The sequence below is a fragment of the Chlorocebus sabaeus genome, chromosome 28, assembly GCF_047675955.1.
Source record: "Chlorocebus sabaeus isolate Y175 chromosome 28, mChlSab1.0.hap1, whole genome shotgun sequence".
NCBI classification, from domain to species: Eukaryota; Metazoa; Chordata; class Mammalia; order Primates; family Cercopithecidae; genus Chlorocebus; species Chlorocebus sabaeus.
Window position 1 is genome coordinate 20,122,607 of NC_132931.1, and position 63,090 is coordinate 20,185,696.

General features: G+C 58.2%; 3 protein-coding genes and 2 pseudogenes across 8 annotated transcripts; 3 read left to right on the forward strand and 2 right to left on the reverse strand.

Annotated features, from left to right (window-relative positions):
• Positions 1–14,620: 14,620 nt before the first annotated feature.
• PSMG3 (proteasome assembly chaperone 3) lies at positions 14,621–17,395 on the forward strand. Of its 2 annotated transcripts, XM_008018869.3 has the most exons (3): positions 14,621–14,713; positions 15,361–15,592; positions 16,874–17,395. In XM_008018869.3, the coding sequence occupies exons 2-3, from the start codon at positions 15,377–15,379 to the stop codon at positions 17,024–17,026; spliced, it is 369 nt and encodes a 122-aa protein (XP_008017060.1). In that variant the 5' UTR covers positions 14,621–14,713; positions 15,361–15,376; the 3' UTR covers positions 17,027–17,395. The 2 variants fall into 2 exon arrangements, with proteins under 2 accessions (XP_008017060.1, XP_072868983.1); XM_073012882.1 differs by having other exon boundaries at positions 14,690–15,592.
• Positions 17,396–28,075: 10,680 nt separating this feature from the next.
• Positions 28,076–47,258, forward strand: TMEM184A (transmembrane protein 184A). 2 transcript variants are annotated; one of them, XM_008018872.3, is made up of 9 exons: positions 28,076–28,416; positions 29,037–29,255; positions 33,749–33,914; positions 34,333–34,423; positions 34,530–34,605; positions 34,767–34,858; positions 40,591–40,760; positions 41,306–41,503; positions 42,070–47,258. In XM_008018872.3, exons 2-9 carry the CDS (start codon positions 29,037–29,039, stop codon positions 42,297–42,299), a joined length of 1,242 nt encoding a protein of 413 aa, XP_008017063.1. In that variant the 5' UTR covers positions 28,076–28,416; the 3' UTR covers positions 42,300–47,258. The 2 variants fall into 2 exon arrangements, with proteins under 2 accessions (XP_008017063.1, XP_008017064.1); XM_008018873.3 differs by having other exon boundaries at positions 28,385–28,473.
• On the reverse strand, positions 46,741–49,349 carry LOC119622710 (uncharacterized; annotated as a pseudogene).
• MAFK (MAF bZIP transcription factor K) lies at positions 46,741–59,299 on the reverse strand. 4 transcript variants are annotated; one of them, XM_008018877.3, is made up of 3 exons: positions 59,133–59,299; positions 50,490–50,569; positions 46,741–49,790 (listed from the first exon to the last, which is right to left on the reverse strand). In XM_008018877.3, exons 2-3 carry the CDS (start codon positions 50,523–50,525, stop codon positions 49,356–49,358), a joined length of 471 nt encoding a protein of 156 aa, XP_008017068.1. In that variant the 5' UTR covers positions 50,526–50,569; positions 59,133–59,299; the 3' UTR covers positions 46,741–49,355. The 4 variants fall into 4 exon arrangements, with proteins under 4 accessions (XP_008017068.1, XP_008017067.1, XP_008017066.1 ...); XM_008018876.3 differs by having other exon boundaries at positions 50,490–50,685; XM_008018875.3 differs by lacking the exon at positions 59,133–59,299 and adding an exon at positions 51,263–51,914 and having other exon boundaries at positions 50,490–50,685.
• Positions 54,973–56,012, forward strand: LOC103246879 (uncharacterized; annotated as a pseudogene).
• Positions 59,300–63,090: the final 3,791 nt, after the last annotated feature.

Below are 63,090 nucleotides of genomic sequence, written 5' to 3' on the forward strand. Positions count from 1 at the left end.
GTGGATGGATGGATGAGCAGATGGATGGATGGGTGGGTGGGTGGATGGATGAGTGGATGGATGGATGAGCAGATGGATGGATGGATGGATGGATAGATGGATGAGTGGATGGATGGGCAGGTGGATGGATAAATGGGTGAATGGATGGGTAGATGAATGAATGCATAGGTGAGTGGATGGATGAATGGATAGGTGGGTGGATGGGTGGATGGATGGATGGATGGATGGATGGATGGATGAGCAGATGGTTGGTTGGATGGATGGATGGATGAGCGGATGGATGGGTGGGTGGACGGATAGCTGGGTGAATGAATGGATAGATGAGTGAGTGCATGGGTGAGTGGATGGATGAATGGACGGATGGATGGATGGGATGGATGAGCGGATGGATGTGTGGGTGGATAGATAGATGGGTGAATGGATGGATAGATGAGTGAATGCACAGATGAGTGGATGGAGGGAGGGAAGGATGGATGGATGGATGGATGGATGGATGGATGAGCAGATGGATGGGTGGGTGGATGGATAGATGGGTGAATGGATGGATAGATGAATGCATGGGTGAGTGGATGGATGAATGGACGCGTGGATGGATGGATGGATGGATGGATGGACGGATGAGTGGATGGATGGTGGGTGGATGGATAGATGGGTGAATGGATGGATAGATGAGTGAATGCATGGGTGAGTGGATGGATGAATGGACAGGTGGATGGATGGATGGATGGATGGATGGATGGATAGATGAGCGGATGGATGGGTGGGTGGATGGGTGGATGGATGAGCAGATGGATGGTGGGTGGATGGATAGATGGGTGAATGGATGGATAGATGAGTGAATGCAAGGGTAAGCGGATGGATGGATGGATGGATGGATGGATGAGTGGATGGATGGGTGGGTGGATGGATGGATGAGTGAATGGATGGATGAGTGGATGGATGGGTGGATGGATGGATGGATGGATGGATGGATGGATGGATGTCTATTCGGTAGGAATACAGAGAAACTGAGACGTGCCTGCACTGCTGGAGGGAATGCACAGTGGTGCACACACTTTGGAGAGCAGCTTGGAAGCTTCTAGAATTAAGTATGTATCTGCCATGCTACTTAGCAATCCCAATTCCAAGTATTTTCCAAGAGAAGTGAACGTTTATGTTCTCACAAACACCTGTACATGAAGGTCAGTGGAGGCTTTATTCATAGTGGCCCAAGCTGGGTACAACCCAAATCTCTTCAATAGGAGAATGGATAAAGAAATGGTGGTGCATCCAGGTGATAGAATACTACCTGGCAAAAAAAAAAAAGAGATTAATTACTGACGTGGGCAACAACATGGCTGAATCAGTATCCTAAGTGGGAAAAGCCACTCAGGAAAGGCTGCACACCACACGACTCTGAGACAGGAGGTCCGCAGGACTGGTTTCAGAAGACACAGGTCGCAAAGACCCCGCTGATAAAACAATGCGGTAAAGAAGCCAGCCGAAACCCCCCAAATCCAAGATGGCGAGGAAAGCGACCTCTGGTCGTCCTCACTGCTCATTACACGCTGATTATAATCCATTAACATGTGAAAAGACACTTCCACCAGTGCCCTGACAGTTTACAAATGCCACGGCAGCGTCCAAAAGTTACCCTACATGGTCTAAAAAGGGGAGGAAGCCTCGGTGCTGGGAATTCTCAGAAAACTCATGAATAATCCAGCCCTGGTAAAGCATACGATCAAGAAATAACCCTAAAAGTACCCAGTCAGCAGCACCCAGGGCAGCTCTGCCTGTGGAGTAGCCACCCTTTCATTCCTTTACTTTCCTGTCACCCAGGCTGGAGTGCAGTAGCATGAGCATAGCTCACTGCAGCCTCGGACCCCTGGGCTCAAGCAATCCTCTTGCCTCAGCCTCCCAAGCAGCTGGGACTCCAGGTGCATCGCACCATGCCCAGCTTATTCATTCATTTTTTTGTAGAGACAGGGTCTTGCTATGTTGCCCAGGGTGGCCTCAAACTCCTGGCCTCAAGTGATCTTCCCAACTCAGCCTCCCAAGTAGCTAGGTCTGCAGGCGTGGGCCACCACGCCAAGCCTCGTCTTTAGTTTGAATTTGCGTTGTTTTTTTGTAGCATTTAGCAGTATCCCCTGTGGCTATGAGTTGTACCTTCACTTACAGAATGACAGCCGTTTGGGTTTGCAAAAGCCTTTCACGGTCTGAGTGCAGCCTCCCAAAAGCAGAAATCTCTGATGCAAAGCCCCACAGGCCCAGGGCTCAGTTCCTCTGGAGCAGGGCTCTCCCCACCCACCACAGAAGGCCTTGGAAAGTTCCGGTGTTCACAAGTGCTCATGCTGTGTCCAGTCTGCCTGGTCCGGCCCGCCATGCAGTCAGGCCTCTAGACTCACCCACAGACACAGACAGGACCTTCAGGCAGTGAGGCTCTTCCCAGCTTCCCACCCCACCCCACTCCCTCTCTCCTTATACAAAATCAACTCCAGGTCTGTCTCTACCTTCCACAGGCAGGACCACTGGGCCACCCCTTCCTCCTTGGTCCCCCATCCCCACCCTAGTTTGATAGTCTTAGGAGCAGATGGGAACCCCCAAGGAAACACCGCAATCACAGAAGTACAGACCTGGAGGCCACATTGCCAATCTGCCCATTTTACAGATGAGAAAACAGAGGCCCAGGATGGGAAGGGAATCGTCCAAAGTCAACAGCAAGTTAAGAGGTGGGGCTGAGGCAGGGCTTGGGCTATGTCAGTCCCCCTCCCTACAACCCCACACCACCTCACGAACCACTTGCTTTGCATGTCTTGTTTAATTCAATCCAGTTCCACAAACGTTCATCCAGGGACCGTGACACGCAGCACGCTAGCTCTCCGTTATCTCCTGGAAGAGCAAAAACGCAGCAATAATGAATGAGCTTCCACTCAGGCTAATGAGCTTTGTCGTCGAGCTCCACACTGGGCAACGGGGCGGCTGCTTTGCCAGGGGAAATAACTTCTTAAAATATTGAAATAAAGGCTTTTAGAAATTGTACATGGATTAAGGTTTCATTTCTTAAAGAACTAAACAAATAGTGCAAGAGGTGAGGTGGCAGGCTTCAATATTTGCCACAAAGACAGAGAGCCTCACGCTAGGAACGAAAAGATTGTAAGACTGGAGCTTGGCTAAGTTTGGCGGAAAACAAAGCGACGCGCTCAGCTCTCAATTCTGCACCATGACGGAAGGCGGCCCAGCAACAGTGGGTTTACTTTGTGTTTACTGTGTAGTGTTAAACAAAAGACTTCAGTTCATATACAACTCCAAAGCTCGACTGGGCTCCGTGGCTCATGCCTGTCATCCCAGCACCTTGGGAGGCCAAGGCAGGTGGATCACCTGAGGTCAGGAGGTCGAGACCATCCTGGCCAACAAGGAGAAACTCCATCTCTACTAAAAATACAAAAATTATCCGGGTGCGGTGGCAGGCACCTGTGATCCCAGCTACTCAGGAGGCTGAGGCAGGAGAATCTCTTGAACCCGGGAGGTGGAAGTTGCAATGAGCCGAAATCGCACCACTGCACTCTAGCCTGGGACAGAGCAAGACTCTGTCTCAAAAAAACAAAACAAAAAGAAAACCTCCAAAGCTCGGGGCATCCCTGGGCCACACAGCACTCAAAGTCCTGGTGGAGCTGAGACTATGCCCAGCAAGAGACACCACTGGTCTCTGTTTTAATTTTTTTTTTAGAGACAGGGTCTCACCTGTTACCCAGGCTGGAGTGCAGTGGCACCATCACAGCTCACTGCAGCCTTGACCTCCTGGGCTCAAGCGATCCTCCTGCCTCAGCCTTCTGAGTCGCTGGAACTATAGGTGTACGCCACCACACTCGGCTAATTTTTCAATTTTTTTGTAGAGATGGGGTCTTCCTATGTTGCCCAGACTGGTCTCAAACTCCTGGGCTCAAGCAATCCTCCCACCTCGGCCTCCCAAGGTGCTGGGATTATAGGTAAGAGTCACTGCGCCTGTCTCCAAGCCATCTTTAAATACTCCCCGAGGACAGATTTTATTTCCTTTCTAGATAAATCTCTCCCTGGATCCTTATAAACTGGATTTGGTTTTTCTTTTTTAAATAGGATTCATTAATTTCCTTTGGGAAAAATTTGAATTGTACACAGACAACCCTGGGTTTTGGTCTTGTGATAAAATATCTGTAATTTTCAATTGGTTGCTTTTAATCTTTTCTTTTCCAAAAACCGTAGCAGCAGATGCTTCTCTTTTTTTTTTTTTTTTTTTTTTTTGAGATGGAGTCTCGCTCTGTCGCCAGGCTGGAGTGCAGTGGCTGGATCTCAGCTCACTGCAAGCTCCACCTCCCGGGTTAAAGTCATTCTCCTGCCTCAGCCTCCGAGTAGCTGGGACTACAGACGCCCGCCACCTCGCCTGGCTAGTTTTTTGTATTTTTTAGTAGAGACGCGGTTTCACCGTGTTCACCAGGATGGTCTCGATCTCCTGACCTCGTGATCCTCCCGTCTCGGCCTCCCAAAGTGCTGGGATTACAGGCTTGAGCCACCGTGCAGATGCTTCTTAAATCGTGCCTCGCCCCACCCTCAACTTGGACGATCAAAGTTTAGAAAAAAAATAAGTAGTTCATGACGTCTTTCCAGATAACTGGGTACTAAAGGTCATCTCTGTCTCGTGGAACGCTCTCACTGGAATCATTTCTATTTCTGTGCTGCTATTTATTCAAGTGTCTTTGCAACCACAGTGTGCAGGTCACTGCCATCGGTAACTCTACAGGCACACAACAAGGCCCACAAGATTGTCAAACCCAGCTGGGGGCACAGCGAAGGCAGTGCTGAGACCAGCGGAAAAGCCGGAGTCCCTGGGGCACGGAGTCTCCCAGGCCTCGGCTGCAGGTCTGCCAGCACGGAGGAAGATCCTGGCCGGCCACACTGGCCCATACCTGTAGTCCCAGCACCTTGGGAGGCTGAGGTGCGGGGATTGCTTGAGCCTGGGAGTTTGAGGGCAGCCTGGGTAACATAGCGGGATCTTATCTCTACAAAAATATTTTTTAAATGAGCTGGGTGTGGTGGTATGCCCTTGTAGTCTTTGCTACCTAGGGGGCTGAGGTGGGAGGGTCGCTTGAGCCTGGGAGGCTGAGGCTGCAGTGAGCTATGATTATGTCGCTGTACTCCAGCCTGGGTGACAGAACAAGACCCTGTCTCAAAAAAAAAGAAAAGGAAAGGAAAAGAGGCCGGGCGCGGTGGCTCACGCCTGTATTCCCAGCACTTTGGGAGGCCGAGGCAGGCAGATCACCTGAGGTCAGGAGTTCAAGACCAGACTGGCCAGCATGGTGAAACCCCGTCTCTAATAAAAATACAAAAATTGGCCAGGCATGGTGGTGGGCGCCTGTAATCCCAGCTACTTGGGAGGCTGAGGCAGGAAATCGCTTGAACCCCGGAGGCAGAGGTTGCGGTGAGACGAGATCGCGCCATTGCACTCCAGCCTGGGCAACAAGAGTGAAACTCCATGAAAGGAAGGGAAGGGAAGGGAAGGGGAGGGGAGGGGAGGGGAGGCAGGGAGGGAGGGAGGGAGGAAGGAAGGGAGAAAAGAAAAAGAAAAAGATCTATAGCCTAGCAGTGAAATCTGCCCACAGTCACCCCTCCCGGCTCTGACCTCACCTCCTCTGCAGGGGCTTTGTGTGTCTGCTTCTCCGACTCAATATCCAACTTCTTTGTTTTTGTTTGTTTGTTTGAGACAGAGTCTAGCTGCATCACCCAGGCTGGAGCGCAATGGTGCAATCACGGCTGACTGCAGCCTTGACCTCCTGGGCTCAAGAGATCCTCCCACCTCAGCCTCCCGAATAGCTGGGACCACAGATGCCCACTACCATGCCCACTGATTTTATTTTTATGTTTGGTAGAGACGGGGTCTTGCTGTGTTGCCCAGGCTGGTCTCGAACTCCTGGCCTCAAGTGATCCTCTCGCCTCGGCTTCCAGAAGCACTGGGATTAAGTGTGAAACACCACGCCGGGCAGTGTCCAGCCTCTACACCATCACGGCCCACCTCGGTAGCCAGAACTGTGGCATCGAGGCTGTTTTGACATTTGCCAGGCCCGTCAAAGGGAATTCCGGAAGTGTAGGTTGGCTTCATGCTATGTCTAGTCTTTCCGCTTCTTGCAAAAGCCTGGGAGTGCAGAGAGCTCAGAACCATCGATCACAGATCACACAGTGGGTGTCTTTGCATCTGTTATGATCAGCGGCTCCCCGTGACCCATGAAGGGAGGGAAGCTTCACTGAGCACCTCTAACATGCCATGTTCTGCGCTGAGCCCTTCTGGAAAGGGTTGTCATCAACTCCTCCCAACTATTCAGCAAGCAGGAATCGGTTTCTCCAAAAGGAATAAAGCACTTGACACAGGCCACAGCAGGAACAAACCTCGACATGACGCTCAGTGAAGGGAGCCAGACACAAACGGCCACACAGTGTTATGGTTCCATTTATAGACGATTTCCAGAACAGACAAATCCACAGGGTCAAGAAGTAGGATCGTGGCCGGGTGCCGTGGCTCACGCCTGTCATCCCAGCACTTGGGAGGCCGAGGAAGGTGGATCACTTGAACCCAGGAGGCCGAGGTTGCAGTGAGCTGAGATCGCACTACTGCACTCCAGCCTGGGGACAGAGGGAGACTCTGTCTCAAAAAAAAAAAAAAAATTGTTTATATTTCGAATCATGGTTTCTGGGAGATGGGGGATGGAAGAATATTCAAATATTTAGAACCCCCCATTATATTATGTAATTGAAATATTTTTTAAACTCCCAAATGCATGGGAAGTTCCTTTTACATTTACTCATTTATTATCTTTTATTTTATTTTTTTTAAGACAGGGTGTCTCTCTGTCGCCCAGGCTGGAGTGCAGTGGCACAATCTTGGCTCATTGTGGACTTGACCTCCTGGCCTCAAGCAATCCTCCCACATCAGCCTCCCAAGTAGCTGGGGCCACACACACACACACTGCCATGCCCAATTTCTAAATTTTTTGTAGAGCTAGGAACTCCCTGCAATGCCCAGGCTGGTCCCAAACTCCTGGGTTCAAGCGAATCTCCTGCCTTTCAGAGGTGAAGCCGGCTGGGCTTCTGGGTGGGGTGGCGACTTGGAGAACTTCTGTGTCTAGCTAAAGGTTTGTAAATGCACCAATCAGCACTCTGTGTCTAGCTAAAGGATTGTAAATGCACCAATCAGCACTCTGTAAAACGGACCAATCAGCACTCTGTAAAGTGGACCAATCAGCACTCTGTAAAACGGACCAATCAGCAGGATGTGGGCGGGGTCAAATAAGGGAATAAAAGCAGGCCACCTGCACCCCCTGTGCCACCTGCAACCCGCTGGGTCCCCTTCCATGTTGTAGAAGTTTTGTTTATTTGATCTTTGTAATAACTCTTGCTGCTACTCACTCTTTGGGTCCAGAATACCTTTATGGGCTGTAACACTCACCACAAAGGTCTGCAGCTTCACTCCTGAAGCCAGCGAGACCACGAACCCACCAGGAGGAATGAACCACTCCCGATGGGCCACCTCGGAGAGCTGTAACACTCACTGTGAAGGTCTGCGGCTTCACTCCTGAAGTCAGCAAGACCACGAACCCACTGGAAGGAAGAAACTCCAGACACATCTGAACATCAGAAGGAACAAACTCTGGACACACCATCTTTAAGAACTGTAACACTCAACGTGAGGGTCTGCAGCTTCATTCTTGAAGTCAGCGAGACAAGGAACCCACCGGAAGGAACCAATTCCAGACAGACCTTGGCCTCCCAAAGCACTGGGATTACAGGCATGAGATGCTGTGCCTAGCCCTACATTAATTTAGTTTTTAAACAGTAATTGGTTCAGGGACAAGCATGTGACCCAGACTGGTCTAAGGAGATTCAATCCGGGGACTTCTGGAATTATTGAGCAAGAGAAGCTATGGCGAGGTAACTAGGCCAGGGGAGACAATTTCACCACATCCCAGGGACAGCCCATCTGAGAATGAGGCCAGCACAATTACGGAGTAAAAAGCCAGAAAGAGGCTGGGTGTGGTGCCTCATGCCTGTAATCCCAGCACTTTGGGAGGCCGAGGCGGGTGGGTCACTTGAGGTCAGGAGTTTGAGACCGGCCTAGCCAACATGGTGAAACCCTGTCTCTACTAAAAATACAAAAATCAGCCGGTGTGGTGGCAGGCATCTGTAGTCCCAGCTACTGGGGAGGCTGAGGCAGGAGAATCGCTTGAACCCGGGAGGCGGAGGTTGTAGTGAGCTGAGATTACGCCACTGCACTCCAGCCTGGGCGACATAGCAAGACTCTGTCTCAGAAAAAAAAAAAAAAAAAAAAAAAAAGCCAGAAAGAGAAATTCTTTCAGCCCAGGCTTCTTCCACTTGTAAGAGCCCATCAACGCCCCTGCAGGAGCAGAAGACAATTGGATGTGGGTTTCTTTCACCTACCCTTCCCTCGTTCATTCCAAAACCTCTATAGCCTAAACAGAATAAAGTATCTGTGTCTAATGTCTGTATCACAAATGTCAACTCCAACTGTCTGCTAACTAGCTCCTCTTAAAAGTCTGGCTGAGAGAAGTGAGAGTAATGATCATGTCTATAGTAACATGAGTCTACCTATGACTGTGCCACACACACACTTCGAGGGGGTGTTGTGTTGACAAGACGGCCACGGCCAGACACGGTGGCTCACGCCTGGAATCCCAGCACTTTGAGAGGCCGAGGCAGGTGGATCACCTGAAGTCAGGAGTTCGAGACCAGTCTGACCAACATGGAGAAACCCCGTCTCTACTAAAAATACAAAAATTAGCTGGGCGTGGTGGTGCACGCCTGTAGTCCCAGCTACTCAGAAGGCTGAGGCAGAAGAACCGCTTGAACCCGGGAGGGTGGAGGTTGCTGTGAGCTGAGATCACATCACTGCACTCCAGCCTGGGCGACAGAGCAAGACTCTGTCTCCAAAAAAAAAAATCCATTCAGGCAGCCCCTGGGGGCCCTGTGCAGGGCCTGGTGGCCACCACTCCAGCCCTGCCGGGCCCACGATGTCCCAGCCATATGGTCCATTTGCACTCAAGCTGGTCCTCATCAGGCAGAGAGCAGCAAGGTCTGTTTATAAGGATTGGGAGAACAGCTGGTTAATCATAAATGTAACAGTTAAATTTATGATATTCCGAGCCTGGGTAATATGGCAAAACCGCATATCTACTAAAAACACAAAAATTAGCTGGGTGTGGTGGTGTGTGCCTGTAGTCTCAGCTACTCAGGAGGTGGAAGCAGGGGGATTGCTTGAGCCCGGGAGGCTGAAGCTGCAGTGAGCCATGATCATGCCGCTGCACTCCAGCCTGGGTGATGGAGTGAGACCCTGTCTCCAAAATAAATAAAGTAATAGATAAAATAGGCCAGGTGCAGTCGCTCACGCCTGTAATCCCAGCACTTTGGGAGGCTGAGGCAGGTGGATCACCTGAGGTCAGGAGTTCGAGACCAGCCTGACCAACATGGAGAAACCCCGTCTCTACGAAAAACACAAAATTAGCCGGGCACGGTGGCACATGCCTGTAATCCCAGCTACTCGGGAGGCTGAGGCAGGAGAATCGCTTGAACCCAGGAAGTGGAGGTTGCAGTGAGCCGGAAATAGTGCCACTGCACTCCAGCCTGGGCAACAACAGCGAAACTCTATCTCAAATAAATAAATAAATAAATAAATAAATAAATAAATAAAATAATGAACGTATGATGTTCCAGTGAACTGCGGTGCGTGGGCTGCCCCTCTAAATCCCACGAGACAGGCACCCTCATTTTTCATCTTCATTTTTAAGCTGAGAAACTGAGGCAAGTTGCTCAAAATTAACAGCCAAGGAAGTTGATTCTGATGCCTAAAGTCTAAGATTTGCCGTACCTGGGAGTCCTCCTGGTCTGAAGACCAGACTGTCTGAGTTCCTGCCATTACAGGGCTGCAGAGGAAAACAGAAATCATGATAACACAAAAACTTACTTCACTGGTCTCCACTCACACACCCCTCCCGGCAAAGCTCCAGAATCTTTCCTGTTGAGAGAATGGGAGAGTATGTTGTGAGGTTGTGGAAGTACAAAGCACATCAGTTGCAAAGCCAAACTGTCTATCTTCCAAGAGGCATAAGGTTTCAGGAATCTAGACCAGGCACGGTGGCTCACACCTGTAATTCCAGCACTTTGGGAGGCCGAGGTGGGCGGATCACCTGAGGTCAGGAGTTCGAGACCAGCCTGACCAACATAGAGAGACTCCATCTCTATTAAAAATACAAACATTAGCCAGGGGTGGTAGCGCACACCTGTAATCCCAGCTACTGGGGAGGCTGAGGCAGGAGAATAGCTTGAACCCGGTGAGTGGAGGTTGCAGTGAGCCAAGATCATGCCACTGCACTCCAGCCTGGAGACACAGCAAAATTCTGTCTCAAAAAAAAAAAAAAAAAAAAAAAAAAAAGGGGAGAGAGAGAGAGAGACTCGTGGGAAAATTGATGGTATCCTTGCCCGTTTTTGTAAATTCAATCCTCTTCATCCTGGAGCTCGGAAAATCACACACAACGGGAAGGATAACGTGTCTAGCGATCATACAATTTGTCAGAAAAATTATAATCCTACCAAATTGGCACTTGACTAATTCTTTACTGGTTCTACGAATGAACACACCATGGCATTTATCACCTACAAGTTATTGAATATAAGACAAATTTAAGATACTTTGCTTTTTTTTCATTTTTCAAAATAACTCCTCCAACTCTTTGCCCCACAATTGGCACCATCACTGTGACATTCCCGTTTTACATTTGAGGGAGACTTTCTTTCCAGTTCAATTACCCTTGGGTACTGGAGAACAGTCAATGGCATGCAATGAGGTCTTCTTTCATTCTTCTAGATATATAAATTCTGCCCAGGCATCCATTCAGGCTGCCAGAAAGTCCCTGGACCACCATCTCAGCCTAGGACAACCTTCCACCTCTCATTTCTTTCCTACTGTCTTTATCTTGGATCTAGACCCAAACCAACCAACCAATCCCTCACATATGTGCTTAACAGTGTCATCAAAAACAACATCCAGGCTAGGTGCAGTGGCTCACATCTATAATCTCAGAACTTTGGGAGGCTGAGGTGGGCGGATCACCTGAGGTCAGGAGATCGAGACCAGCCCGGCCAACATGGCGAAACCCCGTCTCTACTAAAAATACAAAAATTAGCTGGGAGTGGTGGCAGGTGCCTATAATCCTAGCTACTCATGAGGTTGAGGCAGGAGAATCGCTTAAATCCGGGAGGTGGAGGTTGCAGTGAGCTGAGATCACGCCACTGAACTCCAGCCTGGATGACAAGAGTGAGGCTCCGTCTCAAAAAACAACACCAAACCCAGCATCCATGTTGTTCTTCAACATCCCTTTTATAAAGGTGATAAGTTTATTTCAGAGGGTTTTCTTTCAGGGGGCAGGATCAGATTTCTTATATCTATTTGCCTACAGAGAGGGAGAATGAAGAAACAGGTGAATAAAAGCTAGTGAACCTTTTGAAGATTTCAGATGGCAAAGCAATCCGCTGGCAATTTGCTTGTGGGGTATGTGTGGGTGGATGTGTGTTTAAATTTAGAGCCGACAGAAACTTAGACTTTCCTGGGAAGTTGATATGCTTCCTGTTTTTTGAGTATTAGAACCATGAAACTCATCATCTCTCCTTTTGTGTACTGGCTGCAAGAATGCTCAAAAATGAATTTCCCCTTGATTGATGCCTATTTTGATCATTTTCTGTATGCATGCCTTTTATTTTAGGCCTCCAGAAATCATCATTGGAAGGAGCGTGCTTCATTTGACTTGACTTGGATTGGATACGAAGTCATCCAACGATGAGAAGAGGGAGTCAAGATCCTCCTAGGGGCTTCGCTGGTGTAAATGTCAGAGGTGTTTGAACCAGAGCAACTCTATCTTCAGTAGGGGCTGGGTAAAATGAGGCCGAGATCTGCTGGGCTGCATTCCCAGACAGTTAAGGCATTCTATGTCACACGATGAGATAGGAGGTCGGCACAAGCTACAGGTAATAAAGAGCTTGCTGATAAAACAGTTTGCAGTAAAGAAGCCGGCCAAAACCCACCAAAACCAACATGGCCACAAGCGTGACCTCTGGTCGTCCTGGCTGCTATACTCCCACCAGCGCCATGACAGTTTACAAATGCCATAGCAACACCAGGACATTACCATAAAGGGTTTAAAAAGGGGAGGCACGGCCGGAAATCCGGCCACTGTACTGCAGCCTGCGCGACAGAGCAAGACTCCGTCTCAAAAAAAAAAAAGAGGGGGGAGGCACGAATAATCCACCCCTTGTTTAGCATATCATCAAGAAATAACCACAAAAATGGGCAACCCGCAGCCCTTGGGGCTGCCCTGCCTATAGAGTAGCCATTCTTTATTCCATTACCATTGGAGGGTGTCCAGGTTCTTGGCATCTTGAACAAAGAATTGGACAAAATGCACAAAGCGACCAGGCGCGGTGACTCACACCTGTAATCCCAGCACTTTGGGAGGCTGAGGCGGGCGGATCACCTGAGGTCAGGAGTTCAAGACCAGCCTGGCCAACATGGCGAAATCCCATCTCTACTAAAAATACAAAAGTTAGCCAGGCATGGTGACGCACATCTGTTATCTCAGCTACTCAGGAGGCTGAGGCAGGAGAATTGCTTGAACCTGGGAGGCAGAGGTTGCAGGGAGCCAAGATGGCACCACTGCACTGCAGCCTGGACGACAGAGTGAGACTCCCGAGGCTCCGTCTCAAAAAAAGAAAAAAAAAAAAAATGCACAAAGCAAGAAAAGAATGAAGCAACAAAAGCAGAGGGTTTTGTTTTGTTTTGTTTTAATTTTTTGTTTGTTTGTTTTTTCTGAGAGGGAGTCTCACTCTGTCGCCCAGGCTGGAGTGCAGTGGCTGGATCTCAGCTCACTGCAAGCTCCGCCTCCCGGGTTCACACCATTCTCCTGCCTCAGCCTCCCGAGTAGCTGGGACTACAGGCGCCTACCACCTCGCCCGGCTAGTTTTTTTTGTATTTTTTAGTAGAGATGGGGTTTCAGCGTATTAGCCAGGATGGTCTCAATCTCCTGACCTCGTGATCCACCCGTCTGGGCCTCCCAAAGTGCTGGGATTAGAGGCTTGAGCCACCGCGCCCTGCCTAAAGCAGAGATTTTTTGAAAACAAAAGCACACTCCATAGTGTGGGGGAGGCCCAAGTATGGGGGCTCAAGGGCCCTGTTACAGAACTTGCGGGGGTTTAAATACCCTCTAGGGGTTTTACTGGTTACTTGGTGTACGCCCTATGTAAATGAAGAGGATAGAGTAAAGTTACAAAATCATTTACTCGGTGTACACCCTATGGAGGGGACATTTCCTGTCACGGCTGAAGTGTTCCCTGCCTGCAGACCCTATTTTCCTGCCTCAATTCCTTTACTTTTCTAATAAACTTGCTTTCACTTTATGGACTCACCCTGAATTCTCTCTTGGGGTTTGGATCAGGACCCCTTTCGGGTAACACAGACAGAAAATACAGCCTTGACATGGCTGTCAGGAAACGACAGAAAGGCCTCTGAGGCTGCCGTTCTGAAGGGGTGTTAACTCCCGCCGAGGAAGGCTCTGGAGGCTCCAATCACTTTCAGCCTCTGCTAAAGATGCCCGATCCTGCCAACAAAACTTCCAGCAGCCCGATGTGGTGGCTCACACCTGTAATCCCAGCACTCTGGGAGGCCAAGGAGGGCGGATCACCTGAGGTCAGGAGTTCAAGACCAACCTGACCAACATGGTGAAACCCCATCTCTACTAAAAATAAAGATAAAAAAAAAAATTAGCCAGGCCTGGTGGTGCACGCCTGTAATCCCAGCTACACAGGAGGCTGAGGCAGGAGAATTGCTTGAATTCAGGAGGCGGAGGTGCAGTGAACCGAGATTGGGCCACCTCACTCCAGCCTGGGTGACACAGCGAGACTCCGTCTCAAACAAAACAAAAATCCTTCCAGCCTGGAGAAACTGAGGCTGGGCAGTAGGGAGTGAGGGGGGTCCCTGGGAGGAACCAGAACTCATCCTGCTTCAGGATGGAGCTGGCCCCCTTCTTGGCCTTTGCCGGGGCTTCGTGTCATGGAGCGACCAAGACACGGGGTTCGAAGCCCACCCCAGCCCGCCAGCTGCCTGAGGCTGGCCAAGCTCTCTGCACCTGCACACGTCTGTAAAACGCGGATGAAACGCTTCTACTGAACCGGGTGGCTGAGATGAAATGAGTCATGGGCATAAAGCGCTTAGAACGATGCCTGGCGCACGCTCGGTGCCAAATAATCGTTCGCTGTGGTGACCATAATGACTCCAGCCCAAAGCCCGTGGTCAGCATGGCCGGGCTCGCAGCGCCAGGGGGTTCCTAGGCGCTGCGCTTCGGGGGTCCTGGACACAGACAGGAGGGGCAGAGCTCCCACCATCCAGGATCCCGAGGGTCTGCAGCTGAGGGGCTGAGGCCCGGGACGGGGGCGGTCGCAGCGCCCTTTCCTGAAAAAACGGCGTCCGTCTCTAAGGCGCCCTCAAGCCCTCCCGGCAGCGCGGAACCCGAAGCGCTCAGAAGCCCGGGAGCCCCAAGTCTCGGGGACCAGAAGCGCCGCTGCCCTGACTTCCGGAAGGTGGACGGAACCTGCGAGCAGGGCGGGCCCGCGTGGCGCACGCAGAGCCACTTCCGGGCGCGGCGCCGGCTTGGTGAGCGCGGATACCTGCTGTCCCCCGCGGGCGATTGCGTCCCCCGTAGCCCGGCCGGCCTCGGCACCGCGTGTCGTGGGGGACCCGGGCCCGCGGCTGCAGGGCCGGGGCAGCGGCGAGGCCGAGGGGCGGGAAGCCACTGCCGGGCCTGGCAGTGTGAACGTGCAAGTCGATCCCCTAACCCAGAAAGCCCCAGGCGCGGTCTGTACGGGTGGCCCCGCTCCTGCTTATGTTTTAGTTTCCAGGGACGGGGTCTCGCTCTAACGCCCGGGCTGGAGTGCAGTGGTGTGATCACGGCTCACTGCAGCCTCGACCTCCCGGGCTGAAGCGATCCTCCCGCCTTAGCCTCCTGAGTAACTGGGACCACAGGCGCGCCCGGCTGATATTTAATATTTTTTTTTGGTAGAGATGGGGGTCTCGCCGTGTTGGCCAGGCTGGTCTCGCACTCTTGGTCTCAAGTGATCCTCCTGTCTCGGCCTCCCGAAGTGCTGGGATGACAGGCATGAGCCACCACGCCTGGCCCCTTCTTTTGAATGGACCTCCTTGCGTTTCTGTTTCAATGCCTGGTGCTACTTTTTTGGGAACCACAAGGCTGTACTGTTTGATTGACTCCTTTTTTTCCCCATTCGTTTTAACCTAAATTAAAGCTGCCACTGCCCCGCCATGGAAGACACACCGTTGGTGATATCAAAACAGAAGACGGAGGTGGTGTGCGGGGTCCCCACCCAGGTGGTGTGCACGGCCTTCAGCAGTCACATCCTGGTGGTGGTGACCCAGTTCGGGAAGATGGGTACCTTGGTCTCCCTGGAGCCCAGCAGCGTGGCCAGTGACGTCAGCAAGCCTGTGCTCACCACAAAAGTCCTTCTGGGGCAGGATGAGGTAAAGTGGATTGGCCGGGAACTGTGGCTCACGCCTCTAACCCTAGCACTCTCCGAGGCCTGGGCAGGCAGATCGCTTGAAGCCAGGAGTTTGAGACCAGCCTGGGTAACACAACGACACACACACGTCTTCACAAAAACACAAGTGCCTACAAAAAAAATATATATAGAGAGAGAGAGGCTGGGTGCAGTGGCTCACACCTGTAATCCTAGCACTTTGGGAGTCTGAGGTGAGCGGATCACTTGAGGTCAGGAGTTCCAGACCAGGCTGGCCAACATGGCGAAACCCCATTTCTACTAAAAATATAAAAACTATCTGGGTGTGGTGGCGCATGCCTGTAATCTCAGCTACTCAGGAGGCTGAGGCACAAGAATCGCCTGAACCTGAGAGGCGGAGATTGCAGTGAGCCAAGATCGTGCCATAGCGCTCCAGCCTGGGTAACAGATAGAGACTCTGCCTCAAAAAAAAAAAAAGAAAGAAAGAAAGAAAGAAAAGAAAAAATTAGCTGGGTCTGATGGTGTGTGCCTGTGGTCCCAGCTAATTGGGAGGCTGAGGTGGGAGGATCACTTGAGCCCTGGAGGTTGAGGCTGCAGTGAGCTATGATCGTGCCACTGCACTCCAGCCTGGGTGAGAGAGCAAGACTCTGTCTCTAAATAATAATAACAATAATAATAATAAAGTGGTCAGGAAGGGACCCCCAGGGAGGAAGATAAACCTCTTCAGTGGCTGTGATTTGTCGGTAAGGACATGGGGCATCTGGGGGACAAATCCCCCTACAGCGATAGCATTTTCCGGGCATTTGTGGGTCTCAAGGCGCCCTGCTTGCCCTGGTGGATGCTTTGTCCAGCCCACGGGCGTTTTATCCAGCAGACAAGCAGAAGTAGCAATTTTGTCATTCGAGCCGCCTCCCCTCCCATGGTACATTACGTGAGTGGGCTGCTGGCTGTGCTCTCCTCTGCAGAGATCACATGTGAGATTCAACAGCACTCACCTCTGCAGGCTTGTCTTTCCTGGGTTCTTTTGGATGAGAGACAGCCAGAAGAGGCGGGGCTGCGAAAGACGCTGGGGAAATGAATGGAGTGATGTGTCTTTAGCAATGTGCTCGTGACTGGAGTGTTCTGAGTGCTGCCTGAACGCTGAGTCACGGTTGCATGGACTTACATGTGGTGAATGGTGGTGTAGGAAGCCTGCCTGGGTTCCTAAGGGATACGTCATGAAAACATTGAGGAAAAAACCAGGTTTCTTGCAGTTAAAATGGTTTCTTCTCCTTCCTTTCACCAGCCTCTCATCCATGTCTTTGCAAAGAACCTGGTAGCATTTGTGTCTCAAGAAGCTGGAAACAGAGCAGTCCTCCTCGCCGTGGCCGTGAAGGACAAAAGCATGGAGGGGCTGAAGGCGCTGAGGGAGGTGATCCGGGTGTGCCAGGTGTGGTGACCTGGAGGCAGCTGCCCCGCGCTGCTCAGCAGGACACATGAGGACCTAGACACCCACTCAGGGACTCAAGTCTCGCCTCCGTCCCCGGTGGAGGGAGGAACTTTGTCTGGCACTAGCCCTTGGAGCCAGGAAAAAATATTCGTGTCTCAGGCAGACTCTTAACTCTGGTTACTAAGATCTTCTGTGCATGACGGGGAGGGTGGAACGGGTGCCAGAGGAGTCATGAATGGATCTCACTGGGACCTGAAACGTGCTTGTGTTTAAGAATTGGAGGAATGAGTCAGCAGGCGTGGCTCATGGCCCCCCGTGTACGGGATCAATTGTGGGAGGAAATTTCTTTTTTATTAAAAGCGAATGTGTATCCCAAAATACTTCACCATCGTCCCTAACAGTAGCGAGGCATTGCAGTCGCACAGCATGAGTTCAGTTTCACGGGCTTCATGTGGAAGGGGGGCTTGTTGGGCAGAAACACAGAGAGACATAGTTCCCAGGGACAAGGTGGATCCCAGACTTGGGCCTGTGCACGCTGTCACGCAGCTCCCCCTCCCGTGACTTCTCTGAGCCTGCTGGGAAGCTGGTGGCCATCAGCGGACATCTCTTACTATCTTACTGTGTGTGCCCGTTACTGTGCTGCAGCTGGGGACAGACGCTGGCCTCTGAATCCTGAATAGCAAGGGACGGGGGGCGCTTCTGTCTAGGGATCAGTGTGTGCAGAGGTCAGGAGGGAGGAGCATGGCAGGGCAGGGCAGGGCACGGGGGGGTGGGTGGCCAGGGTTCACTGGTAGGCAGCTGGGGTGTGGCTGAACATGACCTCCGTGTAGGGGTAGGCGGGGGTCCTTCTGTGCTGAGGCCGCCGGACTTAGTCTGGGCCGGCCTGGCTCTCCCTCCAGCCGCTGCGAGGGAAGCTTCACTGATCATGCCTGAGTTGGAATTTCTGAAGTTGGAAGTCGGAGCTTTGACCTGCGTGACTCTGACAGTCTCGCAAGAAACAGCGGCAACTGGGGAGTTGGGTTGGGTGACAGGATCCCAAAACAGAAACCAGGCTCTGGAGCGAAGTGAGCGCCCGGCGGGCCCTTCCAGGGAACTGGGGGTTTACTGCCTTAAGTACCTGTAAAGAAACACCTCAGGGGCATAGGGTGTTTGTGGAATTAGAAAGAAATATTCCCTTTTTCTTTAAATACAGACTGTTCTCACTGTGTTGCCAAGGCTTATCTCAGAACTCCTGGCCTCAGGTGATCCTGCCACCTCAGCCTCCCAAAGTGCTGGGATCACAGGCCTGCATCCTGCTTATTTCTTTCCTTTTTCTTCTTTTTTTTTTTTTTCTCTTTTTTTGGAACAGTCTCGTTCTGTTACCCAGGCTGGAGTGCAGTGGTGCAATCTCGGCCCCCACTGCAACCTCTGCCTCCCAGGTTCAGATGAGACTCAGCCTCCTGAGTGGGTGGGACTACAGGCGTGCACCACCACGTTCGGCTAATTTTTTGTATTTTTTAGTAGAGACGGGGTTTCACCATATTGTTCAGGTTGGTCTTAAACTCCTGGCCTCAAATGATCCGCCCGCCTCGGCCTCCCAAAGTGCTGGGATTACAGGCATGAGCCACTGCACCCGGCCATAGCTTCCTTTTCTTTCACGCCACAGCTGCGCCAGGGAAATGGTTCTTGCCAAGGCCAAGGTCGGCTTTGCCTCCACGGCTGCTGGTCTGGTGCGGCACTCTGTTTTCAGGAGAGCGTTGGCTCCTGAGAGCCAAGCCTGTCCTATCTAAATGGGCCCTCATGACTGCCCTTCAAAGGTAGGCCATGGAGACTGGACGCAGTGACTCGCACCTGTAATCCCAACACTTTGGGAGGCTGAGGCAGGCAGATTACCTGAAGTCAGGAGTTCAAGACCAGCCTGGCCAACATGACGAAACCCCATCTCTACTAAAAGTACAAAAAGTTAGCCAGGTGTGGAGGCGGGAGCCTGTAATCCCAGCACTTTGGAAGTCTGACGCAGGCAGATTGCTTGAGCCCAGGAGTTCGAGACCAGCCTCGGCAACATGGGAAAACCCCGTCTCTATCTCTAAAAAAGCATATAAAGAAAAAAAATAATTTCATTAAAAAAAATAAAGGTAGGCTGTGGAGAAACAAAGGCTCAGGAGGGGCGGGTAGGTTGCCTGGAGGCTCCTGGGATGTCCACACAGCTCTTCTCCATGTCATGTGCAGGGCCCAGCGGCCACCTGCCTTGAAGGCGGTGTGAAACGGGCGTGTCATTGAGAATGGCCCCCCAGTGCCCTCCCGAGGTCCTTCACAGCCACCTGGCAGCCGGTAACAACGCAGACCGAGGCTAAGCACCTCCACCATCCAGCCAGCTCCTCTGCTGTAAGTCAGATGGCAGCAGCTGTGGAAGGGCCCTGGCCCTCTGCTTTCTGGGCCTGCTCCCAACCTCATGACTCAGGAGCAGCCCCTGCTCCAGCGAGGAGCTAAGTGGAGCCGGCCGTGGTCACAGCCAGGCCGTCTGCTTTAGGAGGGCAAGCTGCCTGTGGCATTCACCCAGAGATCCAGCTGTAATCGCAGCTCCCAGAAACTCATGGCACGCTGTGAGTAATGAACGCGGGGCCCGTGGCAGCCTCTGCGGCTGAGACGGTGGACACTGTTCACTCTTTAAAGCAATGCCCTTGCACCCACACAGTGTGACGTCCAGCACTGTTTTCTGCTCAGCTGCGAGGGAACCTCCCCACCACCCTTTTCCTAAGCAGACGTGGGGGCCTTGGAGGTCAAGAAGAGCCAGTGGGGGCCCTGTTCTTGGCTGGCGTTTCAAGCGGCTTCTCCAGGGGGTTGAGAGAGCCCTGGGCCCATGTGGACGGATGTTGACAAGTGACCCGCAGAGGGAGACAGTGGCACACGGGGACCAGTGGAGTGAGCCGGCCTCGGCTATCTTGTTGAGCTCCTGGGAATGGAATTGGAACAGGAACCCCGGTAAGTGACTGGAATGAGGGCCTGACCGATGGGAATGAACCAGAGACACCGGCATGATGTGAAAATGACTGAGAGAGGCGCCCTGCCACGCTGATTATATAGTTTGGCATCACAGCGAGAAAAACAACAAAACCCATCTTGTGTGTGGTGAAGGGCGGCTCAGGCAGCCAAAGGGTGCGTAAATTCCAAAACAACTGCGAGAAGACCAGAGGCGCCGGAGCTCTGGGGATTCGGAGTCATTTTCAGAAATAAGGCCGGCGCAAGGTCCATGCCTGTAATCCCAACACTTTGGGAGGCTGAGGCGGGAGGACGACCTGAGCCAGGGAGGTTGCAGTGAACCCAGATCATGCCACTGCACTCCAGCCTGTGTGACACAGCGAGACCCTGTCTCCAAAAGAAAAAAAGAAGCAGCAAGAAAGAAGCACACACCTGGGGATGCTTTGATGAAGACTCTGCTCTCCTGGGCCCCAGAACACCCTGAAGCAGGCTGCATGGAGCCGCAAGCCTCAGCACCTGGAGATGCGAAGCTGGCTGGGAGTTGCTCGCTGGAAAGGTGGGTGCCAGGCTGAGGAGGGCAGAGGTCAGCTGCCCCTGGCTGGGCACGATTTAGGACACAGGACGGGAGGTGGTACTGGAGGAAGCCTGGGGTCTAGAAGGAAAGGCGGGGGAGGGAGGGAGGGGTCTGCAAGGATAAGGAAGCCGGCCGCGCGGTTCCTAAGCAGAATTCCATGGAACTCGCAGACAGGACTTGGGACACACACCTGCTCTGCCCGTCCGACCTCACCCCGACCACCCAGGAGGGGAAGCATCGTGGAGGCCACTTCGCAGGTGGGAAGATCGAGGCCCGGGGCCATGCGTGACGTCCCCCCCGCAAGGTGCAGCCCAGGAAGGCGGAACAAACCGCAGCCCCAGCCCTGCCCCCACCCACTAGCCAGGGGCCTGCAGCTCCGGACTCAGCTTCCCCCATCAAATGGGGGCTCGTCCTGCCCCACCCAGGTGGGAGACCCGAGCTTCCAGGCTCATGGGAGTGCGTGCGTGCATCTCGCGTCCCAGTCACGCGGGTAGCAGGCGTGCGTGGGCAGGGGCAGAGCTGGGTAACAAGCCGTGTCCCAACACCCTCAGGCTCCCGAATGGGACTTTTCAGGGGTGAGGGCCCAAAGAAGGGAGGGGGAGGCAGGGGCTGCGTCACTCGTGAAGGGGCATCAGGACCCCAGCCCACGCGTGGTCCCACGTCTGAAGTCCACTGGACCAGGAGATTGGTCCAGGCTCACACCCGCTGAGACGGCAGGAGGCAGGGGTGGCACGTGGACAGACATGGTCCCAGAATCCAGGCAGGGGGAAGGTGGAAGGTGTGGTCTGTGCCAGCTGCACCCGGGCAGGTAGGGCCGGCTGGGTGGGGTGGGGGTGGGGCTGGGAGGAGTTCCTGGGTCTGGGGAGAGGCCAGTGCTCAGGAGTAATCATCTCTCAGGGACCCAGGCAGCCCGCCGCTGTGAGGAGGGGGCAGCAGAGGCCGAGAGGCCGGGGGCCGAGCTTCAGGCCCACCCCGCCTTGGCTGCCCCTCTTAGGCCCGGAGACCTTCAGCCAACCTGCCTGACAGGCTGAGCACCAGCAGGGAGGTGAGCTGCGTGGGTGTGGGAGTGCGAGAGTGTGTGTGGGGGGGGGGGTGCACACCAGAGGGGTGTGGTGTCCAGGCTGAGCCCCTGCACTTCAATGGGATGGGGGCTCCTGGAAAAAAAGAAAAATGTATTGAAATTCTGAGAATCACAGTTCCCCAACACCTGAGCCCCACCTCCACCCCAGAGGCTGGGCCCCAGGACAGCACCTGGACACCAGACAAACAGGGTCTCCGGCCAGCCTGGCAAGTCCCGGCCAGACCAGCACCCCCCACCCTGGCTGCAGATGAAAGGGTGCCCCCAACCCGTACACACCCAGGGCTGGCAGCTCCCTCAGGTGAAGGCAAGTACAGGCAGGCCCTGGGTGACTCTCTGGAGATGGGGGCAACAGAGGAACCAGGGACAGGAGCAGGGAGGCAGGGGCTGGGCCCCAGAGGACAGGACAGGAGACCTATGGGAGGAAGAGAGCAGATCCTTGGGACGGTCCCGCCCCGGGGTCTGAGACTGATGGGCTCAGGCAAAGCAGAATTGCTCGAGAGTCAGAAGCTGAGGGAAGGGCCCCCCATGCTGCACCTGCCTGCCAGGTCGCCAGGCTAGCTGAGAGTGGAGCTCCGAGTCCCAGGGCCTGGCCAGGCTGGTTCTCGCATGCAGCAGCCTGTGTCCCCGGAAGGGCAGATGACAGGGAGGCCAACCTGAGGCCCTGGCCCAGCCACCCTGACCTGCCACATAGCTCGTGCCAGTGGAGACAGGCACAGGCCGGCACAGGCTCTGCCTGAGGTCACAGACACCGTACACAGCCAGTGCCAGGCCCCAGCTTGTGGCGTCTGGCCCAGGGCCTGCTCCTCCTGGCTGTAGGGGCTGCTCCCCGGCCCCAATGAGGAGGGGGTGTGTGGACCACCAGGAGGCCACGCTGCCTGCCCGCCCTACTCGGCTCCCAGGAGGCCGTGCCCGTGGACAGGAGCCGGGGGCATCCCAGAAGCAGAGCTGGGAGGACGTGGAGCCCCATCCCTGTCACCTCCCGCTCACACCCAGGCTGCTGCGTGGGTGGACTGCTGGCCAGGGCCCCCAGGGGAGGGCCACGGGACTGGGTGGGGCGGGCCTGGGAAGACGGGTGTCAGAGATGCGTGCCCACCGGTCACCTCTTCCCCATGGTGTGCAGCTCAGCCTGGGACACCGAATGAGCCAGCCCCGAGGAGGCAGCTCCCAGGCGCCCCGAGTTCCACCCAACAGTGAAGGAGGCAGGCAGGGGGTATGCCGTACCTGTCTGCGTCTGCAAAGAGATGGGCAGGCAGGGGTTAAGGGGGTGGGTACCAGCAGAGCAGCCGGCCGGGAACTGGGGAGCAGTGCCTAGGACCTCAGCCGGGTTTCTCATGAGGGCAGGAGGTGGCTGTGCCAGGGCCAGGGTGTGGTGTCTCAGCCTCCCCACAGCTCCGGACACCCGGACACAGTGAACAATGGTCAGAGGGCCCGGCCCCGTCGCCCGGATCTGGGCAGACAGGTCTGTCCTGCGATGGGCTTGGTCAGTGTCCAGCCCCCACCAGGAAAATCAGGCCCAGCCGGCCCTGCCGCCTCCTGTGACTGGGCGCAGAGGCCATGACACCAGTGCCAGGTGAGGCCTCCAAAAGCCAGAGAGCCCCGTGGGCAGGTGGCAGAGTGGTCAACCTCCCGACTGCCCCTCCCTGGGGACCAGGCCCTGCTCCTGACGTCCCCAGACCTGCACCCTCGGTCCACGGCGCCCGAGCTGGCGCATCCGGCTCTTCTCGCCCTCTTTCCTGCACCACGAGCCTCCCCGGCGAGACACGGGCCGCACGCTGGCATGAGGTCCTGTGCTGGAGACTGGGAGGACCATGTGCAGACCAGCGCTCCCCAGACCCCAGGGCAAGGCAAAGTAGGGGGGGCGGTCCCAGGCCCTGCACCACCACAGGGACCTGTGTTCAAACCCGAACGAAGTCAGCAGCAGGAGCCCCGCCCGCTCTCCACAAAGGCCCCGCAACCCCCACAGGGAGTGGAAGGGGGTCTGCACCTCCCCGCAGGGCACCTCTCCACAGGGCACCTCCCCTCGGGGCGTCCCCCCTTCATTAAAGCCAGCGGTGGCCGACCAGGGCGGGAGGAGTGAGGGGCCCTCAGCCAAGACCCGCTTCCTCTTGGGGAACCATGTTCTCCGGGCAGTGCCATGGGGTCTGCCCGCCTGGCCGTGGGACGGGAGTGTGGGTTCTGCTTCGGGGATGTGAAGGCCTTGGCCAGAACTGACCCTTCATCTCCAGACCCAGGCACATATCAGCTGCAGGCCAAGGGTCAAGGCCTTGGCCGGGGGGCACATGGGACTGCAAGCCATGGTCTGGCTCTGCCCTCTACCTGCTGGGGGCTGCGGCAAGTCCCTGCCTGGGGGGCTGCCACGAGGCTTGGGAATGGTGGTCCAGCCTCTGTGCTGGCTCCGGATACCCACGAGGCAGGCCCCTCACAGGAGGGCTGGCCCTGATGGAGACGGGTGGGGGTAAGGGAGACGCCAGGCCTCAGATTCGGGGTCCCATCCCCACTTGTCCCCCTTCGGGGCTGTGTGACTCTCTTCAAGGAATTACTTTAGTGGCATTTCAGAACCACAGGGAGTAGAAGGGGGTCAGAACCAACCAATCCACCAGCATTCGTGGGGTACAGAGAGGCTCCAGCCAGGCCCCCCACAAACTCCCTGTGGGACTTGGGGCCGGTGTCCTCCCTGGGGAGGAGGAAGGGGACTGGCTGCTCCGTGGGACCCTTTCTCACCCAGGCTGTCCCTCAGTGTGCTCAGAATGGGCCAGGCCTGGGCGGGGGCAGAGGAGGGAGGTGGGGGCTGCAGTGCAGGGCTCAGAGAGCCTTGGAACCTGCTGGGGAGACCCAGGAGCCACCCGTAGACACTGGCAGGGCCAGAACCTGCTGAGAGCCAGGGGGGTGAGGGCAGGACCCATCCCAGGGGCTCAGGAATGGGAGGACTCACATGTCCAGGCAGGTGGTCACTGGGTAGGGGAGAGAGGGAAGCCACACAGTTCAGCACGGTGTGCCCGCATTGTGGGTCTCACTGTGTGCACTCGGCAGCCTCACAGGGCGGGCATTGCTGCTCCCATTTTCCAGGTGGGGACATGGAGGCTGAGGGGTGCACACGGGGGAACGGCGGGGCTGCAGTTCACACCCAGGAACCCTGAGTGTTCGCTTTGCTGAATGATCGGGCACCTCAGGCAGGGATTTGGTAGAAACCCTGGTAGTGCCTGGGTCTGCCTGGATGTGGGGACAAGAGAGGCAGAGGTGATGGCGACAGAGCCGGGGTGGGGACAGCAGGGACGGGGACAGAGGCCAGCCAGGTGGGGAGCGTGGCCCAGAAGACAACGGGAGGTGATGGAGACAGAGCCGGGGTGGGGCCAGCAAAGGTGGGGCCAGGGCCAGGACCAGGGTAGTGACAGCAGGGGCGGGGACAGGCAGGCCAGGTGGGGAGTGTGGCCCGGAAGATGGGCAGGCAGGCCAGCGCTGATCAAATCCTGCTTTGGCCAGGATTTGATCAGTAAACCCACTTTACAGATGAGAAAACAGAGGCCCAGAGAGGCAAAGGTGCCTGCCAAGTTGGCCAAGGCCATAGGCCAGACAAAGGGCCAAGGGCTGAGGACGTCTCTGAGTGACGTGGTCAGAAAGCTGGAGAAGGAAGGGTCGGTGGAGATGGCAGAGGCCTCCTCTCTTTTCAGAGCTTCAGCTTTATAAAAGGCCTGCGAGGCCGGGTGCTGGGGAGAAGGGATGCAGCCAAGGCTGCCTGACAAGGCAAAGTCATTTCCTCGCATGTGCAAGAGCACCTGGCTTCGGGGCCAGAGCCCGGGCTCTCGGGACGCCTTCCTAGAGGCAGCAGCTAAACAAGGACATGCCAGGGTAGGGCGGCTGTGAGAACAACGAGGAAACCACGCTGGACCTGCCCCCCATCATCAGGGCAGGGGGCAGCCTCGACTGAAGGGGCTTCTAAGGGTCAGGGACCCTCAGGAACCATGAACCAGCTCAGGCTGACACCAAAGACCCTGCACCCACACTCCCCGCCGGCACAGCTGTGGGCCGAGGAGATCCGGAGTTCTCCCTGCCCAGTGCCTAGCTGGCCCTGTGAGAAAACCCCACCTTTTCCCACAGAGGATCTGCCTCTGGTGGAAGGCAGAGCTTTGGAGGTCCCTCGATCTGTGTCCCGGGCCCAAGCCCTGAGCCCCCCCAAAGCCAGAGCCCTCCCAGAAGCCTGGCTCTGGTGGCTCCAGCCGGAAAGGTCCTGCTGACGTCTAACCACAGTGCTTCCTGCTGTCTGCACAGCCATTCTCACCATCAGCCTGGGGAGGGGCCTGGGGCTGGAAGCAAATCAAGCAGGGGCTGGGGCCTCAGTTTCCCCGCCTGTAGCATGAGTGAGTGGATAAAGTACTTCCCGGTCCCTCCAGCTCTGTGCACGCCCGGGCACCAGTCTTCACCCTTCAAAGCCCCCAGCCATCCTGACTTCATAGTTGTCTGTGACGGTGATCCCTACACTTACAGCCAGAGGGCGACATCCGCACGCGCTGAGCCGTCCACCTGGGGCTCTGCAGGGCAGGGTGGCGGGCGGGGGCCAGGGGGAGAGAGGGAGGGGAAGTTGTACCTGTGGCTGCAGTGGGAACGCAGCTGGACGGAAGTTGGGGACCGCCTTCCAGCACCCCTGCCTGGCCAAGGGGAGACCGTAGCCCACAGGGCCACTGCCTCAGCAGGACAGCCCCCCACCGCAACCCCCGTGCCCCGAGCATGGACAGGGCATGGCTCTAGGCTCTGGAGCTCCCGCAGAGGGAGGACCGGCAGCAAACACAAGACAGGTGGACGGGAAGTCGCACACGCACTGAGGACAGTGATGGGACAGCGGGGATGGTCTCTCCAGGGGTGACACCTGAGGCTGCAGGACAGCAGGGTTGGTTGGTTCAGAAGGTCCCGGCCTGGGGAGCAGGCGGGCTCTGGGAGGGCCCAGCCAGGGTGTGCACGCTGTGGCTCTGGGCCTGGGCCCAGGCGGGCACTGATGGGGAGGTCAGGCAAGGCGGGCCTGAGAGCTGGGCACGACTTCCTGAGCTTGTTCCCCACCTGAAAGGCTCCCTGGAGGGACAGCGTCGGTGGAGAGGTCGGGGAGAGCAGGCAGGGTGTTCCAGGGACGGATGGGCCTCAGCCTGGGCCCCGCACGGACCCCTCAAGGATGATGGACCCGTGGATGCGCCCCTCGTTCCCATCTCTAAAAGGGGAACAGGCCGGACATGGTGGTTCATGCCTGAAATCCCAGCACTGTGGGAGGCTGAGGTGGGCAGGTCACCTGAGGTCAGGAGTTCAAGACCAGCCTGGCCAACATGGCAAAACCCCATCTCTACTAAAAATACAAAAATTAGTGAGGTATGGTGGCGGGCGCCTGTAATCCCAGCTACTCGGGAAGCTGAGGCAGGAGAATCACTTGAACCCGGGAGGCGGAGGTTGCGGTGAGCGGAGATCAAGCCACTGCACTCCCGCCTGGCGACAGAGTGAGACTCCGTCTCAAAAAAGAAATAAATTAAAAATAGAAGGAGAACAGTGACTCCAGTCATTCCAGGCTTGACCCCTTGAGCCCTGTTGCCGAGGGCTGTGGGAGGGCAGGAGACGAAGGACAAGAAGTGTGTGGATCTGTTGCGGGCACGGAGCAGGACTTGATAATGGTGGCCCTGGTGGCATGAGCCCAAGTGTAACCAGAACAGGACAAGAGGTAGGACTGAGGGCCCACGTCCCTCTCCCAGGAGCTGGGGTGGGTGAGTTTTTTCCACAGGGGCCTCTGCATGGGGGTGACAGGGACCCTCAGGGCCCCCAACCCCTTGCCAGACTCCGAAGGGTCCGGGGACTGTGCTGTCACTCCTCGAGTCCTGCCTTGACACACAAAGACTAGAAATATTTCCTTTTTTTTTTTTTTTGAGACAGAGTCTCCCTCTGTCCCCAGGCTGGAGTGCAGTGGTGTGATCTCAGCTCACTGCAGCCTCCGCCTCCTGAGTTCAAGCGAATCTCCTGCCTCAGACTCTTGAGTAGCTGGAATTACAGGTGTGCGCCACCACACCTGGCTAATTTTTGTGTATTCAGTAGAGACGGGGTTTCACCATGTTGGCCAGGCTGGTCTCGAACTCCTGACCTCAAGTGATCCGCCCACCTTGGCCTGCCAAAGTGTTGAGATGACAGGCATGAGGCACCGCGCCCGGTCCAGAAAACTTGAATGTTCTCAACACACCTCTTGGGGCACGGATTTATTTTTTCAATTCAGATGACGTTCACATAACATCAGTTTACCCAGGTTTAAGTGAACAATTCGGTGGCAGTAGGTCCATCGCAGTGCTGTGTGCTGCCGCCTCTACCTCATTTCGGGACCCCGTCACCCCCCAAGAGAAACCCTGTACCATTAGCTCTCCACTCCTCCTCCTGCAGCCCGGCCCTCCTTGGCCTGCCGCAGACCTCTCCCACCTGTCCCCGCCGGGTGGCAACTGCCTGGCCGTCTGGCACAGGCAGGTGAGGGCGCCAGGCGGTCAGCAGGTTCCTGGAAGCCAGCTGCCACCCAGCAAACAGACAGGAGGATAGAGTGTCAGCCGTGGGAGGGGACAGAAGGAGACAGGCCTGCAGCCTGGGGCCCAGGTGGGCCACTGGGGACATGAGGCACTGGCCGCCCCGCCCCAGCCTGGCACAGCCCTTCAGATCCCGGCCTTGCCCCACCCGCAGTGGGGCCACCAGTGGGGGCCACGTGGCCATGAGAATGACCAGCTAGGCTTCCCTGGAGGCCGGGCCTCCCCAGACCGGGCCAGGTGCTTCCTGCCAGCAAAGGTAGAGCCGGGCACTGTGACTGCAGACCAGAGGGAGAGGAGGAGGCTGGACTGGGCTGTGAGTGTGGGAGAGGGTGAACTCAGGGCCCCAGCAGGTTTGTAGGAGACGGAAGAACAGGCGCCTGCGGCTGCCGAGAACCCCAGCAAAGCCGGGCTCCCAGGCGGGCGGGCAGGTGCCGGGGAACCAGTGAGGGCCGCTCCTCCCATGGGGCTGGTTGCACACCTTCTGCCGGGGCAGGCAGTGCTGGTCTGCGCCTGCTCCCCAGACCTCCCAGGCAGGCAGGGCGGCAGGGGTTCCCCTCTCCCACCCCACTGGAAGACAGTCTTTGTCTCCTAAGAAGCAGGCTCCCTGCAAACCTGAGGCTTGGAGGTGGAAGCTGGTTTTACAAGGGGGAACCGAGGTGGGGCCCTCAGGTCGCAGGTGGCTGATGGGGTGAGCCTGGGTGGCTGAGCTCGGAGCAGGGAGGGAGCCGGGCCTGACGCTGGTGTCCCTGTGGGGGGCGCGGCCTGGCGGGTTGTTCAGCCTCTCACTGTCTCCTCCCTCCCCGGCTGCTTCCTGCTGCTGGGAGCCGGCACCTTTGCCCTCACTCCTCCCGGTGTGTGTCCTTCCTCCCTCTGCAGATGAGTAATGTCTCAGGGATCCTGGAGACAGCCGGTGTCCCCCTGGTGTCAGCGACCTGGCCGCAGCCCAGGCCCCCGCCGGCTGTGCCAGCTGGGCCGCAGATGGACCACATGGGGAACGGCTCCCAGGGGGCCCCCTGGCTCTTCCTCACCTCCGCGCTGGCCCGAGGCGTCTCGGGGATCTTCGTGTGGACTGCCCTGGTGCTCACCTGCCACCAGGTAAACCCTCCAGCCCCCGAGCCTCTTTCAGGACCCCAGTCTCCACGGGACGTGGCCGTGGCTCAGCCCGGCCCCGCTGGGTGCTGCTGCTACAGATGCTGTCAGAAGTGGGATTGGCCAGGGCACGGGGGAGGGGATGAGTTTCCCAGGACGTGGCGTGTGGGAGCTGGGCCTGAAAATGGGGAGGTCTCTGCCAGGCTGAGGGCAGAGCACCCACCAGGCATCCCCGGCTATTTCACAGGCTCCTCACCCGGCTCCCTGAGGTCAGCAGTGTAGTCCCATTTCACAGACAAGAAGACTGAGTCTCAGAGAGACCAGAGGCCTTTCCCAAGCTCACGTAGTTGAAAAGGGGAAGGGGCCTTCTCCCTCCAGAGGTGTGGCACCCTGGAGAAGGCTGGTGGGGGGTTGGCAGGGGGTTGGACTTTGCTCTGTAGGGAGCTGGGGAGCAAAGGTCACAGCTTGGCTGGAGGCACTGGAACTGCTGTGTGGGAGGCGGGCGAGAAGCAACTTCCTCAAGCCCCAAGCCACACACACAGCCCCCGACCCGCAGCAGTCCCCAGGTGGGAATAGAACAGCCCCCAGGTAGAGAAGTGGCCAGGCGCGGTGGCAAGGAAGGGCCAGGCAGGAGCAAGGAGGAAGTGGTGCCTGAGGGTAGGGGGTGGGCAGAGAGGGCAGAGGGTCAGGGACGGGACCTGCCTGAGAGCCTCGGATACACAGAGAGGCCAGGGCAGTGTGTGCAGGGGTGGGGTGGGAAGGCGTGTACAGGCCAGCGAGGGTCACACAGCTGCAGGGGTTTGTCCAGAGCCCTTGACCCCAGTGTGGGGAGGCAGCTTCTGAGGGGTGCTAGGAGCCCAGGAAGGCTGTGGAGGGCTGGGCTGAGAGCAGAGCTGCTCCCCGGGTGCACGGGGCACTGGTGTAGGGAATGGATCTGTAGGTGAGCCAGGGCAGGGGGCCATCAGGAGACTGGCAGGCAGGGACCCCGATGGCCACAAGCCTCCGAGGCAGCATCTCTGTGACAGCTGATTAGCTGGGCATGGAGGCCTGCACCGGGAGTCCCAGCTACTAGGGAGGCTGAGGTGGGAGGATCGCTTGAGCCCAATTCAAGGCTGCAGTGAGCTGTGAGCAGATAACCAGAACCCAAGGTAGTATGAGTGTGGGCCTGGAGGGTGCAGAGCCGCAGAGGTGGTGCTGAGGCAGGCCCTTTCTGTAAGGTCATCAGAGAGGGCTTCCCGGAGGAGGCCGTCTTTGTGCTGTAATCCTGGGAACCGGCTGTGTGTGTGCGGCTATAGTGTGGCTTCCGCTTCATGGGGCCTCGTGGTCAAGACAGGGCTCATGGAAACCCCTTGAGCTGGAGTTCAGGCCCTGTCCCACCCCTGAGCCCACCTCCAGAGCCACCCTCGAGTGAGGAGTCCCAGGCAGGACACAGAGTGGCTGGATCCCCCTTGCTTTATACATGGGAGGACCAGGGCCAGAGAGGACAGTGGCTTGTCAAGGTCACCCAGCCAGGCAGCACCAGCCCCGGGAGAGGTCTCCTGATGGCTGGTCATGCCGTCCCTCCCAGGCACCGGCGGGGAGTGTGTGACTGATAAGAGTCCGTTCCTGCCGCCAACCTCCCCCAACTCCCTGAGCTGCACCCCAAGCAGCCAGGTGTATGTCATTTCTGCTTACCCGCCGCCGCTCACGCATCTCCTCCAGAAAGCCTTCCACATGGGCCCCCGTGCGCCCAGCTCCCAGGCTCGGCTGACCCTGTCTGAAAGGGTCCTCAGACAGGAGGACCCTTTGTTGTGTCCTCACAGAAAACTTCGAAAATTGGTCGGGCACGGTGGCTCACGCCTGTAACCCCAGCATTGTGGGAGGCCAAGGCAGGTAGATCACCTGAGGTCAGGAGTTCGAGACCAGCCTGGCCAACATGGGGAAACCCTGTCTCTACTAAAAATACAAAAATGAGCCGGGCATGGTGGTGCATGCCTGTAGTCCCAGTTGCTCGGGAGGCTGAGGCAGGAGAATCGCTTGAACCCGGGAGGTGGAGGTTGCAGTGAGCTGAGATCACGCCACTGCACTGCAGCCTGGGCGACAGAGCGAGACTCTGTCTCAATAAAAAAAAATAATAATAATAAATAAATAAATAAATAAATAAATAAAAACAGGGAAAAATCTAGAAAGGTTTAAAGGCAAACATTATAATCACCCATATTTTTTCTCAGGCTTTCCTTTTTTTTTTTTTTTTTTTTTGAGACAGAGTCTCGCTCTGTTGCCCAGGCTGGAGTACAGTGACCAGATCTCAGCTCACTGCAAGCTCTGCCTCCCGAGTTCACGCCATTCTCCTGCCTCAGCCTCCCGAGTAGCTGGGACTACAGGCGCCGCCACCACACCCGGCTAATTTTTTGTATTTTTTAGTGGAGATGGAGTTTCACCGTGTTAGCCAGGATGGTCTCAATCTCCTGACCTCGTGATCCGCCCGTCTCAGCCTCCCAAAGTGCTGGGATTACAGACTTTCATTTTTTTTAGGCAAGATCTCACTCTGTGGCCCAGGCTGGGATGCAGCGGCATAATCATTGCTCACTGCAGCCTCTGCCTCCCGCATTTAAGCCGTCCTCCCACCTCAGCCTCCCAAGTAGCTGGGACTACAGGCACCCGCCACCACACCTGGCTAATTTTTGTATTTTTTAGCAGAGATGGGGTTTGCCCTGTTGGTCAGGCTGGTCTCAAACTCCTGAGCGCAGGCACTCCGCCCGCCTCAGCCTCCCAAAGTGCTAAGATTACAGGGGTGGGCCACCGTGCCCGGCCCCTAGGGAGGGATAAATTCTTAGGAATCAAAGGGTGCACGTCCTTTGGATGCCCCCACAGCAAAAGCCAACCTGCCTTCTGAGAGTCTGCCCAGCCCAGGACCAGGACATGTCCCCTCCCCGCCCCCCGGGTTGGACACTTAACGGCTCCAGAAATGCCTGCTGAATGAAGGAATGAGTGACAGTTCCCTTTCCCAGGCTAGGAACAAACAGGACCCTCACTCATGCCCAAGGAAGTCATTCAGAAAAAAAAAAAGATCTATTGTACAACATGGTGACTACTATAAATAACAATGTATTCTATGCTTGAAAATTGCTAAAAGAGTACATTTTACATGTCCTCCCTGCAAAGAAATGCTAAGTATGGGAGATAATGGAGATGTTAATGGGTTTGACTCAGCCATTCCCCACGAACACACATATCAGACATCGCACGGCACACTGTAAATGCATACAAGTTTGATTTGCCAATTTAAAAAATAAATTTTAGGCCAGGTGCAGTGGCTCACGCCTGTAGTCCCAGCACTTTGGGAGACGGAGGCAGGAGGATCGCTTGAGCCTAGGACTTTGAGACCAGCCTGGGCAACACAGTGAGACCCTGTCTGTACGAAAAATACAAAAATTAGCTAGGCAAGGTGGTGCACACCTGTAGTCCCAGCTGCTCAGCAGGCTGAGGTAGGAGGATCACCAGAGCCTGGGAGTTTCCAGGCTGCAGTGAGCCATGATTGTGCCACTGCACTCCAGCCTGGGCAACTGAGCGAGACCATGTTTCTCAAAAAAATAATTTTTTTGGCCGGGCGCGGTGGCTCAAGCCTGTAATCCCAGCGCTTTGGGAGGCCGAGGCGGGTGGATCACGAGGTCAGGAGATCAAGACCATCCTGGCTAACATGGTGAAACCCCGTCTCTACTAAAAAATACAAAAAAAAACTAGCCGGGCGAGGTGGTGGGCGCCTGTAGTCCCAGCTACTGGGAGGCTGAGGCCGGAGAATGGCGTGAACCCGGGAGGCGGAGCTTGCAGTGAGCTGAGATCCGGCCACTGCACTCCAGCCTGGGTGACACAGCGAGACTCCGTCTCAAAAAAAAAATAATAATAATAATAATTTTTTTTTTTTGAGACAGGGTCTCGCTCTGTTGCCCAGGCTGGAGTGCAGTGGCGCAATCTTAGTTCACCGAAACCTCCACCTCCCAGGCTCAAGCGATTCTCCTGCCTCAGCCTCTCGAGTAGCTGGGATTACAGGCACACGCCACCACACCTGGCTAATTTTTGTATATTTAGTAGAGACGGGGTTTCACCATGTTGGCCAGGCCGGTCTTGAACTCCTGACCTCAAATGATCCACCCACCTTGGCCTCCCAAACTGCTGGGATTACAGGTGTGCGTCACCACGCCCAGCCATAAAAAGTAAATTCTTAAAATGTGTATTATTTTTAGTTGTAATCAGAAATATGTATTTAACGTATACTTACACATTCATACTTATATGGGCTTTTATAGTAAATAAGTATAAAAGTATGCATCTGATTACAATAGGCAAATAATTTATTTTCTGTAATTGTAATAAGGATGCCCATTGTAGAAAACTAGAAAATGCAAACATAGAAGGTGCCTGGTGGCCCGCGCCCAGCCCCCACCTCCTTCCTGGCTCACCTGGGCTGGTGCAGGGGTACTAGGCAGGCCCGGCTCTCACCCAAACCATCCTGCACCCAGATCTACCTGCACCTGCGCTCCTACACGGTGCCACAAGAACAGCGTTATATCATCCGCCTGCTCCTCATCGTGCCCATCTATGCCTTCGACTCCTGGCTCAGCCTCCTGCTCCTGGGAGACCACCAGTACTACGTCTACTTTGACTCTGTGCGGGACTGCTATGAAGGTGGGCGCTGGGTGGCATCTGTCGGGGGAGCGGAGGGAGAGACTCCCCGGAGCCTGCATGCACGGACACACTTCCGTGGCCAGCCCCCAGGGCACCCCACTCTCCCGGCCCCTGTCGGAGGGGCTGCCAGGACAGCCGGGGTTAGTGGCGCTGGCAGACCTGGAACACATGCCCCCACAGCCTCCGTGCGAGGGGCTCGGTGGACCTGCCCTGGCCTGGGGTGAAAGCGGGGCCCTGAAGGAGCACCCTGACCCTCTCAGGCTGCCCCACTGGGGATGGGGCCCATCAGGAGCCTCTTGCTGTGTGATCTGCCAGGCCTGGCCCCTCCCGAGCCTCCTCCTGTCCTGGTGAGATGGGCGCCACGGGGTCCCGGTGCAGCTCAGGACTCACAGCCGGTCCCCCTCTGCGCTCCCTGCAGCCTTTGTCATTTACAGCTTCCTGAGCCTGTGTTTCCAGTACCTGGGAGGCGAGGGTGCCATCATGGCTGAGATTCGTGGAAAGCCCATCAAGTGAGCGTCTCACCCCAGAGCCCGCACACCCCACACACCTGGGACTGGGAGCCCGGGCGGCACCGGGCTGCATTCTCCCGCACCGGCTCAGGGATGTCCCCCGCAGGTCCAGCTGCTTCTACGGCACCTGCTGCCTCCGGGACATGACCTACTCCATCGGGTTCCTGCGCTTCTGCAAGCAGGTGAGTGGGTCCGCCCAGCCCTGCCCGCCCTCCTCCCACCTGGCCAGCCCAGCGCCACCCCGCCCAGTGTCAGGGGGCTGCCCACTGCCGGCTGTCCCAACCCCCATTCCTGGGCCCCTGGGGGACCTGGCCCCAGGCCCACCGGGTGCTGTCGCCCCCAGGCCACTCTGCAGTTCTGCCTGGTGAAGCCCGTCATGGCCGTCACCACCATCATCCTCCAGGCATTTGGCAAATACCACGACGGGGACTTCAAGTAAGGCGGGAGCTGCGGGGACACCTGGCATGAGGTGGGCACTGGGTCTCCCGGGGCACAGGAGTGGGGCCCAGTGAGGCGGGCTTGGCGTCCAGCTGGGCTCAAGTAAGGTGGGAGCTTCAGGGGTGCCTGGCATGAGGTGGGCACTGGGCCGGGGCCCGGCAATGGGGCCCATTGAGGCGAGCTTGGCGTCCAGCTGGGCTAGGGACCCGCCCAAGACAGGTACCCACTTCCTCTCCACAAGGACCTCAGTGCCTGCCAAGGCCGGGGGCCTGGACCTCCCCTCACAGGACATGGCCAGGGTGAGTCTGGCGTCTGTGCCAGCGTCTGTGCTGAGGACCTCAGTGCTTCTGTCCAGGCAGTGACGGCCCCAGCCCCCGCCCAGCCTTGAGCACTCTTGGTATTAAAGACACCTGGGCCAACGGGGCCAAGGTCCACCCCGACCTGTTGTCTGAGCAGATAGCCAGTCGCCTGGCACAGGAAGGACCCCTGCCAAGGTCCACACACACGCTCACCAACACTACACACACGCTCACCAACACCACACACACGCTCAACAACACCACACGCACATGCTCACCAACACCACACACACGCTCACCAACACCACACACACGCTCAACAACACCACACACACACGCTCACCAACACCACACACACACATGCTCACCAACACCACACACACGCTCACCAACACCACACACACGCTCACCAACACCACACGCACGCTCAACAACACCACCACACGCACGCTCACCAACACCACACGCACGCTCACCAACACCACCACACATGCTCACCAACACCACACACACGCTCAACAACACCACCACACGCACGCTCACCAACACCACACGCACGCTCACCAACACCACACACACGCTCACCAACAACACCACACGCTCACCAACACCACACACACGCTCACCAACACCACACACACGCTCACCAACAACACCACACGCACGCTCACCAACACCACACACATGCTCACCAACACCACACACACGCTCACCAACACCACACACACGCTCACCAACAACACCACACACACGCTCACCAACACCACACACACGCTCACCAACACCACACACATGCTCACCAACACCACCACACACACGCTCACCAACACCACCACACACATGCTCACCAACACCACACACACATGCTCACCAACACCACACACACGCTCAACACCACACACACGCTCACCAACACCACACACACGCTCACCAACACCACACACACGCTCAACACCACACACATGCTCACCACCACCACACACACGCTCACCACCACCACACGCACGCTCACCAACACCACACACACGCTCACCAACACCACACACACGCTCACCAACACCACCACACACATGCTCACCAACACCACCACACACACGCTCACCAACAACACCACACACACGCTCACCAACACCACACACACGCTCAACAACACCACCACACACACGCTCACCAACACCACACACACGCTCACCAACACCACCACACACATGCTCACCAACAACACCACACACATGCTCACCAACACCACCACACACATGCTCACCAACAACACACACATGCTCACCAACAACACCACACACATGCTCACCAACAACACCACACACACGCTCAACAACACCACACACACGCTCAACACCACCACACACACGCTCACCAACACCACACACACGCTCACCAACACCACACACATGCTCACCAACACCACACACACGCTCACCAACACCACACACACGCTCACCAACACCACCACACACACGCTCACCAACACCACACACACGCTCACCAACAACACCACACACACGCTCACCAACAACACCACACACATGCTCACCAACACCACACACACGCTCACCAACACCACACACATGCTCAACACCACACACATGCTCACCAACACCACCACACACATGCTCACCAACACCACATGCATGCTCACCAACAACACCACACACGCTCACCAACACCACACACATGCTCACCAACAACACCACACACACGCTCACCAACACCACACACACGCTCACCAACAACACCACACACACGCTCACCAACACCACACACACGCTCACCAACACCACACACACGCTCAACAACACCACACACATGCTCACCAACACCACACACATGCTCACCAACACCACACACGCTCACCAACACCACACACACGCTCACCAACACCACCACACACACGCTCACCAACACCACACACATGCTCACCAACAACACCACACACACGCTCACCAACACCACACACACGCTCACCAACAACACCACACACACGCTCACCAACACCACACATGCTCACCAACACCACCACACACATGCTCACCAACACCACACACACGCTCACCAACAACACCACACACATGCTCACCAACACCACACACACGCTCACCAACAACACCACACACATGCTCACCAACACCACCACACACACGCTCACCAACACCACACGCACGCTCAACACCACACACATGCTCACCAACACCACACGCACGCTCACCAACACCACACGCACGCTCACCAACACCACACACACGCTCACCAACAACACCACACACACGCTCACCAACACCACACACATGCTCACCAACACCACCACACACATGCTCACCAACACCACACACACGCTCACCAACACCACACACATGCTCACCAACACCACCACACACACGCTCACCAACACCACACGCACGCTCAACAACACCACACGCACGCTCACCAACACCACACGCACGCTCACCAACACCACACACACGCTCACCAACACCACCACACACGCTCACCAACAACACCACACACACGCTCACCAACACCACACACACGCTCACCAACACCACACACACGCTCACCAACAACACCACACGCACGCTCACCAACACCACACACATGCTCACCAACACCACCACACACATGCTCACCAACACCACACACACGCTCACCAACACCACACACACGCTCACCAACACCACACACACGCTCACCAACAACACCACACACACGCTCACCAACACCACACACACGCTCACCAACACCACACACATGCTCACCAACACCACCACACACACGCTCACCAACACCACCACACACATGCTCACCAACACCACACACACATGCTCACCAACACCACACACACGCTCACCAACACCACACACACGCTCAACACCACCACACACACGCTCAACACCACACACATGCTCACCAACACCACACACACGCTCACCAACACCACACACACGCTCAACACCACACACATGCTCACCACCACCACACACACGCTCACCACCACCACACGCACGCTCACCACCACCACACACACGCTCACCAACACCACACACACGCTCACCAACACCACACACACGCTCAACACCACACACACGCTCACCAACACCACACACACGCTCACTAACACCACACACACGCTCACCAACACCACCACACACATGCTCACCAACACCACCACACACATGCTCACCAACAACACCACACACACGCTCACCAACACCACACACACGCTCAACAACACCACCACACACACGCTCAACAACAACACCACACACACGCTCACCAACACCACCACACACATGCTCACCAACAACACCACACACATGCTCACCAACACCACCACACACATGCTCACCAACAACACCACACACATGCTCACCAACACCACACACATGCTCACCAACACCACACACACGCTCAACAACACCACACACACGCTCAACACCACCACACACACGCTCACCAACACCACACACACGCTCACCAACACCACACACATGCTCACCAACACCACACACACGCTCACCAACACCACCACACACATGCTCACCAACACCACACACACGCTCACCAACACCACACACACGCTCACCAACACCACACACACGCTCACCAACACCACCACACACATGCTCACCAACACCACACACACGCTCAACAACACCACACACACGCTCACCAACACCACACACACGCTCACCAACAACACCACACACACGCTCACCAACAACACCACACACATGCTCACCAACACCACACACACGCTCACCAACACCACACACATGCTCAACACCACACACATGCTCACCAACACCACCACACACATGCTCACCAACACCACACACACGCTCACCAACACCACCACACACATGCTCACCAACACCACATGCATGCTCACCAACAACACCACACACACGCTCACCAACACCACACACACGCTCACCAACACCACACACACGCTCACCAACACCACCACACACACGCTCACCAACACCACACACACGCTCACCAACAACAACACACACACGCTCACCAACAACACCACACACATGCTCACCAACACCACACACATGCTCACCAACACCACACACGCTCACCAACACCACACACACGCTCACCAACACCACCACACACACGCTCACCAACACCACACACATGCTCACCAACAACACCACACACACGCTCACCAACACCACACACACGCTCACCAACAACACCACACACACGCTCACCAACACCACACACACGCTCACCAACACCACACACACGCTCAACAACACCACCACACGCACGCTCACCAACACCACACGCACGCTCACCAACACCACACGCATGCTCACCAACACCACCACACGCATGCTCACCAACACCACACACACGCTCACCAACAACACCACACACACGCTCACCAACACCACACGCACGCTCACCAACACCACACGCACGCTCACCAACACCACCACACACACGCTCACCAACACCACACACACGCTCACCAACAACACACGCACGCTCACCAACACCACACACACGCTCACCAACACCACCACACACACGCTCACCAACACCACACACATGCTCACCAACACCACCACACACACGCTCACCAACACCACCACACACACGCTCACCAACACCACACACACGCTCACCAACACCACCACACACATGCTCACCAACACCACACACACGCTCACCAACACCACCACACACACACTCACCAACACCACCACACACACGCTCACCAACACCACACACACGCTCACCAACACCACACACATGCTCACCAACACCACCACACACACGCTCACCAACACCACACACACGCTCACCAACACCACACACACGCTCACCAACACCACACACACGCTCACACACGGACACATGTGCTTTCACCTGTGCACACACATCACACAGGTGCATCACATGTTCACACATGCACACAGCACAACCACACACATATGTACACTCACATGCACGCAATGTGTGCACACACACGATGCACCCCAACCATGTGCACACGACGTCTGTGCACACACACATATGTGCACACACACGGGAACGACACCTGTGTGTCCACCACCTAGAGGACCTTCAGGCAGTGGCCAGGTGGACGGGGTTGGGAGGCAGCGTTCCAGCAGAGGCAGCCTGGATGCTGCCTGCACAGAGGATGGGATCCTGGGACAAGGAGGAGCAGGGCTGGTAGGGAGAATGGCTGCATGTCCCTGCCCTATGCCTGCATAGGCCCCCCAGTCACCCCCAGCTCCCTACGCTCTCCTGCGGGCCCTGAAGTGAGGATCAGATCGGGGCAGGATGCTCCCAAGCTCAGGGTGGGAGCCAGGCCGAGGGTGCGGCAGCGGCTCTAGGGTGGGGAGGGTGGCGGGATCGTGGGGCTGCCCTGACCACAGCTCCCGTCTGTTCCAGTGTCCGCAGCGGCTACCTCTATGTGACCCTCATCTACAATGCCTCTGTCAGCCTCGCCCTCTACGCCCTGTTCCTCTTCTACTTCACCACCAGGGAGCTCCTGCGGCCCTTCCAGCCTGTCCTCAAGTTCCTCACCATCAAAGCCGTCATCTTCCTGTCGTTCTGGCAAGGTGTGTGGGGCAGGGATGCTGCCGAGGCGGGGGCTGCAGTCCAGAGAGCCTGGGGTCACCTCACGCCCCCTTCCCCAGCTCCCCTGAGCTTCAGTTTCCCCAGCGGCAGCACAGGTCAGCTAGAGCCTGCGGGCACAGGGGGAGTGGGGAGGTCCTGCCAGCAGGTCTGGGCCCATGGTCAGTGGAGAGAGGTCGCACAGAGGCCACACTGACATTTCTCAGTCCCGGTCCCTGCCAGGCCAGTGAACTCACAGCCCACCTTGGCAGAGGAGGATGGCCACCAGACAGGGAGAAGCTGGGGACCGGCCCAAGATTTGGGGCTGGAGCGGCAGGGCGGGCCCGGGAGAGCTCCTGAGCACCTGTTGTGCTGAGACCCCCAACTTTGGAGGCACCCTGCCCCCCTGAACCTCAGTCTCCCGGAGTGGGACAAGACCACACGGACAGGGTCACGGCGCCTATCAGAGGAACCGCTGCGGGGTCCGGGGCCTCTTCCTCCCCTGCAGACCCCATCCGGGGCTGGGGCTGAGCAGCCGTGGCATCCGCAGGGCTGCTGCTGGCCGTCCTGGAGCGGTGCGGGGTCATCCCAGAGGTGGAGACCAGCGGTGGGAACAGGCTGGGGGCCGGCACACTGGCCGCTGGCTACCAGAACTTTATCATCTGCGTGGAGATGCTGTTTGCCTCCGTGGCCCTGCGCTATGCCTTCCCCTGCCAGGTGTACGCAGAGAAGAAGGAGAACTCGCCAGGTATGCTCTGCCTTCCAGCCAGGGCGCACAGCCCTGCCCTGGACACCAGGTCTGTGTCCGTGTCACTCTCGAGGCCCAGGAATGCCAGCTCGCTGGGCAGGGAGATGGCCAAAGGGCATCCAGCTCCAGACAGGGACCTGGGCTGTGTGGGGTCCAGGTGGGCCCGGACCCCGATGGTGACGGGGGATGGGTGTCCCCTGCCAGGCACGCCCCCCATTAGGGCAGGGACAGCCTGTGGCCTGCCTGGCTTCTCATCAGTCATTGTGGAGATACCAGGGTGCCCACCCCAGGCCAGCCAAAGGCATACTCCGCTTCTTGGAGCCCCTTGGAAACTCTAGGGGACGTGGTCCTTGGCAGGAGTCTGGCCAGGAACAGGCCTGGTGGTGGGTGGAGCAAGCTGGGCTGGGGTCCAGGGGTCTGGGGCCACCCTCCGCTGGCCGAGGCCAGACCTGGACATGCAGGAGCCGCAGCCCTGGGCATCCTGGGAGGCGGGGCTGAGGGGGCTTGTCCGGTGGGGGCTGGAGCACAGTGGGGGATGGTGGGGCTCATACGCTGCCCTCCCCCAGCACCCCCGGCACCCATGCAGAGCATCTCCAGTGGCCTCAGGGAGACAGTGAGCCCCCAGGACATCGTGCAGGACGCCATCCACAACTTCTCCCCCGCCTACCAGCACTACACACAGCAGGCCACGCAGGAGGCGCCCAGGCCCGGCACCCACCCCGGCGGCAGCTCTGGCGGGGGCAGGAAGAGCCGGAGCCTGGAGAAGCGGATGCTCATCCCCTCGGAGGACCTGTAGGGGAGCCTGGGCCGCCGGTCCTTTAGGGACCCAGGTTGTCCAGGCCTCTGGGGAAGAACAGGGCCCCCCACCCATCAACCCTGCCAAAGGTGGGGGCCTCTCCTGAGAGCCCTCCTGCAAAGCCCTCGGAGCCCATTTCCCATCCTCCCTCCAGCCCGGGGGTCAGGGCACCTGATGGCCCTGCCAGGCACCCAGGTGGGCCCGCCACCCAAGGAGAGGGCACCTGAGCCAATCGGAAGAGCCTGGGGACCCCAGGATCAGCTGGCCATCAGCCCCAGGGGCCACCGTGGGGCAGGGAGTCAGCGTGGCTGCCGGGCCTTGGCTGCACGGGCCCCACGGGAGCTATGAGTGGGCCAGACTCCCTGGCTCAGGAGACAGACAGCGCACGGATCCCAGGCTGGGCAGCTGGAGGGAGGGGCGCCGGGGCGCTGGGCAGCCGGGCCCTGACACAGTCAGCAGCTCCGGGTGCCGCAGACCGGTGAGGTCCACGCAAGCTGGCCAGGGCTGGGCCTCCTCGGAGCCTGCTGTGGCCATCGTGGGCATGTGGAGAAGGGCCCACATGTCTTCACACACCAGCCACAGGGGAGCCCTGGTCAGGCGCCCACCCAGAGGAGCGTGTGCCTGGGATGGGTCGTGGAACCACTGGGTGCCCGTGAGGCTGGCCAGCACCGCGGGGCTGTGGGAACTGCTCTTATTTATATTTAAACACCTTGGATTTTCTTTTTTTTTTTTTTGAGACGGAGTCTTGCTCTGTGGCCCAGGCTGGAGTGCAGTGGCGCGATCTCGGCTCATTGCAAGCTCCGCCTCCCGGGTTCATGCCATTCTCCTGCCTCAGCCTCCCAAGTAGCTGGGACTACAGGCGCCCGCCGCCACGCCTGGCTAATTTTTTGTATTTTTTAGTAGAGACAGGGTTTCACCATGTTAGCCAGGATGGTCTCGATTTCCTGACCTTGTGATCCGCCCGCCTCGGCCTCCCGAAGTGCTGGGATGACAGGCGTGAACCACCTCGCCCAGCCTAAACACCTTGGATTTTCTACTGCGTCTTGGCTTCTGTTCCTGCAGGGCCTGAGCCTGAGGAGCAGGACGCGGTGGGGGTCACAGAGTCTGCATGCGGGAAAGGGGTCCCACCTGACTGGGGTGGGCAGACTCGTGGCCCAGGGCAGTGCAGGGCAGAGGCTGGACTGTGAGATCACAGCTGCCGCCTTTCTGCTGGGAGTCTCTGCTTCCTCCAGAATGGGCCTTGTGCCAGCCCCACTCATGGCGAGGGGACAAGGCCGCGAGAGCAGGGCCCTGAGTACCTGGGGGGGCACTCCCAGGGGGCACAGAGGGGGCTCCCGCCTGGGCACCTGCCTCCTCCCCTTCTCTTCTTCCTCCACGTGCCAGGTGGGGCCCTGGGTTTGAGGAGCCGAGCTTCAGACACGTGCCCTGCCCTCAGGAAGCTGGAGGCGTCCAAGAGGCCTTGGAAATCCCGGCGGCGAGAACAACAGCCGCCCAGGAACTAAGGGGGCTTCTGGAAGGACACACAGCTGGCCCAGGGCGAGGGATGTCACCGCAGGGCACCCCCCAGGCCCAGGGCCCCTCAGGGGACAGTGCAGTGACCTGGCCTGCAGGTGGCAGTCAGTTCTGTGTGTCTGGGGCCTGTAGCACAGGTTGGGTAGGGGCTGGGGCAGGGGCAGCAGAAGTGGGCAAGGCCTGGGGGGCTCAGGCACTGGGCATGGAGAGCAGACAGGAAGGCCCAGTGGGCACCACCCGGGGACCGCGGCTCCCACCTGTGCTGCCCCTACCCATGACCACGGCCACTGGGAACAGCAGGACCTGGAGTCTCCAAGAGACTCAGCAAGGCGGGCACGGACCAGTGAGGTCCAGGCAACAGAGGGCCAGCTCCCAGCCTCTTGCTTCCTGGGCTGGGGACGTGGGGATCTAAGGCCAGTGGGTCTGCAGGGCCCGGCCGGGCTGCCTGATAGGCCGAGCTCCTCCCTGCGTGGCTGCAAAGACGCCCGCCTGCCTTATTGGACCCCCACAGGGAGAGACCCACCAGGCAGCCCCCGTGTCTCACTCTGTCACAGGTGGGGGTGTGGTGCTCCCCGGGGGACCTGCTGCCGAGGGCCCGTTTCTGGAGGCTGGGGGCACTGGCCAGACGCCAGGCTTGCTCTGTCCTTGCCCTGGGGAAGGCCACCCCATTAGAGATCGAGTTGCTGAAATCTGTGTTTGGAGGGTGCGTGGCCGAGGACTCCCCTTCTGGAGACCCAGACACCACGTGGCTCCGGGCAGCAGAGGCTGAGGTGTTGGGGGCTGAGCTCCTATGTCAGCAGCCCCTCAGGCCTGTGCTTTCGGACGGGGAGAAGTCAGTTTCCTCCAAATGCCCACTCGGACCAGCCAAGGACTGTGCCAGGACACACGCCCCAGGACTGTGCCAGGACACTGACACGCTCAGTGCTCACGCCAGGACACACGCCCCAGGACTGTGCCAGGACACTGACACGCCCCAGGACTGTGCCAGGACACTGACACGCTCAGCGCTCACGCCAGGACACACGCCCCAGGACTGTGCCAGGACACTGACACGCTCAGCGCTCACGCCAGGACACACGCCCCAGGACTGTGCCAGGACACTGACACGCTCAGCGCTCACGCCAGCTGGGACGGCGACCGAGCCCAGAGAGATGGAGCAAGTTGCCTGGGGTCACGGAGCAGGGACTCGGACACCAGGAGCCGGCTCCACGGAGGCCCTCACTCCCCCCGCTGCCTCCTGAGCCTCACAGACGCCTCTGCCCGCGGGTGGAGCTGCTCTGCTTTTTTCCCAACACCACTCGAAGGAAAGCCCCGAGGGCTGAGCTCGCTTTGCGTGGACGGAAGGCAGCACGGGGCGGCCCAGGCCGGGGCTCAACCTGCCTCGAGAGGGAGCGTGGGCTCATGAGAGGGGGAAGGACGGAGACCAGCGTGGTTCCAGTGTCATCATCGCTGCAGAAAAAGGGGTTTCTCGGTGACAGGCCCCGACAGAGGAGCGGGCCTCGAGGCAGGCAGGAGCTGCATGTCTTGGCCCAGTGCCCCCGCCAACCTCTCTAACCTCTCCTGCCTCAGTTTCCTCGTCTGGGAGATGGTCCAGCTGAAAATCCCCAGCATCCACAAGAAACGGTAGAAGCCCTGGGGGCCCTGGCCTGGCCCGGGTGCAGGCTGCACGGCCGGGTGGGGCGGCTCTCCTCTCACAGCTTCCCTGTCTGTCCGTGGCCTCCAGGAGCCCCACACGGTGCTGGGGCTCTGTGTCCCCAACTCACACCCACCAGCTCCCCCAGGAGGAGCAGGCTGGGCCCCGAGCCGCAGGGTGGGCCACAGGGGAGGTCTGACTTAGCTGGGGAAAGTGCCATCCCTGCCATTGCTAGTGACAAGCTCAGGCTGCTGTGGCCCCAACACAGATTGAACCCTCACCGCAGCCCTCACCGGCTGCTGCAGTCACCTCCACGCCCACCTTACAGGAAGCAAGGCTGGGAAGGAGGGAACTGGCCCCAGGCCACACAGATGCTGAGAGGTGGGATTATGATCGGGTGCCGTGGCTCATGCCTGTAATTCCAGCACTTGGAGAGGCCAAGGCGAGTGGATTGCTTGAGCCCAGGAGTCTGAGACCAGCCTGGACAACATGGTAAAACAGCATCTCTCCAAAAAAAATACAAAAATTAGCTGGGCGTGGTGGTGTATGCCGGCAGTCCCAGCTACTCAGGAGGCTGAGATGGGAGGATTGCTTGAGCCCGGGAGGTCGAGGCTGCAGTGAGCCGTGATCACGCCCCTGCACTCCAGCCTGGGTGACAGAGCAAGATCCTGTCTCAAAAAAATCCAGCTTGGATTTCACCCTGCGTGGTCCAGCACTGAACGGCGTTCACACCTCGGTCAGCTCAGCCCCAAAAATGGGGCCAGGTGGGCCGGGGCTGCTCTCCCGGAAGGCCAGGCGGAGCGGGGATGGCATGTGGGCAGGCCCTCGGCTTTTCAGAGGAGTCCACAGGCTTCCAGCCACTGTGCAGGGGCGCTCTGCTCTCTGCTCCCAGACAGACACTGTCTTGCTCACAACTCCCTGCAGGCTCCTCTGAGAGTCCAGCAGAGCTGGGTGAGGGATCTCCCGGAGAAGGGGGACACTGACAGCCATGGTGCTCTCTGCTCCTTCCACTGGGAGAGGCTGCGTGGACAGGGGGCTGTGGGTGGGGCAGATGGCGACACTCAGGACTGGCCGGACCCTCAGAGACTGAGCCCGGGACGTGGCCACCTGACCAGCACCTCCCCCGGGGCTGTCCCAGCATCACGGTCACAGGCCAGCAGTCTGGGAAAGCCACTTACACATGGTGCCCGGATCCTGACCCTGGTGAGGGACAGGCGGGGTCCCCTGGGATTGGGGGTGTGTGGTTCTTGGCCCAAAAAAGCCCCAGCCAAAAGCACCAACTGCACAACAAAAGGGTCTGAAACCAGAAAATTCTTTATTGCAAAGGTACAAAAGCGGTCACAGCAGCAGGACGCACGGCAATAAATTAGGTGGTGGCCGCAGGGACGGGGCAGGGCGGCGGTGGCCAGACACGGGCCCACATGTGATCTGTTCTCAATAATTTATATCATGATAAAAAGCAGCACAAAAATAAATATTGAAATGGAACTGCCAAGTAGCACAGAGGCCAGGGTGAGGCGGTGTGGGGGCGTGGGGGGCAGGGGTCCCCACGCCCTGGAAACGCAAAGACCTGGATCTCTTTGGGAAGCCGGAGGCACAGAGACAGAAAACAAACCCACGCGGCAAAGAGGCCTTCGTCTTTTTCTTAAATAAAAAAATCCATATATTAAATCATGACAATGAAATTTCAACGATCCGAAAAGAAAAGCAGAACGCGCCGTGCTTCCCCGGCCCGGCTCTGGGCGGTGACAGCGGCTCCGTCCACCCTGGGGGCCGCGGAGTCCCCTCTCCGGCAAAGCACCACAGGCCGAGGGCAGGTGGTCGCCCACGGCCCGCAAGACGTGGACACCAAGAACCCCAAGATGGGACAGAATCGGCCACCCGCTGCAGCCTGTCCAGTGGGGGCCCAGCAGCCTGGTGCAGTCCGTGGTGAGGGGGATGACGGGCAGCCTGGGCCTCCGGTTCGCTCCCAACTCCCACCTGTGCCCGTGCCCCCAAGCTCTGCTCTGATAGATTTACAGTATCAAACTGGAAAAGAAAGATTGTTACGAAAAATCTGTAGATAAACTGTGAATATAATTTTATATCTCTATATAGTTTCTGTTTCTCTCTTTAAATATCCCCCTGGTCCTTATGACATCCAATATGGATTACCTACCACGGCCACGGGGGCAACGGCTGTTTGGGAACTCGCAGGCCTTTGCTCCACAGGGACCCAGTGGTCCTGGCGGGCCTGCAGCTTCCCACTCACTTCTAACAGTAGACACAGAACCAAGTCGCCGCCCCGGGGCTGTCTGTCCTCCGCCCTCCCAGCGTGGCTGGCACCGCCCTGGGCTCTGCAACCGGTGGGGGTGTTACTGCGTGGGCAGGGGCAGCCGAGAGGGAGCTGAGGCACCACCTTGCATGTCCGAGGTGGCGGCCCCCGGCCAGCGGCTCACATTCTGCCAGCTCCCCCAGGCAGGGGCTCTGCGACCCCCGCTGCAGATACCCCAGTCACAGCAGGGACCCTCAAGGTGGCACTCCGGGAAAAGGAAGCCCAAGGTGGAGTGCCAGGCCCACCAGTGCCTCGGTGCTCGGGGAAGGAGGAGCAGGCGAAGGCTCCGGGTGAGGACTGAGTGCCAAGGCCACACCTGCAGCCCGTGGCTGTGCTCCTGGGGGTGTGCACGTGGGAGCCACATCCACGAGGCTCTCCTGGCCTGGTGCCTGCCGCCTCCCCGCCCACCACGCCCTCCGGAGTGCCAGCCTCACTCCTGAGCTCTTGTATAAGCCAGCCGCATCCTGGTCCTGCCCCTCAAGCCTTTCCACCAGCTCTCGCACACGGCTCCCGCCTCCTCCCGCCACCCAACGCAACGTCCTCTCCCTCCCACCTCCACGTCCACATCTACCAACGTCCCCTAGGCTGCACCCCTTCTCCCTAGACTGCAGCGGCCCTTCCCCTCTAGGCCCCCAAAAGACCTCCTCGTTCCCCCTGCACTGACCACAGCTGGCGAGCAGCAGCTCCAGGACACAGAGCCTGAGTCCTGCTCACTATCAAATGATGGGACGCTCCTGTCCGTGTCCGCTGAGGCCCAGGATGGCCTGCGGGGTCACTGTCTGGGGGGCCGGCTCCCGTGGGCGGGGCTTCTGTGCTGTGCTGCACGACCTCCTCGGGTCACCAGAGCACAGGGGAGACCTCACGACGTATGAGCCACTCTCTCTGCCACACGTGCCCACAGGCCCTCCCCCGGTGAACACCTGCCCCCTCAGCCCTGGTGCTGTGATGGCAGGCGACACACACACTCGTGCACACACACAGACACCACCCCACGCAGGCGGCCTCCCACACCGCGCCCACTTGCGCAAGCCCCTACTAAGGCAGACGCGGGTCACGGGCAACTGCAACAGGACAGCTGGAAGGAGGGAGCTGCCGACGCACCACCCATGCTCCTCCCGGGGTCTGCGGAGTCGGTCAGGGCAGCGAGGGGCTCCCGCACCAGCCGGGAGGCCACAGCAGGACAGGTGTCGAAGGCTGCTCCCAGCTGGAGTGGAAAACAAGCCCCACGCTGACCTGACCACAGGGCCTGACTCCTGGGGCCGTGTCTCCTGGCAGCCCCCGCGAGGGACGGCGGAACTTCCCGAGGGCCTTTCCGTTATACGTCCCGACTCCCACGGGTGCAAGATGCCAATTCCCACACACACACGCATCCTGCGGGGAGCAGGGGGCGGGCGTGAGTGTGTGTGTGGACCGGCATGCAGCTCTGGGCCCACGGGAGCCCACTCTTCACCCTGTACCACAGTCTCATCCTGGTGTGAGTTGCCCGCGCCCGAGGGGTCTGCGCTTGGACTCGGATGTCGAGAGTCTGCGTCCCAGTGACAGGTACGAGGGGCGCGCCCCCGCCCACCTGCCCCCCGCTCCCCGCCCCCAGCCGGCACTAGGATGCGGCCGAGAAGGGCACGGAGGTGGAGGAGAGCTCAGCGGACTTGACGATGGTGATGACGCTGGTGGTGGCCACCTTGGAGGGCGCCACGGGTCCCCGGGCCACAGTGCGCGCGAAGGTCTGCAGCGCCTCGTACTTGGAGCGCAGGGCATCCAGCTCCAGCCGCATGCTGCTGTTCTCGCGCGCCAGCTTCTCCACCTCCTGCTGCAGCTCCACGCGCTGCCGCTCCAGCTCCTCCTTCTGCGTCACCCGCTTGATGCGGCAGCTGGCCGCGTAGCCGCGGTTCTTGAGCGTGCGCCGACGCTGCTTCAGGCGGGTGACCTCCTCCTTGGTGAGACCCCGCAGGTGCTGGTTCAGCTCCCGCACCGACATGGACACCAGCTCATCGTCGCTGAGCACCGGAGCGTTCTCGCCCGCCTCCTTCTTGACCTGGGGGGGCCACAGCACGGGGTCAGCAGCGGGAGAACGTGGGGTGTCTGCCTGGGACCGGCACGGGGTGGACAGGGACCCAGCGGTGCCCCTGCATGCCCGTGCTCTTTTGGGGCTGGCCTTTGCCGTCCGCACCAGGGACCACAGGATACCATGCACACAGGCAGCCCACGTGACGGCTGTGGCCCCACAGGACCCTTTCTGAACAGGAGGAGCCAGCGGTGACATCGGTCACTCCTGGTTACTGACAGCCTCAGAGCCCACGAGGACCCGGAGCACATGGGTCCTGCTGCTGGGACTGAGCCGGCCCACAGGCATGCCCCATGGCAGAGGCGGCAAGTGCCAGGCACAGGTGGGCCCAGGCCCCAGGAGCTGGAGCATCCCATTCACCAGAGGCCACTCTACCCATGCCTGGAGTTGGGGGATGAGCTCATACAGTAGCACCCGGCGGACACACAGCCCAGGCGGACAGACCCTGCCACACCCTGAGCCTGGGAGTCATCTCCTGGAACCGCAGTCCCCGATCCTGGCCCCACCTCTCCTGTGAACATCCCCCAGCCACAGCAGCCCCCTCCTCCTGCCAACAGGGAGGCCTCCATCACAGGCTCAGGACGGCCCTGGGAAAGCAGGGGCTATTGGGCTGGGGGGGCCTTTCCCACACCTGTGCTTGAGACGGGGCCTGCCTGGAGCCAGCCTTACCTTTAATGTCTTGTTCGGTTTGGGATTAGTCGTCATAACCTGGGCACAGTCACCAGGACAGAGCTCCCTGGAACTCGTAGCTGGAAAACACGGGCAAGCAGAGAAGCCAGCGCAGGTCAGGGCCAGCAGCGCCGGAAGGGACGGCCACCTCCCATGCAGGGACGTTCCTCAGCCTGGGGTGGATGGTCACAGCACCCTGAAAACAAGATGGGGCACTGTCCCGGCCCAGCCCGTCCTGGGGGGCTTCCCAGGGGGTGGGGCATCCTGGCCCGGCCTCTGTCTCTGCCCAAGGGTCCAGGGGGAGGTCTGGCTGCACTTCACTCTAGCACAGTCCACAGAGCAGCTGGGACCCCCACCCCAGGGCCTGGCAGCCAGGTGCAGCCCCCTGCTGCCCTGAAGACCTGGGCTGCAGCTGCTGGCACTGTAGGGTGACCAGCAGGCACCAGCAGTGGCTGCTTCCTGTTCTGATTCTCCCTGAGGTCAGGGAAGACGTCTGCACCTGCACAGCACAAGGTGCTCCATCCCAAGGACCAAACCGATTGGTGGCGAAACCGCCCTCCCACAAGGCAGCTGTGCTGGCCCCGAGGAATGTGGGGCCCCGCTGGACAGCAACCCTACCCTTGCAAAGGCTCCAGTGCTCCGGACCCAGCCTGGATCCCCGAGAGGGGGCCTCTGGGGAGCCCCTGCCATCGCCAGCTTCCCCCATGGTGGGCCTGGGTGGAGCCCCAGCTGCCCTCCCACCCCGCCCTCCCCACAGGCCACGGGACACCTACCACGGCCCCGGCCGCTGCAGCTGTGACATCACCACCTCCAACTAAGCTGCCCCCGAGCGAGGACCCTGCAGCCCAAGGGGGTGTGGGGTTCCTGAGGGGCGGCAGGTCCGGGGGCCGCAGTCAGAGACCAGGGAGGTGGGGGAGCCGCCGCCCTGCCGAGCGTTCCACCGTCTGGCGGGAGTCGTCCCCGCCGCCGCCCCCGCCGTCCTCACGTCTGCATTGTGTCACACATTCTAATCATTCATGAAAAACCCAGCCAAAGCATCCCCGGCATGAGCCCTCCGATAGTTGCCATGACGACCTTGGGACCGAGCCAGCTCCCACGGTCGTCATGGAAACTGAGAAGCCCAAACGCGATCCTGACTTCAGGTCAGTCTGCGCAGACATCACGAGGCCGGCAGGCAGTCAACAAACCCATTTGTACCCGGTGGCTGGGACAGGCAGGCGGAAGGCGCCGGGAAGCTTGCGGGACCGGTCCACAGCACCCACTCCCATACCCCAAATACCAGACACGGGTTCCCGCGGGAACGTCAGAGCAGCACACGGCGGTGGGGGTGTCCTTGGTCAGCACCTCCACCAGACATGGGCACCAAGGGGCGGGTGACCCCATCCCGCCCTCCCTGCCGGCCCAGGACCCTCCCCACACCCTGGGCCAGGGAGCCCTCGGCCCAAATCCCTCCACCCTCCAGCCCTGCCTCCGAGGGGCACCCCCCCCACAGCCCACCCACCCCCACAACCAGAAGGCCACACAGGTGAGACAGGGTCCTGCGCCAGGCTGCTGGGTCCGCTGCCCCTGCCAAGGCCGGCTGCTCTCAGGGCGCTAATGTAGACGGCACAGGATGGCACCAGCCGGTCCCGGGGAAGGCCAGGGGGACTCCAGGCTCCTCCGCACCCCGCCCTGGGGCGAGGGTGACAGTGGAGAGGCCGGGGCCCAGCTGCCTCCGCCACCGTGGGGACCTGCAAATGCCGGCGGCTGGAAGCACCATGAGAAACTTTTCCATGTCAGAGGGAGGGGCCGCAGGCACCGCTTCCAGCTCCACCGTGAGCACGTCAGTGCACAGGCCGGCCACGACATAGCTATGCGGTGAGTCACCAGATGTTTACAGAGCCGCGCGCGCATTCCCACACACCCGGGCCTCCCACCCAGCAAGGACCCGCTCCCTGGCCCCCAGGCCCACTGCCCGCCATGGCAGCACAGCTGGGTGGAAAAGGAAGGTCTGGGGGACAGGGCTGTCTGGCGTGTCCCCAGGTGACGTGCAGGGTGCCAGGGGCAGAGTTCAGCGTGAGGATCTTTCCACTAAAAAGATGCCTCCCGCGATGTCCTGTGACGTCATGGAGGCGTACGGTAGCCGGGGGCAACCCCAGGAGGGGCAGCTGACTAATTCCACAAGGTCAAGGTCGCCAGGGCTGCTGGAGCGCGCCTGTGCCCATCTCAAAACCCCAGTCCTTCGAGGCACACCTGCTCTGGGGCCCTCTGAGGAACCAGAGACCTGGGGGAAGCCGGGGTCCCGGGCAGCCCCCATGCTGTGCTCACAAGCGTGCCCCCCACTTCCTTGGGTAGGTCACGACTCTGTTCCGCCAAGGAAACCTGGACCACCCACGTGCCCTCCGAGAGGCGAAGCAGCAGGGACAGCCCAGTCAAGTGGCAAAGCTTCTCTCAGGAACCCAGCATGGGAAGGGATGGTGCTGGCACCTACCTCTCCCCACCATGCACAAAATAAATCCAAGCAGCATTAACCTAAAGTCGCTCTGAACATCAGAGGCAAGAAAGATGACAGCTTGCTTTTGGAAGGAGATTCAGAGAAGAGTTTTGTATGTGCAAAAAAAGTTTGTAAAGCAACTGATCTAAAAATGACAACTGCCTTAAACAGGGTTTTGTGAACTGTCCGACCTCACACAGCCTCAAGGGCCACCAGGGCACATTTAGAAATGGCTCCCTCCCCGGGACCAGAGACGCAGCCTTAGGGTGTCATCCAGGGGGAGAGCGTGCCTGGGGTCCCAGAGACGCCCGTGACGCCGGCTTCCCGCTACCCCAGACCCAAGGCAGGGGCTACCGCATCAGCACCTGGTCAGCACTGCAGCCAAGCTCCTCTCCAGCAGCCCCCAAGGAACGACACCCTCACGTTCTGTTTTACACCCACCAGCTAACAAAATGCCAGCATCGCCACGCACGAGCACCTGGCGCCCCGAGCGCCTCTGAGTTTCGGTGGAGTCACCAGAGAAGTGCAGTGTTCCGCACCGCAGCTGGGGGCCTGGGTGGCCGGGTCTGGTCTGAGTTTCTGCTGTGAGGCCCCAACCGCCGACCTAGGTAAGGCTGCAGCGCTCACGCCCCACGTCCCTGGAGCAGCGCCGGGCAGCACGGTTCTCCGGCACCACCTGTAACTTGGAACAGCTCTTAGGTGACCGGTTTTCTGATGGAAGAGGTAGCGTTTTCAACCCAAGGCCAGACACCTCAACGTGACGCACAACTAAACAAGGCTCAGCGGGGGAATCATTTCCTCTAAAGGAAAAGGAACCGCCAGCAGCCTCAGACGGAGGCAACTCCTAAGGCTGCAGCTGGGGACAAGTGACGAAGCCGGGACACCAGGCGCCCCCTTCTAGGATCCAGACCGAGGGCCTGGGCTCCATAAAGCACAGGGCAGGGCAGTTCCGCCCAGGGAGGCACCTTGCAGAGGGTGAGGATCCAGAGCCCGGGGCTCCCGGTGGCAGGGCAGGCAGGCCAGGGTCAGCCGCCCAGAACTGTGCTGTCAGGAGCAGCTGAGCCCCAGGCAGTGACCTCAGCTCCTGGAGGATCATGTTTTCCCTTTTAATTTTCATTTTAGAGACAAGGTCCCACTCTGTCACCCAGGCTGGAGTGCAGTGGTGCCATCCTGGCTCACTGCAGACCTCCTGAGCTCAAGCGGTCCTCCTGCCTCAGCTTCCCGAGCAGCTGGGACTACAGGTGGGCACCACCACACCCACAGAATTTTAAACTTTTTTGTAGAGACAGGATCTCACCCTGTTGCCCAGGCTGGTCTCGACCTCCTGGACTCAAATGATCCTCCTGCCTCAGTCTCCCAAAGTGCTGGGATTACAGGCATGAGCCACCATGCCCAACCATTTTTAACTTTTTAAGTCCCAGCCAATACTCACTGGCCACCCATGGGTCTGGCCCTGCTCAGTGGGGGGACTGGCAGCCCTGGCATCTCTTGCTGTGCTGGCACAAGCTGAGAAGGACCTGCTTTGGGGTCCAGCAGGGAACAGTTTCTCCATAAAGTTGGGACTGGGCACGGTGGCTCTTGCCTGTAATCTCAACACCTTCGGAGGCCAAATGCTTGAGCCCAGTAGCTTTAGACCAGCCTGGACGACACAGCAAGGCCCCATCTCTAAAAAAAAATAATAATAATTTTTAAATAGCCAGGTGTGATGGCACACGCCTATGGTCCCGACTGCTCAGGAGGCTGAGGTGGGATGATTGCTTGAGCCGCCAAGTCGTGATTGCAGTGAGCTGTGATCACACCACTGCACTCCAGCAGCCTAGTGACGGAGCAAGACCCTGTCTCTCAAAAAAAAAAAAAAAAAAAAGGCCAGGCGCGGTAGCTCAAGCCTGTAATCCCAGCACTTTGGGAGGCCGAGACAGGCGGATCACAAGGTCAGGAGATCGAGACCATCCTGGCTAAAGCGGTGAAACCCCGTCTCTACTAAAAAATACAAAAAACTAGCCGGGCAAGGTGGCGGTGCCTGTAGTCCCAGCTACTCGGGAGGCTGAGGCAGGAGAATGGCGTGAACTCGGGAGGCGGAGCTTGCAGGGAGCTGAGATCCGGCCACTGCACTCCAGCCTGGGCGACAGAGCGAGACCCCGTCTCAAAAAAAAAAAAAAAAAAAAGAGAGAGAGAGAGAGCAAAAGTGAGTTAACAGCTGATGGCTGGATGACCCCTCTGAATAGTCCCGGCTGTGGATGCCCATGGAGAAACGGGGATCTCAGCTTCAGGGCTCTGATTCTTCCCGGATGAGAGGACGCATCAGGGCCGCTGCTCGCTCTCCGAGGCCGGCATGGGGGCTCTGGACGGGTCACTTGTTCTCTCCCAAGGGGTGAATGACAAGGCAGACCCCACGCCCCACCCCCGCGGCCACCCAGCCGGTCTGACCGAGACGCAGCGGCCCTTCCACTTCTATTCTCCACGGGTCTCCGAGGCTGTGGGATGCGGGAGAGGGAGGAGGGGTGGGAGGAAGACCAGGAACGGAGGACGGGAGTTCTGTGTGAGACTCGGGTTTAGAAATCCAGGAGCACAGCAGTAAGCACCCTCCCGCCCTCCCTCACCAGTGACTCCCACGACAGGTGCACTCCACAAAACCAGAGGCTGCCCAGGGTGTACCCTCCTCTCCCAGGAGCCTTTCTGCTAGAGACCCCAAGCCAGGCACCCTCCACAGGGGGTCACAAGGGTAGGTGGGGCCACTGTGGCACTGGTACCCAGTGGGCACCTGTCAAACAGGTGTCAACCGACTAACTGCAGCCCGGCTGGTCCCAGAGACCAGCCAGACACCCTTCCTACTGAGGATGAGGACCCCCACTGTCCGGCTGTCCTGGACACGGGAAATGCGGGAGGCACCCCACTTGGCACCCCCCAGCCCGGCCCGCACCAGCCGGCAGCCTGGCCCTGGCTGGCTGCCCTCCAGCAAGCCACGACTGTCCGCCTGGCTTGGAGGACGTCTGGTCACCTTGCCTTTGCAGTCTGAGGAAGCTGTGTCATTCCGCTACATCCAGAGGTGACTCAGGCAGCTGCAGCAGCAGAGAGCAAACTGCAGAACGCACCACACCTCCTCCAGTCCCTGCCCGGGCTCCCACCACACCATCCTCCTGTCCTCGGCTTCCAGCTCCCCGTCAGCGTCCTGTTCTCCCCGGCCACCCTAGGGCTTCAATCCACTCCCAGCCTCCAAGTCCAACCAGGGGCATTCCGGGGCGCCCGGACGCCCCCCAGCCCCCAACTGCATCACTCACTGGAGTTGCCCCCACCCCTCTCTCTTTTCCTCGTCCACGCTCCAACAGGGCTTGATCCCAGCCCTCAAGCATCTCCCGCCCGAACCCGCAGCACCTGCCCAGGCTCCAGCCTCCAGCTTCTCCCGTGTGGACCACAGCTTTGCCAAAGGGATGCCCTCACCCTGATCCTGGTGCCCCCCACGCAGCCCCACAGGCAGTCAAAAGTCTTGGGGTTCCTCCCAAACCCCAACCCCCTCACCCCAACGCCGTTTCAGGTTTCTGATCACCCCCATCTACAGAGAGCACGTGGCCCCCTGCCCCCCTCAAGCCCTGCTTCTTCCAGAAACGCTCCCCACTGCTCTCCTCGCGTAGGCAAGCACCCTCTACCAAGGCCTGGTTCTAGATCCTTCTGGGGACGGGGCCCTCCCCGTGGTGTGGTGAGCTCCTCGCAAGCAGGGAGCATGTCTTCCCTACACCCCACACGAGCCTCCCGCTGTACGAGATGAGCCGGCCCCGCACAGGAGGGCAGCAAGAGGGCAGTCTCCACCCCAGTACTTTCCCCAGGACGCCCGACACGCAGTGCGGAGAGGCAGGCAGGTTCTACACCAGACCCCACCGGCCCTCGGGACAGGCCAGCAGACGTCACGGCCTGGGTTTCCTCAGCTACAGCGGCCGGTCGGGGCGGGGCGTGTGACCGCTCAGGTTCATTTGTACCTGCTCTCAAACTCTATGATTTTAAGACGACACTCCCAGTTTCCTGAAACTGTAGGAAAGCGGAAACATGACGGAGTCTGTGACTTATAAAAAGCAAAAATAAATAGCGGGGAAAAGGTATCTTCCATTCGCGGAGAGCAGGGAGGGTGGGGACGGAGCGGTGAGTCACTGTTTACTGTTGAGAGGCAGCCACACGGAGCCTTCTCCCAGCTGGCCAGATTTCCATTTCCCGTGTGGACTGGACCCGAAACCCAGAAAGTCCACTCCAGAAACCTTTAGACTCAGAAACAGCTGGGACAGGAACAGGCACAACTTCTTCTCCGTCTGGGTGGCAAACAGCTTCGCTGGAGACTGTAAACAAATGCAGCCATCGCCGAGCCCCGTGGGTGAAAACGCACGCCTTGTAGACAGCGGAGTGGCCCGGAAGACGGTCTCACTTAACAGCGGCCTCCCGGGTGCACACAAAGGCTGGCGCCCCGACAGCCCCAACCCTTGGTAAACGCTGGCTCCCGGGTTTACCAGCACCTGGGGAATCAATGCTGCAGGGAACCAGCCCCTCAAAGCCCTGGCTCAGCTCAAGGATAAAAGGCAGGAGAAGCCTGGTTTGTTTTTCTGCTTTAGTAAATGTCTTATTTTGGAATAATGAGAGGTCTAGTTTTAAAAAGCAGACTCCCTCTCCCAAGGTCAAACTCAGACATTCCTACTGGGTTACCTAAGAAGGGGAGATGTTCTCATAAATGGCACTGGACGCCCAAATAGGGTGTAGGTGTGTCCCAGACACCTGCACAGCCCACCTGTGTTCTCCAGACCCCGCCCACAGCTCTTTCAATACTCCACATCCCTGAAGACACTGGGCTTCGAGAAGCTGCACAGGGCACCCCACTCCGTGTTGGAGACCCCCTTACAATAACACACTGTGATAGGGAAACCTCAGTGCCAGCAGAGACCTGGCACCCCACCCTGGAGAATCAGAGGGGTGGGAAGGGCAGTGCCGGAGCCAAACCACAGAGATATGCCCACGGTGTCCCGCGGTGGGGGGCGTTTTGAGTCCCAGGATCTTCCCAAGGCCAGGCACCTAGCCAGAGAGTGGCTGGCTGCCTGTGGGTCACCTGGTGAATGAATGGTGGATCTGATTTCTGCCTCAGCTACAAGAGCCGCCTAAGAAGCAAGAAATAGCACGCTCAGGGATGCAGGACACGGGGAGAGGGACATGGGAGGCCCCGCGGACATGGACACACACGGTGTGAGGGTGAGAATGCAGCACAGGGCCACTGCTGTGCCCCAGGGGGACCCAGGTTAAGGGCCAAGGCCAGGCCGGGTCCTGGCTTTCTGGGTTTTTCCGCGGCGCCTCGTCCCACCCCCCCAGGATCTTGAGGCTGTGCAAACACAGACACACACACACACACACACACACAGAGTCACGGGCACATAACACAGTTTCCTGAACTTGACAGAGGCACAGAAGAACCCACGCAGTGGGAGCGGTAGGAGGCCTGAGCCCCTGTCCCACATGTGAGCAAAGGGACACGTGCCTTGGGGCCCCTGTCACCTGCTCCCCTCCTGCCTCCCCACGGCCTTCCTTCCAGCAACCCTGGCAGGTGGGCGGCTGAGAGCAACACCAGTCCCAGGATCCTGCCTGTGGGGAGACTCGGTTACCCCCACCCCGTCCACGGGCACGCGTGGGCCCCACCATTGGGCCGCAGCGCCGCCTGTCACCGGGAGGAAGCAAGGGGGGCAGGCCGGGGCCGCACGCGGAAGCCACGCTGGGGCGGAAGGCACGGGGAATCCACGCGCCCGCGCCCTCCCCGCGCCGCCCGCACGTGGCGTCCGCCCCGCCCCCCGCAGGTGTGAAGGCGCGGGCACAATGCGCGCCGCCGACCCGCGTGGACCCCCGTGCCCCCAGGTCTGGCGTCCACGCCCCGGGGCCCCCGGCTCAGCAAGCATGGCCCGGGCGGCACGTGCAGGGCAGAGAGCCTCGTCCCGGGGAAGCCCCCTGGGCCTGTGGGGCGGGGCCCACCTGGGCAGGTGCGCGGGCCGCGTCGGGGGCCGCATGGGGGTCTCGGGCCCCGCGCACCCAACCCCGCCACCCTCGGCCCGCGCCCCCGGGCGGCCGTGACTCAGCGGCCAGGTGGCCCCGGCCCCGCGTCCCGGTTCCCGTCCCCGCCGCGGCCCGGTCCCCGCTGCTCCACCGCCCCTCACCTGGCGTCGCGCGGGGGGCGCGGGCGCGCGGCGGCTCCTCGCGGGCACGCGCTGTCCTCGCGCCGGCGCTCACTCTCGCGCTCCCCTCGGCCGCCGCCGCCTGGCGCTCGGGCTCCGACTTCACGAAGAACAACAAATCCCCCCCGCCGCCCGCCGCCACCGCGCCCGCCCGCCCGGCTCCCCAGCATCTGACACCGCTTCCGGGATCCGCGGCGCGCGCGTCACGCCGCCCCGCCCCCCTGGGGCCACGCCCCCTCCCTCCCCCGCGGGCACGCCCTCCTCTCCCGCCCGGGGGTCCGCGGGCCCCGCCCGCACCTGCAATCCCCGCGTTTTGGGAGGCCCGGCGGGCCAGGAGTTCAAGACCAGTCTGGGCAACATAGCGAAACCTCCCTTCCCCCATTCCCCGTTTCTACAAACATAAAAAACATTAAGGCCAGCTGGGCACAGTGGCTCATGCCTGTAATCCCAGCACGCTGGGAGGTCAAAGCAGGAGGATCGCTTGAGCCCAGGAGTTCCAGACCAGCCTGGACAACATAGTGAGACCCCCATCTCTACAAAAAATTACAAAAAGTAGTCGGTCGTGGTGGTATGTGCCTGTAGTCCCAGTTACTCAGGAGGCTGAGGCAGGAGGATGGCTTGAACCTGGAAGGTGGAGGCTGCAGTGAGCCATGATTTCATCACTGCACTCTAGCCTGGGTGACAAGGTGAAACCCTGTCTCAAAAAACAAACAAAACAAGCAAACCAGCGATGTAAAAATGGGGATAAGCGGCTACTGATCACAGCCTCTGTGGGTGGGGCCAGCCCCCTTCTAAAGCCCCAGCTGCTGGTTGCCAGGGGGCAACAGCAGGCCCAGGATGGGGTTAGGGCACCACTGGCCCAAGGAGTCCTGTGAGGGATCCTCAGGTGGGAGCCGGTCCCTGAGGGAGCTGCCTCTGCTTCCTGTCGCAGGTGGAGGACAGGCTAGAGTGGGGACCCGTCCAGAGTCCCTCGGAGGGGAGGGCAAGCCCCTTACCATGCTTCTGGGTCCCCAAGTCCCACCCTCCTCTGAGCGCTGCAGGAAAAGGAGTCTCAGGCCTGGCCAACCAGGGCACCCACGGCATCTGCCCAGGGTTTTGGAAAGCCTGTTTTCTTGGCTCAGGTGGGACTCGGGAGCCTGTTTTCTCGGCTCAGGTGGCACTCAGGAGGCACTCAGGAGCAAGGACAGGAAGGTCTGTGCATCTTCTGGGTGTCATCCTTACCACCGCGTGCCTGGGGATTTAGGCAGCCGCCCAGTGGCCTCTTGCTGTGGAGCAAGGGGGCAGCCTCCCAGGCCATCTCTCACCCCCACTTCTGGGTCCCGCACTGACCACCTGGGAGGCCTCTCCTTGCTGAGGCCCTCGAAGCCGTCTGGGGTAGCCAGACACAGTGATGCCTGCAACCTGGCTGCAGAAACAGGTGCCAAGAAATAGCAGCAGTAGCAACAGTGTCCCATGTCCCTGGATGTTTGCAGAAAGACATCCCCCGGGGATGGGGAAGCTGCTTCCCCTTGTCCCGGCCCACACTTTGCACTTGGGGTTCTGGGATGCGCTGGGAGCCTCCAGAGAAGCTGTGGGCCTCTCCGCGGGACTCTTTACCTTAGTCATGGTGTCGCTGCTCTAACCCAACTGCATTCTTTCCATAGTAGGCTTTTGTTACTAATCGCACAGTTTTATTATCTTTTTAATTTTTTAATTTGTATTTATTTATTTATTTATTTATTTATTTTTATTTATTTATTTATTTTTATTTTTATTTTTTTTGAGACGGAGTCTCGCGCTGTCACCCAGGCTGGAGTGCAGTGGCGCGATCTCGGCTCACTGCAAGCTCCGCTTCCCGGGTTCACGCCATTCTCCTGCCTCAGCCTCCTGCGTAGCTGGGACTACAGGCGACCGCCACCGCGCCCGGCTAATTTTTTGTATTTTTAGTAGAGACGGGTTTCACCGTGGTCTCGATCTCCTGACCTTGTGATCCGCCCGCCTCGGCCTCCCAAAGTGCTGGGATTACAGGCATGAGCCACCGCGCCTGGCCTATTTTTTTTATTTTGACACAGAGTCTCGCTCTGTCGCCCAGGCTGGAGTGCAGTGGCGCGATCTCAGCTCACTGCAAGCTCCGACTCCCGGGTTCACACCATTCTTCTGCCTCAGCCTCCCCAGTAGCTGGGACTACAGGTGCTACCACCACGCCCGGCTAATTTTTTTGTATTTTTAAAAATAGAGACGGGGTTTTGCCGTGTTAGCCAGGATGGTCTCGATCTCCTGACCTTGTGATCTGCCCACTCGGCCTCCCAAAGTGCTGGATTACAGGCGTGAGCCACTGCGCCGGGCCATATTTATTTTTGAGACGGAGTCTCACTCTGTCATCCAGGCTGGAGTGCAGTGGCACCATCTCGGCTCACTGCAGCCGCTGCCTCCCGGGTTCAAGTGATTCTCCTGCCTCAGCCCCCCGAATAGCTGGGATCACAGGTGCCCACCACCACGTATGGTTAGTTTGTTGTTGTTGCTGTTGTTTTGAGATGGAATCTCACTCTGTTGCCAGGCTGGAGTGCGGTGGCGCAATCTTGGCTCACTGCAAGCTCCACCTCCCAGGTTCAAAGAATTCTCCTGCCTCAGCCTCCTGAGTAGCTGGGACTACAGGTGCCTGCCATCACGCCCGGCTATTTTTTTTTTTTAATTGTATTTTTAGTAGAGATGGTGTTTCACTGTGTTAGCCAGGATTGTCTCGATCTCCTGATCTCATGATCCGCCTTTCTCGGCCTCCCAAAGTGCTGGGATTACAGGCATGAGCCACCGCACACAGCCAATGTTTGTATTTTTAATAGAGATGGGGTTTTGCCATGTTGACCGGGTTGGTCTTGAACTGCTGGCCTCAAATGATCCACCTGCCTCGGCCTCCCAAAGTGCTGGGATTACAGGCATGAGCCACCACACCAGCTAATTTTTGTATTTTTAGTAGAGACGGTTTCACCATTTTGGGCAGGCTGGTCTCGAACCCCTGACCTCAGGTGATCCACCCACATTGGCCTCCCAAAGTGCTGGGATTACAGGCGAGAGCCACCACGCCCGGCCTAATTTTTAAAATTTAAATTATTTATTATTTGTTTGTTTTATGAGATAGCATCTCACTCTGTCACCCAGACTGGAGTTCACTGGTGCAATCACAGTTCACTGCAGCCTCCACCTCCCAGGCTCAAGTGATCCTCCCACCTCAGCCTCCTGAGTAGCTGGGACCAAGGGCTGGTGCTACCACACCCAGCTAATTTTCCTTGTTTTTTTTTTGGTAGAGACAGGGTATTGCTCTGTTGCCTAGGCTGGTCTTGAACTCCTGGGCTCAAGTGATCCTCCCACCTCATCCTCTTAAAGTGTTGGGATTACACGCATGAGCCACTGTACCCAGCCCAAAGTTTACTTTTTATTGTGGTAAAGTATACATCATATAGAATTTACCATTTTAACCATTTTTTTTCTAACTTAAAAATAGTCTTTTTTCAGAGATAGGGTCTTGCTACGTTGATCAGGCTGGTCTTAAACTCCTGGCCTCAAGCAATCCTCCTGCCTCAACCTCCCAAAGTGCTAGGATCACAGTTGTGATTCGGTGATTAGGCTGGGCACGGTGGCCACCACATGAGGCCAATTTAACCATTTTAAGTGTACAGTTCGGTGGCGTTAAGTACATTCACGTTGTTGTACAAACATTGCCACCATCCATCTCCAGAAATTGATCATCATTTAGTAGTTCCTTTTGTAAAAAATGTTAAGTTCTGGCCGGGCAAGGTGGCTCATGCCTGTAATCCCAGCACTTTGGGAGGCTGAGGTGGATGGATCACCTGAGGTCGGGAGTTCAAGACCAGCCTGACCAACATGGAGAAACCTCGTCTCTACTAAAAATATAAAATTAGCCGGGTGTGGTGATGCACGCCTGTAATCCCAGCTACTCGGGAGG

Bases quoted from the DNA above. Each gene is read 5' to 3' on its own strand.
- PSMG3 (XM_008018869.3), top strand. From the start codon at position 15,377: ATGGAAGACACACCGTTGGTGATATCAAAACAGAAGACGGAGGTGGTG. The intron at 15,593-16,873 runs GTAAAGTGGATT...TCCTTTCACCAG, and splicing joins TCCTTCTGGGGCAGGATGAG to CCTCTCATCCATGTCTTTGC.
- TMEM184A (XM_008018872.3), top strand. From the start codon at position 29,037: ATGAGTAATGTCTCAGGGATCCTGGAGACAGCCGGTGTCCCCCTGGTG. The intron at 40,761-41,305 runs GTGTGTGGGGCA...TGGCATCCGCAG, and splicing joins CTTCCTGTCGTTCTGGCAAG to GGCTGCTGCTGGCCGTCCTG. The intron at 41,504-42,069 runs GTATGCTCTGCC...GCCCTCCCCCAG, and splicing joins GAAGAAGGAGAACTCGCCAG to CACCCCCGGCACCCATGCAG.
- MAFK (XM_008018877.3), bottom strand. From the start codon at position 50,525: ATGACGACTAATCCCAAACCGAACAAGACATTAAAG. The intron at 49,791-50,489 runs GTAAGGCTGGCT...TGGCCCCCCCAG, and splicing joins AACCGAACAAGACATTAAAG to GTCAAGAAGGAGGCGGGCGA.